We start from the raw sequence: 61213 nt of genomic DNA, 5'->3' as shown, positions 1-61213 counted from the left end.
AAGTTCATATTGGAACTTTATTAAATAAATATTTACAGGCCGCACTTTCATTTTAAAAAATTACATGGTGGTGAACGACAAAAAATATCAGAGTACAATATCATGGGTTTAAAATCAAAACACTCTTCCCAGTCTGAGTTGAGAGCAAATTTTGAAGCACTCTTCAAAATTTGTTCTATTGGCTGGGGTGGGTGGGGAACCTGCAATGGGAAGAGCTGTTTTCTGGAGCAGGTTTAATATGAGTTTGCAGGGCTTATGTGCAATAAGTTATGTGAGTTTGCCTGAACGACTGAACAACAACAAAATGTGCAATAATAAAGCCACTTTTAGGATTATGTGCATTTGCAGATTTTATAAACTGTAATAAAAGCCACCCCCCAAAACATTGCTTCCATGTCTGCCACCTAATTAAAAATAACACTAATATAGGGCTCCGGCCCTTTAAAAACCTGAACTCGACGCCACTGCTGCTTCCTCCCTCCTCCGAGGTGGCTGCTGGCAGTCAGGCTGTGAGAAAGGGAGCTCGACGGGAGAGGAGAGGACAGCGGACAACATGACGATGATTTTGGGCTACTGGGACATCCGAGGGGTGAGTTCCTGGCGCAGAAAGGGAGGGAGAGCCGACGCGGCGCCCCCCGTCCGCCTGATGAGTCTGGGGTTCCTGAATCCTGGGGTTCCTGAATCGCTTTGCAGAGCCTTCCCAGGCGCTCGCTGTTCCCAAGGGGGGAGTCGCGCCTGCGGGTTGTTGTTGTTGTTCAGTCGTTTAGTCGTGTCCGACTCTTCGTGACCCCATGGACCAGAGCACGCCAGGCACGCCTATCCTTCACTGCCTCTCGCAGTTTGGCAAAACTCATGCCAGTCGCTTCGAGAACACTGTCCAACCATCTCATCCTCTGTCGTCCCCTTCTCCTTGTGCCCTCTATCTTTCCCAACATCAGGGTCTTTTCTAGGGAGTCTTCTCTTCTCATGGGGTGGCCAAAGTACTGGAGCTTCAACTTCAGGATCTGTCCTTCTAGTGAGCACTCGGGGCTGATTTCTTTAAGGATGGATAAGTTTGATCTTTTTGCAAATCGGCGCCGTCCAGGGCCAGCGAGCCCAGAGCCAGCCGTTGTTTAAGCCCTGGTTGGAGAAACCTGGTGCCATTGTGTGCCCTCGAGGACTAGTGGTTTCTAAGGCGAGGAGGAAGATGTCCCTCGGGGACCCTGAGGAAGCGCGCTGCCGTCGAGTCGCTTTGCTGGGACGGAGCACGCAGAGCCTTTTGTCAGGCTGCTCCAGGTGTCTGCTTCTAACTATATGGGAGTTGACGGAGGGGCTCTACCCATTTGTAGAGCAGAGAGCTCCCTTCCTTTGTTCTCCTTACACCTCACCCAGTGCTGGATTTACATATAAGCTAAACTAGCTATAGCTTAGGACCCCACTCTCTTGGGGGCCCCACAAAAATTTAAAGGGGAAAAACTGGGTGTACATTTCCAAAATACAAGATAAAAAACAAATAAAATAAAGCCTACATACAGCAACAGTGTTTTATGTTGTGTAGGCTCCTATGATGTAAGTAATGGGCTCCGCCTGCTAGCCTGCTCCCTAAAATATCACTGGTTTGTTCATTTCTATATATAGGATGCCTACATTCTGCATGCTACTAACATGAATTTGACCGAACTGCGGGAGGCAGTGGAAGACAGGAGTGCCTGGCGTGCTCTGGTCCATGGGGTCACGAAGAGTCGGACACGACTAAATGACTAAACAACAACAACACATTCTGCATGGACTGGTTGCATGACAACATGTGCCAATGGCTTTAGATACCTATTAGGTCCATAACTTACCATATAGCATATATTCAACACAAAAACTGCGACAATTTGTTGTTCACAAAGGACAGCTGGACATATAAAGTGCCCCATTACCTTCAGTAGCTTAGGGCCTCATCAAACCTAAATCCGGCCCTGACCTCACCAGGAGACAAATAACCAGCACAAGGCCACAGTTTTTAAACTTTGGGTGACAAGCTGCAGTTAATCAAAATGAGAAAGAAAAGCTTTTGATCTTGTTCCTATGCTTGAAAAAGTACACCCAGCACCCCAACCTTGACGGTAGGCTCATTTCTGTCACCAAAAACCGTGGTTTCCTATCATGTCTGATCACAGCCACTGATATGAAACAGGGGGTTCAGTAATGCCAGGGTGCTATTGGACAGGAACCTTCAGCTGCAAGCGTCTGCTATCTTCACCTGTGAAATTTCAGAAGGATGCCAATATCCTTTGCCTTGGGTCATTGCTAGTCTGGAGCAGATGTCGTTTGCTGGCTTTTCTACCAGTGGTGATTATTCTTCCACTATTGTTCCTGCAGCTTGCTGGTGCGATCCGACTCCTTCTAGAATACACAGGTACCCCATATGAGGACAAGCAGTACGTGTTTGGAGATGGTAAGGAGCTGACTCCAGAGGAGTTTCTAGCTGCATTATCGAAGTCTAGGGACTTCCCAGAGCCATTTGGCTGGTCACTGCTGGAAGCAAAATGGCAGTTGGTTTCCTGACTTGGTAAGGCAGTTTTGCAGTCCCATTGATTAAATGTTAGATGTATCTAAGCTTCGTAGCTGTTAATTGACATAGAGGTTCACTGTTGCTTCTAAGGTATAAGTATTTTAAACATGGGCATTGCTGTCTTAAAGGCATGGGTGAGCTGTTACTTACAATGTTCCTTTTCCCGTTGATTGCTTGATGTCAGAGACATGGCCGGCAGAGAGGAATCTGCAGAGGGGGAGGAAGAGGCAGAGGAAAAGAGAAACTTGATTCTTTCACACAACGAAAGTGAGATAAGCCCTTCTCGCTCTGGAAGGCTGCCTGTAAGTTTTCGCAGCAGCACAGAGATGAAGGAGCAGGATGAAGGTGGTAGGAGGGAATTGGATTCAACTCCAGAGGAGGAGGAATTGGCCGCACCTGAATCTCCAAGAAGTAGGAGGCGGAGCAAGTGATTAGAACAAAGGAAGACCAGCAGGAAGCAGGGGTGGGCCTGGCGTATATCTGACCTTGGGAAGGGCTGGATGCCAGTCAACAGTGAGGAATGAGTTGTGGGAAGCTCGGATTGCTGGAAGCCTGTTATTGCTGATAAACCTCAACTAGTAAAACTGCCAGTGTTTCATGTCTTGTGTGAGAGAAGTGCTAACCTGACACTTAAATACAGTGGACCCTCCGGGTATGAATTAAATTCATTCCGGGGGTCCATCCGCAACCCGAAAAGTCTGTAGGCAGAGGCGCCACTTCTGCACATGTGGCGAAACCCAGAGGTATACACTTCCGGGTTTGCTGCGTTCGTAACCCAAAAGTTACATATCCATAGTGGTACTTAACTGGAGGGTCCACTGTATGTGTTTTGGGGGTGGGGAGCTGAATCTGAGCAGTGGGTCAGGTTCAGACAGTCTCTCAAAGGCCACTTCCACAACCATCTGATGACCCCATGATGCCAGGTGATGAGTTTTCCTTTGCCCACACAGGGTTGTCAATCCCAACAGGGTTGGTGTCAGTGCCAATCAGCTGATTGGGGCTTACAGAAAGCCTTCCTTGCTAAGGAACCACATTTAGGAGCACACTTCAAAGTCCCAATTGTTTCTTTACAGCCACATACTTACCTGCCCAACACCTAGTTTCACATAGGATGCCAAGTGTAGGGCAAGTGTGATTGGAAGAAATGGCTCATGGTCCAATTTGGGACCTTTGCTGGGCCTAATCTGGCTTGTGGGGCAGATGTTAACCACCACAGAGGTATGTAGAAGAACGATGATAATTGGTTTTTTAAAAAGAAGTCGTCAAAACAAGTTACGGCTGAACATTCTGATGTGCTTCTCGTGTGAAATCTGGAGTTCTGAAGCTGGCCTCATAACTTCTTACATCAGATTGCTCAGCTATGATGTTTCTTCTAAAACACACTTTCCGCCTGAAGCAGTGACAAGAGGGGGAATGGTTCTTTAATGCCATTGTGGCTTTCCCCCCTCCAAAACAAAAGATTGTGGGGAAGGGCTGAAAGTGCCCTCATATCCTGTTCCACCTCCTGCCGCCTTGATACAGAGAACCTCTTTGAACCTTTGCTACATATCACTGACCTTGCTCCTAGTACAGAAATCATGTGCATATCTCTTGACCAACAATGAATCCCTTCAGCAGTTAGGATTATTGTCAGTTGCTTTGGTTTTTTGCTTAGTGCCTTTGAATTATCTAGCTGTGGGAATTGTGGAGAGCAGAGAAAACAAAATATCCAAGAACATTTGGAAATAGATGGAGCTTTTTTAAAAGAAGTAACTTGTGCTTTTTATGTGACTTTCAAGAAAGAGTAGTAGGATTAAATCCCAGCACAGCTGCTGCCTCTGATCCTCAGTGGTAGACCAAAGGTTAGACAGCAGCCGCAAGTTCTGGTGGCCGCTTAGTGTAAGCCTCCTGCTCAATCTGGTCAGACCTTCATCTGGCCAAAAAGGTGGTTACATTCTCATGTAGCAATGCACACTGAAGATCACTTAAGAGTGGCTTGGTGTTTCTGAGTAGGCCTTCTGGCTTTCATACACGTCAAATGTCTTGGTGGACCTCAATGATTTTTGGGTTTGTATGTGTGTTTTATGTAGGCCATGTAAAATGTTTAGTGATGGGGTTGAAATGGAACAGATAATCTCTTGCTGTGTCTACCTCTAGATGCAATTGCCTCTTTAAAATTATGGGTTGTCCTTTGGACAGTGGCCAATGTGTTTCTACAGCTAGAATAACCTTCCCCAACCTGGCACTCTGGCTGTTTTGGACTATGGCTCCCAGCATGAGACTGCTAGGATTCATGCCTCATAACCCCCTTAGGAATGGAGCCAAAAACGTAAGAGAAGATGGAAATGAAGGAGAAAATAAACCTGGCTGGTATAGAAGTGAGAGCAGACTTGCCATGGACTTACTATTCATACATGTATTTACAGCTCCTGATTTTGACGCAAGTCAGTGGACAAATGTGAAGGAGACGCTGGGCTTGGACTTCCCAAATGTATGTAGCAACTGTGGAAAAAACCAGCAACATGTTGTTGTGCATTGATGGGGATGGTGGGGTCATTCTCCTGCTGCTCCCTCTTTGAGATGAGTGAGAGCAACCAGGCCAGAGTCCTTGGCTCTTTCTCATCTAGCTCTGCTTCACTGTCTGCTACTTCAAGTACAGGTCACAGCTCAGTGGAAAATGAAGACGGTGTGTGGGCAGAATCTAAAGCAGGGGATTGGCTGGAGGTTGAGATCTGCAGGGCATTCCTGGCTTCTTGCTAGAGCAAAGGCTGCCAGGAAGCCAGAGGCCAGGGCCTTTCAAGTGTGCCTGGGAAGAGAAGCCAGGCCCTGTAAATTCTGCAACTAAACTCTCACGCACAATTCTCAAGTGCAGTGTTTCCCAATTGGTGGTGGGAAATTCTGTGCAATTCTGTGAGTAGCCCTAAATAATTATACTAGAGCTGTGATGCAAAACCTAACACCCAACAGTGTGTTTTCTCCTGAAGCCACTTCAGTTTAGACAGCCTTTCTGCTGGTACTGTTCACCCTATGTAAATGGGAAGTTGTCCAGCAAGGATGATGAAGTGTTCTGGGTCTTCTGCACTGGCAACATTAACCTTTCCTATCTTTTCCTTAGCTCCCTTATCTAATCGATGGTGAGACGAAGATCACACAAAGCAACGCCATCATTAGATACATTGCACGCAAGCACAAGATGTGTGAGTCTTTTTGGCACTAGTGTTTGTTTGGATGCCAGGTTAAAATTAACCGATTAAATGATTGATAATATTCTTGTTAAATAGTTGGTTAGTGGGTACGCTCTTACCTTCTGTGTATGTTGTGTTTCTACAGGTGGTGAGAGTGAAGAAGAAATTATCAGAATGGATATCCTTGAAAACCAGCTCATGGATGTCAGAATGGCCTTTGCAAGAGTTTGCTACAGTCCAGATTTTGTGAGTCTGGTGGTTTGAATCCTCCTTCCAAGTTGGCAATCCAGCAGATGACGAGAATTATTTGGGGATCTATATGGAGTGAGTGGGTCGAAAAATAGCACTTATGTAAGACTTAACAAATACTTTCTTTCTGCTCTTCGAGGGCTAGGAGAGGAACAAAAGATCTTTAGAGTTAGAGAGAGAAAGGAAATCTATAACTGGGGAGTCAGTAGTTCAAGGTTTCACAAGAGTTGAGCTGGAAATGAATCTGTGTATGTAATAATTCAAGAACTTCTGGTTGCAGGAAAAACTGAAGCCTGACTACCTGGAGCAGATACCCGGGGAACTGAAGCTGCTCTCCCAGTTTTTGGGGGACAGGAAGTGGTTTGCAGGAAAGAAGGTACATGGGCTATGCCTACTTCTATAGAAACAAAGATGTCTCTCTAGTTTTACGGATCCATTTAAAATGTCTTCCTCTTTTGATTTCCTAGATCACCTATGTAGATTTCCTTGCATATGATGTCTTGGAACGGCTCTGGATGTTTCAGCCAAAATACTTTGAACAGTTCCCAAATCTGAAGGATTTCCTTGCCCGCTTTGAGGTGAGATTTACTGTGTTGTATGCATTGATCTCCAGTAGGAATTGTTCTTTTATCCATAGCAGAAGAAATGCGACCCACCAACCAATGAATATTGGCAGTTTCCCTCAGTCTGTCCCTTTCTGCATACATCCTTATTCACAGTCAGTCCACAGGGTTGCACTGACTGTCAGCCTCCTCCTCCTCTGACCACACTCATTCTATGTGTTTAAAAGTGCTATGATAGCACTTTAAATGCTATCCTGTGAGCTGTTTTTTTTTGTAAGGGTGCTTCCTGCAAGTTGCTGTCTGGCTCGAAGAGCAACTGTCCACAGATTGGTTTAGCAATCATTTCCCCTTCCCAGGTAACTCTGGATTTTCTGAACCATATCTCTGTGAGCAGAAACTCTCAGCACACTTAATGGACTACTGCTCCCAGAATTCTTTGGGGGGTGCCATGACTCTTTAAAGGGGTATCATAGCACTTTGAATGTGCAGTGTGAATGTGGCCTTAGTCTCAGTGCTGCCTTTGTGGAATTCAGCAGGGAGAATAATGGTTACAAAACCAGAGTCGGTTGACTGGGGTCCCTCAGGATCCATTCCGATTCTATGACTTCTGTGGCTCTGCTTGCCATTGGCTGTGGCTCTACCTCATGTTGGTCTCCTTTCATCCTTTCTGAGCAGTTCCAGTTGTTACCAGCCTCCACAGATTTACACATGTGGACCCCCTACCTTATGGATATTAAATACCCCTTTTAAATTGGGGTGTGTGCAGAGACACTGTGTATATACCATCACACAGGAGTTGTGCATTCTAACACTAGGGGTGTGTGTGTGTGTGTGTGTGTGTTTGCAGGGTTTTCCTGCAGAAAGGTGCTTCCCCTGCCTCACCCCCTTCACACATCTACACACACATGCTGTGTAGATCACATACATGCTATGAGAGACTGGCAAAATTGCACAAGAACAAAAGTCTGCTTTTCCAGATAGTGAGAGAGTATTTGCTGGGCTGTGTGTGTGGCAGAATCCACAGAGAAACTCTGTCATGTTTTTCAAGCTATCTGCTGTTGCTGTATACCAGGCGTAGGGATCCTTTTCCAGCCAAGGCCCACATTCTGTTCTGGGCAAGCTTCTGGAGGCCACTGTCAGTGGTGGGCCGGGCCAGGGGCAAAAGCAGCTGAACAATTGCTGTAAATTTTATTTTCTTACCATAGGCTCATTTCTATATGCGCTCTGACACTCAACTCTATCCTCCATCGAAGGAAGTGAGAGGCATTCTCAGAGTTCAGGGACACATTATAGCCAGGCAAAAACACATAAGAAGAGTGCAAAGCATTTTGGGTCCTAGACAACTGTTTTCAGGTTTCCTCCAGAGTCGGGTTTAGAGTCTTGTTATGTGTGATGCTGTTGCTGTTTAATGATTCTCCCTTGCAGGCTTTGGAGAAGATTTCTGCCTACATGAAATCTGGCCGTTTCCTGAAGACTCCCATCTTCTTGAGAAATGCCAAGTGGGGCAATAAAAAATAAAAGAGGAGAATGTGGACCTTAAAGCTTCTGTAGATGAGTGTTGGCATCAGGGGTGGCCTCTGAATTATTCACTATCCCTTCATGCCTTTAAACACGTATGTTATGTTGTGACTCTTAATCAAGGTTGTCATTGTGATTAAAAAAGGATACTGAAATAATTGTCCTGGATTCTTATTCCAAGAGCTCACAGGGCACAAAACAACCTGACTGTGGGAGAGGGAGGAGGAAGAGGAGGAAGAGGAGGAGGAGTGGTCATCCCTTGCAACATTGCCCAGTGCAACTGATACCCCTGTGCATGACACATGGCATGACACACTGGCAGGACACATGGTGGTATAAAGCCACAGGTTTCAGTTGTATGATTGGGAAGTGCTAGCCTGCCTTTCCTCCCAATTAAGGCCTTTCTACATGATCCATAAAAGCGTGCCTAAGTAGGGGTTGTTTGTTTTCTTTTTCTTTCCGTAGTCTTTCAACAGTTAACTTTTCAATAAAGGTGTGTGGTAGAAGAGATGAAACACTGCAGTGTGTGTGTGTGTGTGTGAATTGTTGGAATAGACAGTAGCTTTTAATTAATAATAATAATAATAATTTATACCCTGCACATCTGACTGGGTTTCCCCAGCCACTCTGGGCGGCTCCCAACAGAATATTAAAAGCACGATAAAAGATCAAACATTAAAAACTTCCCTAAACAGGGCTGCTTTCAGATGTCTTCCAAAAGTCAGATTGTTGCTTATTTCTTTGACATCTGATGAAAGGGCGTTCCACAAGGTGGGCACCACTACTGAGAAGGCCCTCTGTCTAATACTGTATTGCAGAGGGGAAAGCCACTTGAGGGGTTAATTCCCTGAGGCATTTTTTTCAAACTTACTTGTAAGAATGTTCAAAGTCCCGGCTCCAGCCTGCAGCATCTGGCTGCTCTCCAGCTTCTCTCTCCCTAGAGAAGTCTGTATCAACTTGGACTGCAGTCTTATGGCCAATTAAGTAATAAGTAAGTGGGCATTAGGCTGCAGCCGAAGTTGTTACTGGGGATTGAACTCAGTGGGATTTACTTCTCAGCAGACATGGACAGGACTGAGTGGTTAAGAAATTTCCAAAAGCTTCACGAATGCTTCTCACTTGACCGTGTGTTTTTTTTAATGCCCTTTCCTCGCAACAGAAAGATCACATTGCAACTTTATTAAATAAAGTTTCACAAAACTTAACATGAAAAGTATAAGGTGGTGGTGTAGGACGTAAAAAAAACCACACGATGCTACAATAACATCGGGTTAGAAAGCAAAACACTTTCCCCAGTCCTTTTCTAGTGCTAATAAATTGTACTATTGGGACTGACCGCAAGTGCTATTCTCCGGGGCAGGTTTAATGTGCAATAAAGCCAGTTTTAGGATTATGTGTATTTGCAGTTTTCATAAACTCTGTAAAAAAAGCCGTTCCCCAAACGTTGATTCAACGCCCCGCCCACCTAATTAAAAATAAGAATAATCGGCGCTGGCCCTTTAAAGAGCTGAACTCGACGCGCCTCGGCGGCTGCTTCTTGAGTCCCTCCTCCAAGGTGGCTGCTGGCAGTGAGGCTGAGAGAAAGGGAGCTCGACCGGCAACATGACGATGATTTTGGGCTACTGGGACATCCGAGGGGTGAGTTCCTTGTGCAGAAAGCGAGGGAGAGGTGCCCCCCTCCGCCTGCTTTGCAGAGCCTTCCGAGGCTCCCGCTGCTCCCGCGGGTCGTCCCTGCATAAGTCGGCGCCGTCCAGGGGCGCCGGACTAGTCGCTGCTTACGCCCTCTCAACCGCGGAAGGCCTTTGGGTGCGCTCTTGGTCCCGTGGCTTCTAAGGCGAGGAGGGAGAAGTTCCCCAGAGGAGCTCGAGCGACCGTCCCTCCCCCCCGCGCCCTGGTCCGCGTAGGTCGCGCTTGGGAAGCTGCGCTGCCGTCGAGGCGCTGCCCTGGAGGTCCCCAGCTGATCTCCCGGGGCAGCGGCTGGGGAAAGGCGAACGGAGCTCGGCGGAGACGCGGGGCCTTTTGTCTGGCTGCTCCACGTGTCTGCTGCCCCCTGCAAAAGGCCGCCCGTCCTGCGAGACAGTTTGAGGTGTCCCCCCCCCCTCCCCGGGCCTTCGCGTCGCCTCGTTTTTCGCGCGAGTGGAGCTCGATGGGGCGCCCGCGGCGGAGGCTCGTTGGACTAGCGGTTCCCACCTGCTGAGCTGTGCTCCGTCCACGCCCACCTTGCCTGCGTGTTTTGATGTTAGGACTCTACAGCCCTGTGCACGTGGAAGTGGAAGGTGGGGGGCTAGCGATGGCGATTAGCCACCATGGCTGCGCTCTGCCTCCACAGCTGGAGGGAGGAATGCTGCTGAATAACAGTTGCAGAAAATCAGGGGTGGGCGGGGGATGGAGGGGGCTCTGGGGCTCAAATCCCGCTTGGGCACCTAGGGGTCCACTAGTACCAATTATATTCATTTTCCTTCTGACACAGCCTCCCGATTCTCACTTGGGGTCAAACTCTCAGTTCACCCCAAATGTCTCACCAGGAGAAGAATTCCTGGAAGCAGCGTACATCACCCTAGTAGTCTCTCCCTCTAGACTTGCTTTTTATGGTTAGGCCTAAGGTGTCCCCTTCAGCTGCATTCCCCATTCCCATTCCCAGGTATTGCAGGTTTGTTGAGTTTTCCAGGGGCCCAGAGGATGAAGAAAGCACCCCCTTCACACACAGCCCTTTCTTCACTCTCTGCCCTCTCCTCCTCCATCTTAGATGCTGACTGCTGCTGCTACATGCACCCATGCCTTTTTATTGTTCTTTCCTTTTTCCTAGCTTGCCCACAGCATCCGCTTGCTGCTAGCATACACAGACACCCCCTTTGAAGATAAGTTTTACAGCTGTGGAGAAGGTGCGTATTGCTAAACTTACTCAGAGTACAAGCTCCTCTTACTCAGAGTACTAAACATTTTTTTAAAAGTTGCTGCTTTATTCATAATTTCCTGGTGGGGCGTAGGCAGTTTGCCTTTGGGCATTTTGAACAAGAGTTGGTAGGGAAAGTGTTTCGCTTGTGCTTATGTCAGCCAGTTATTTGAAATGCCCAAAGCTGCATTTTTGCAACTACATTAAACTTAAGTACTACAATCTGAAAGCTTGTCAAGTTGCTAGAAGGCTGTGTGTGTGTGTGTGTGTGTGTGTGTTGACACTTGGCTTGCAACACTCATGCAACTGTTGAAGGGAAAGATAATACTTTCTTATTGTTATGTAATTGTTACATAATGTTTATATATGCCACATTACACACCACCATATATTTCTACCTGGCTACCAGATGATGTTTGGAGGAATATTCCTAGAACTGTGTGTGTGGTGACTCTGTTCAAGAGTAAAAAAGGGGCAGAAATAATCTAACTAAATCTTGGCTCTCCCACACCCAAGTGTGGATATCTAGGTTTGGTTTCTGTGGTCTGTACTTGCCTCAACAAGCAATAGGAGACTAAATGATTCAAATTCTACTTATTGCCGCAGCATTTGAATCACCTTGGTGCGTAGAATGGAGGCACATACCATGAATGCAAAGGTGTGTTAGAGGCTGCTCTTACCAAACCATCACAATGAGCTTTTCAGGGTGATTGTGAAAATAGATTTTGTCTTGAGTGCTATATTGCTAGCTCACTCTGGTGTCTTCAGCTTAATCCCTTGCATTTGTGTGTGTTTGCACATGAGAGAGTGATAGAGAGCATAGGGAGAGCATACCTGCAGGGATAGTACCTCTCAAGTGGCTTTTTCTCTGCAAGCTTCCCTTAAGATAAGGATGGATGAATATTCCAACAGCAGCTTTGCAAAGTATGGGAGTATGCAACCACCAAGGACACACTGTACTTAGAAATGATTTCGGTACCCAAAATCCTTGGGGTAATGCCATCTTTGTGTTTGTTTCAGGATTAAGATGAGCTCATGCACTAGAGTGCCGTCTACGCGCCACTCAATTGGTCCACATTTCCTGCTTGTCTTAGTGGATGGTGATGGGGGATATTTTGGTTATGCACAGCTGGTGGGAAGTGGACAATTGGAAAAAAAAGGCAACGGCCCTTTCCAGAGTCGCTTCTTGAATCTGCTTGATTTCCTACAAAGAAGCTGAGGATGTGGCCAGATGCCACTGCCTCCAAGTTTAGAGTTTGCACTCTGTTGTAACACAGTTAACAGTTAACAGCTGGTTCAAAATGTGCCAGCCGGGTAACTGAATTACTGGAGTTCTATTTAGAACTCGTATAACCCCCTCTGTAAGCCACCAGCAGCAGCGGCCAGATTGTTTCCAGGTCCACTTCAAAGTGCTCAAATTAGTGTTTAAAACCTGGAATGACTTAGGCCACATTCCTTGTGTTAATTGGGAATGTTCAAGGAGGAGGAGGAGGGAGAAGTTTTCCTAACTGTAAAATACTAGACATTTGAGTGCTGGGAAATGGAGATCTTATAGCAGAAGCACCATCTTGAGGCAGATGTCTGCATCTGAAAATGTGCAACAGCAAGAATTGGTTGTGCTTATAAATGCTGGTTGTCCAGAAAAGCCTTGAGCACAATGGAGACTTTGTCTTATAATCCACATAGCTCAGAACTTGTTTTCGTCTTAACTGCATCTTCATTTTCCAAAGTGATTTCTTGAAACCTGCAGAATGAAAATATAAAATCAAGCCAGAGAACTGCTCCATGTAACTTTCAGAGATTTGAGAGCCGGTGTGGTGTAGTGGTTAAGAGTGGTGGACTTGTAATCTGGTGAACCGGGTTCGATTCCCCACTCCTCCACATGCAGCTGCTGGGTGACCTTGGGCTAGTCACACTTCTCTGAAGTCTCTCAGCCTCACTCACCTCACAGAATGTTTGTTGTGGGGGAGGAAGGGAAAAGGAGGTTGTTAGCAGCTTTGAGACTCCTTAGGTTAGTTATAAAGCGGGATATCAAATCCAAACTCTTCAGAGATACTCCTCTGAATGGATCCTAGCAAGATGAACAAGTAAAGTGTGGGAAAGCAATTCAGAATGCTTGCCTGAACTTGTGCCCTTGACTTGAACAGGGCTTGCTATAACTCAGGAAGGCCCAGATCTATCAGCCTCTGTAGAAAAATATCCCTCAGGATGCTCTCACCAAGCTAACTAACTCAGAATTAAATCTTGCTGAATTGTCATTGGACTTTGTCCTAACCGCTTTCCTTGGGATTGCAACTTTAGCCTTAAATTTATGGTGTGTGTATGTGTGTGTGGGCGCACACATATGCTTGCTTGGCATTTCTTAAACATTGATTGCATTGCCTGTGTGAAGGAGAGTGACTGAGCAACTTTTATGTGCAGGAAGTGAAAATCCTCTCTCTCTCTCTCTCTCTCTCTCTCTCTCTTCCAGCCCCTGACTATGACAAGAGCCAATGGTTCAATGAGAAGGAGAAGCTGGGCCTGGACTTCCCTAATGTAGGTCACTGTCTTTTTCAATCATATGACAGGAGGCAAGAGGAATGTGCCTGGGTTGCCAGAAGTTCTGGAGATTTGGTGGAGGAATGTGCCTTCCTTCCTTGTGGTACTCCTCTGTAGGGCCTTGGGTTGGGAAGCAATGGTTGAGGAATGAGTGTGAGTAAAGTGAATGGGGGGCATTAATGGTGGAAGCACAAAGCTTAAAGCTGATTTGTCTTTATGCTGATCATTCCTTCCTTACTTTCCAGCTTCCTTACCTAATTGATGGCAAGAACAAGCTTACGCAGAGTAATGCCATTCTCCGGTACATTGCGCGCAAACATAAGCTCTGTGAGTAGAATTGAGTTCTTTGGGGGACCTGGGCTGGCTGATTGGGATCGGCTTCTTTCTGTCTGTCTGGGATTTCCCATTGTCGTGTGTTGTCTCCAGGTGGAGAAACAGAGGAGGAGATTGTCAGAGTGGATATGCTGGAGAATCAGGTGATGGATTTCCGCATGAGCCTCGTGATGGTCGTGTACAATCCTGATTTCGTGAGTTCACCTGCCTCTGTTGTTCACAGCTGCTGTTGCATTGTGGGGCTGGCGGGATTTTTATAGGACAGGGGTTGTCAACTCAGTGCCTACAGATGCCCTAGGCCTAGTGCTTGCAAAAGCTCTCACTGGTGCTGCCCCAGACTCTGAGCTTTCTAGAAAAAGAAAAAAAGTAAGTCTCTAGCCCTCCTACATGGGGCAAAATGTGCAGGTACTTTCTAAGCAATTTCTGTGAAATTAATTATTATTGATTAAATTTATATACCACTCTTCATCTGAAGATCTTAGGGAGATGCACAAGTTAAAAATGAAGGATAAAAGCACAAAACAGTTAAAACAAAAACAAAACAATTAACTCCCCTCCCACAAACACATTTAAAAGGCTGTAGAATATTAGCCAAAGGCCTGGTTGAAGAGGAACATTTTCACCTGGTGCCTAAAAATATGTAATGAAGATGCCAGGCAATCCTCAATGGGAAGAGCTTTCCACAGATGGGAAGCCACTGCAGAAAAGGGCCATTCTTGCTTCGTTACCCTCTGGACCTCTCAAGGGGGCACAAGAAGAAGGTCCTCAGATGATGATCAGGTTCTAGGTCAGTTTATATGGGGAGAGGGCAGTCCTTCAGATATTGCGGTCCTGAGAGTGAGTGTGGTGTGATGACCTTGTGTATTTTTCCTGGTGCTGGGAAGTGCTCCTTGTTGTTATTAGACAGCCTCAGTGTATCTCTCTTGTGTAAAATCCATATTGTGTGATCCCACAATTGGGACTGGCAGGAGATAGTTGATTTCCATTGAAAGCTTAAGCTTGTTGCGGGTGGCTGCCTCTAATTTTGTGTTATGCCATGCCCCCATTGCGGCCATTTTATGACTGGTGTCCCCAGCACTCTCTCAAAATTCAAAATGTGCCCACTTACAAAAAGGTGATTGGCCCCTGTTACAGGCTATTTGCAAAAGGAGAATGAGTCACACTGTATAGAGTGAGAAATGTTTCTTTCACCAAATGCATGAAAGTGACAGAAGTATGTGACTCTTCCAAGATCTTGAGCTGTTTTTTTGGACTACAACTCCCATGTTGCCTAGCTAGCAGGACCCCAGTGGTCCAGGATGATGGCAATTGTAGTCTCCAACAGCTGGAGACCCAAGTTTGGGAAACACTGGTCTAGATCATATTTCTAGAAACCTTGCTAGAGATGGGACGTGTGTGCATGTACGTGCATTTGTGTGGGATTCACACTTCACAAGCATTTTCTGCAGGAAACACCAAGGTACACAAAGCAACAGTGTTTGCTGTGTAAAATGTGGATTTGCTCACAGAACAGCGTGTTTAAATTTCTCCTGTTATGGCGATTGATAGAGTTTGGCTTGAGGAAAGTGAAAAAAATCTCCATAAGGTCATGCCTAATAACTTCTTGTTTTCCTGCCATATTACTCCTTGAAGGCAAGGTGCCATCTTGCCTTGCTGTCTGATAACTCTTGCATTGACAGCATCAAATTCATAGGTTGTTGGATGGAGGGGAGTTATGCTGAACTTTAGCTGAGAACATGGATACAATCTTCCCCCTTCCCCTTGCTTGTTTTGCAGGAGAAACTAAAACCTGGGTACTTGGAGCAACTGCCAGGAAAGCTGAAACTGTTCTCAAAGTTCCTGGGGGACAGAAAGTGGTTTGCTGGGGACAAGGTATGTGCAAGTCCACCTAGAGGCATCTGAAGGCAGGCCTGATCCCTTTGGTGTCTCACTTTTGAGTCTCTTTCCAGATCACCTTTGTTGACTTCCTCATGTATGATGTCCTCGACCAAAACCGCATGTTTGAACCCAAGTGCCTTGATCAGTTCAAGAACCTTCAGGATTTCGTCTCCCGTTTTGAGGTTAGTGTTGTCTTCCCAAAACGTGCTTGCTTGCAGGTCTTTGCCTGCATCTTGTGACTTGGCTCATTAGCTTCTGGCAAGAAGCCACAAACTGATTGACTACAAAGTTCCAAACTGGCTAGAGCAACTGTCCAAGTTGGCACAAACAGGAATTTGCAAGAAACATTTGTCTGTTTCCTTTTTTTTGCACATAAAGGCCCAGGGTTCTGAAACATGCTTTGCTTCAGAGGGATTTGGTGGCAATTTCCAATTCATCCATTATTTCATATATTCCTAGATGTGACTGGTAGCATGGCAGTGGGTGCTAGCAATTAATTGGCTCTGCTGAAAGGTCTTGACTGACATCTTTGTGGGCTATGAGAGAGAGGGAGGTTTTTGTTTGTGTTCTTGCCCATCCCATGTGATGTTGTAGATACAGCGGGAACTCCTTCCTTCATGAAGTGATGGGTTGCTTCAGAAGCCTCCTGGAGTGTCTTATTTTGTACCAGATGGCTTAGCCCAGAGATACAGATGCTTCCTGGTCAAATTGTTTGTGAGTGGAGTTCCTCAGCACTGGCACAGCAACACAGCTGGGTCATGTTGAGCTCAGTAGGTGAACACTTTGGCTGCTGCTGTTTTACACATGTAGTTTTCGAAATGCACAGGGGGTCGTTTCTCAGTGTTTTTGTACATAGTGGTTTGCGGTTGTACACACCTTTGCACCATAGCATTGTGTCAAGGGGTAGCTGCTATCAGTGTTGTCTGTACACACAGTTGGACCTGTCTTCAAACTACTGTGCAGTGTTTTTCTCTATTCTCCCCTCAACTAGAAGAGACAAATATATTCTGCTTCCTATTTTGCCAATCTCCTTCAGAGACACATTGAAGGAGAATGGCATGCACCTACAGTATCAGTAGCCAGCCCCAGCAGGAGATGACCTGAGAAAGTTCTCTCTGTGTACACATGTACACACGTAGAAATGTGCTTGAGAATAATAATAAATTACAATAATGATAAATTACAATAATGAGAATAATAATACTGCCCATCTGGCTGGGTTTCCCCAGCCACTCTGGGTGACTCACAGCACATATCAGAACATACTAAAACATTAAAAACTTTGCTAAACAAGGCTGTCTTCTGATGTCTTCGAAAAGTCATATAGTTTATTTCCTTGACATCTGAAGGGAGGGTGTTCCACTGGGAGAGCGCCACTACCGAAAAGGCCCTCTGCCTGGTTCCCAGTAACTTCGCGGCTCGCAGAGAGGTAACTGCCAGAAGGCCATCGGAGCTGGATCTCAGTGTCCGGGCTGAATGATGATACCTGAATGAGTGGGGCTCCTTCAGTTATACTGAAACAAGGCCATATAGGGCTTTAAAGGTCAGCACCAACACTTTGAATTGTACTCAGAAACATACTGGGAGCCAATGTAGGCCTTTCAGGACCGGTGTTATGTGGTCTTGGCGGCCACTCCCAGTCACCAGTCTAGCTGCCACATTCTGGATTTGTTGTAGTTTTCGGGTCACCTTGAAAGGTAGCCCCATATAGAGTGCGTTGCAGTAGTCCAAGCAGGAGATAACCAAAGCATGCACCACTATGGTGAGACAGTCCATGGGCAGGTAGGGTCTCAGCCAGCATACCAAATGGAGCTGGTAGACAGCTGTCCTGGACACAGAATTGACCTGCACCTCCATAGACAGCTGTGAGTCCAAAATGACAGTACCCCCCCAAAGATGCCTTAAACGCACATTACCACAAAAGGTATACACACTTAAAGGTGTGTATACCTTAAATATGTTGTTAAAGATCATGCTGCCATGAGTCACATAGCTTTTGCATATGGTGGCTAAATGAGTAGAACTAGGAACTAAGGTAAGCCAACCCAACCATGAAGAATTGTGGGGTGGGCAATGGTAGTCCTACCCAGACTAGACCCACTGACGTTGGTGGGCATGACTGACTTGGGCTTATTAAATTCAGCGTATCATCTCTTGAGTAGAACTAGCATGGGATGCAACCTGTGGCCTTCATTTGTCACCTACCATTAAAGAAAAGTTGAACAAAGGAACTTTTTTTTTTAAATGCAGACTTGCCATTTTGGCATGAGCAAAACCAGTGCCAGTTGGGAGCAGTGTCAGTTTTCCCAAGGCTTTAACTTTTGCCTTACTGAGGTGGATTCTTTCACCCACATCCTTTCCTAAAAACATTCTTTTTCTGCACCTCCAGGCCCTGGAGAAGATTGCTGCCTACATGAAATCCAGCCGCTTCATGAAGACTCCCATTAATAACAAGATGGCTAAATGGTGTAACAAGAAAGAGTAGATGAAGAATAAAAATTTCCTTGCTGCTGCTAGATAAGACTTCTTTTTGTCTTGTAGAGCTGATTGGATTGACTAAAGGCTGCCCCCCCAAATGTAGTACTCTTTCTATAGAATGGTTGGAAACTATTCTGTATTTTTAAAGCTGTAGTAGCCAATAAAGCATGATATTGTTGTTCTGTTGAATGTGCCATCATACCTTTGTTGGCCATTAATGTGTTGCTTTTATCTTGCTGTTCTGAGTGGTTGTATGAACATGTCTTGCCCATCTGTGGAAGAAGAGGGTTGACATTTCTGCTGGCCTCCTGCTAATTTGAGGTCTAGTGGCATTCTCTATATTCCTATTCTGAATGCTTTATTTCTTTTCTAGAGAAGGATTCCCTCCCTAGAGTGAGGCTGTTTGGGTTGAGATTTGGCTTCAGGGGCAAATGTAGCTTGTAGAGTTATTTTGTTGCTAAATCTAACTGACAGTGAGATAAGAGCACATGCCTAGTAGGAGATAACACAATTTTCACAAATATTTTTGAAAAGATTCTGGACCAGTAATTACTTTGCTATACAGCAAAGACACAAGCAGTTGTGAAACATTAAAGATTAAAATTTATTGGATAGTTTGACACAAACGGAAACATTTAGGAACTAGTTGGAAAACATTCAATTCTTGCAGGGAGCTCTTCTACTCATCTTGAAAGTTCACGTTTTCCCATCAAAGAATGGTACTGGGACACTCGGACATAGCTCTGATTCTTTTTCTTTCTTCCTAGAGATTCACACAGAAATTGCATTGACAATACCTCTTATTTCATGGCATTACAGCCCCACTATTTACAACTTTTTGTATGCACACAGCTGCAGAGGTGTATGCACACTTCACCTTCTTGAAAAGCAAATGGAAAATCGTTAACACGTTCCTATTATGATAATTATGTAGTGGTGAAAGATGGCTGCTCTGGTGGATCATCCTGTCAAGAGAATCAAGGAGAGAGGAGTTGATGGTGGATAAACTCTAATAATTACATTCACCACATTTACAAACCTCTAAGAAGCTTGAGGTTATATTTCAGAATTTCTTACTTTATCCTTCTAGCAGCTTCATAATTGTTGAGCTTGATAACAGTGACTTTTCCCCAAGCGCTTCTCCATAAACTTTGTACTAAATGATGGGGCTAGATGATGATTTGGTCCCTGGAGCCGAAAGGGTTCCCCACCCCCAGTCTTAAAAGTGAGACAATCCTAAAACGTACACACATTTAGTGTATAAGTGTATAAGGGTCACTGGTCTCTTCGTCAACTTTCTGTGGGGCTTGAAGAGAGAGAAGCTGGTGCAGGAACACAACAAGCTATGCATATGCTATAACCCCTGAATTAAGGAACTTGCTGTATAGGAACATACATGAGTAGAAAACCCGTGTGTTCTGCTTGTCTATATCTCCCTGAATTAAGCACCCATGGTGTTCCTATATTCAGGTGCCAACTTGAATAAAATATTGGGAGGCCCTGCATAATCGATCAAAAGGCACACTACTCACACACCATTTGAATGGCAATGCCCATCAACTTTTTTGGGAGGAGGGCAGCCCCCTCAAATATTTTATGGGGGGAGGGGCAAAGGGACCTCGGGCCCTAGGACTTGGGTCCTGTGCCTACATTTATCTCCACCAGGGAAAAACTTAGGCAATTGGAAACTCTGTAGCCTGTGCAAGAACACAATGTCATTGTGGCATTGTATCCAGTCAAATATTGCCTACAGGAGGGGAAGGGGAACTGGCTTTCAGCCCGAAAGCCAGATTCCATCATGAGAAACTGTCTGGTGACTACATACCAATGGGGAGATCACCAGAGGCAAAAGTGGGTAGAGAAACAGGTATGGCTCTTAACAGTGAAAACAGACTCTGACCATAAAGGCTGAGAGGTTTTCACATGCACCCACACACATCTCTCTGTCCTGGCAAGTGAGAGGCATCACCACAATCCAAGGACTATTCCAGTCAGGCAAAAACACTCAAGGAGGGTGCAAAGCAGCCTGAGGGGTGTGTGGCCTGGGAAGAGGTCACCCTATAGCATATCTCTTGCCACAAGACAGATGAGTGTTCTGTTGGAGGGCGTCTTACCTAGAGTGCTGATTTAACGGTTGAAAGCATGAGAAACACTCTTCCTCCTTCTTCCGGGCAAACTGCTTTCAGCTCCTCTCTGCTCAGTGACAGAATCTGGTTTCCATCAAGGACTCCAAGGGCCTTCACCGTGCTGATGAAGGAAGAAGGGAAAGTGTACGTGAGAGAGAAAGAGAGAGAAAACATCAAAGCAAGGTGGCAAAAGATGGTACAGACTTGAGGCATTCCCAAAGAGAAGAGCACAGTAAAAGGTAAAGGACCCCTGGACAGTTAAGTCCAGTCAAAGGTGACTATGGGGTTGCAGTGCTCATCTCGCTTTCAGTCTGAGGGAGCCAGTGTTTGTCCACAGACAGCTTTCTGGGTCATGTGGCCAGCATGACTAAACTGCTTCTGGTGCAACTGAACACTGTGACAGAAACCTGAGCGCACGGAAACACTGTTTACCTTCCTGCCACAGCCGTACCTATTTATCTACTTGCACTGGCGTGCTTTCAAACTGCTAGGTTGGCAGGAGCTGGGACAGAGCAACAGGGGCTCACTCCGTTGCGGGGATTCGAACGGCAAGCCCAAGAGGCTCAGTGATTTAGACCACAGCACCACCTCTTTCTCAAACCTGTGCCAGGCAAAAGGTAGACTTTGCCACAAATACAGTGCTAGCTGACCAAGCAGTTTTTAGCCCACTTTATCTTCACAGACTTAGCTTATATGAGTTTATCATTCTGTGTGGGGAAAAAACAATTCTGTGAGATAGGTAAGGCTGAGAGACAGCAACTTCCTTAAATGGGTGACTGAGAATTTGAACCTGGCTCTTTTACATCCAAACCCATCGCTTGAGCCTCTAGGTCACTTTTGGTTCTGTATGGCTCAGCAAACCTAGAACTGGATATTTCATACAGAACTCAGCACTGAGATCCTCTTCATTTAAAACCACATTTTTGTCTATAGTAGTCTTTCGGTGAAATCTCTGAAGCTAGAAGGAGGCAGAACAGGGCTTACAGCTGGGAAGAATTTCACTCCACTGCACAAATCTCTTGAGGATGGCTTTTTAGCCCTATGGACCATCTCTTATATTCACAACCTTCCCTTCTCCTGTTCTATCTGAACTTTGCAAAAACCTCCATGTTCTTTGGTTGTAGAACATACTACCCAAGATAAGCAAATCACATTTCATTTTTTCTGAGCTTTCCATTCGAGTCATCTTTATACAGAGTTTGGATTTTTTAAAAATGCTCAGCATACACCATCCTCGTGATAAAGTATACAAGAGTGGCACTCCCTACTATTCCATTGTTTTTCAATGGAGAAATAACCAGACAATTTCTGAAACTGGCCCCAGACCACGATAATAGTGCTGCCATGCTATCGGGCTTTGTTGATCTTCATGCCTTTTAAGTCTAAATTGAAAGTTTATTATCTTTGCAGGCAGTCTGCTAAGCTATGTATCAGAAACACAGCACCTAGGAAAGGGTGTGGGGCCAAGAGTTATTTGTAAGGGATAAGCTTTCTTGGGTCAGTTATTAATGCAGCACCTACATCTTGGAAAAACCTTTCATCCTGAGCCAAACTGTGACTTCTGCTGGTGAAGAACTGGGCCGGAGATCAGGGAAGTCTCTTGAAACCTTAATGCAGACACACCAGGAGAAAGAAATTTAATAGAGAACAATGATTGCCTCCAACTAAAGGCTTACATCCTGAACAGCTGAGTGGCTGCGAATTTGGGTACTTAATTTTTCTTTCTTTTAGCTCTCAGAATCAAACTAGATATGATTTAGCATAGTTGCTTTTTTAAAAAAATAAAAAGATGGTGTTGGGGGAGGGCAGATTAAACACTTTTTCTCTGCCATGGTCCTGACTGAAATCCATCACCACCCACCCAGCACTTTCCCAGCACTGAGCATAGGGCTGCAGGTGGTTCTTCGGTGCTTGGCCCTCTTTGGCCACGCTCTGTTTTTAGCTGATCCACAGATGTCGGCTGTGGAGCAGGTGGATATGGCTTGCCTGAAATGGCATCAGGGGCCCAATTGGGGAGGCCTGGTGGGCTGGAGTTACCCTACCCCTGCTTCCAATGGCTGCTTTTGTTGGAAAACCACTGCAGCTGCCCTTTTGAAATCTGGCAGGATTCAGAAGAGGCAAGCTTGTCTGCAAATTTCATCAAATTTTGCCCAGAACTTAAAAAAAAGATGGTAGATGGTTCCTTAAAAATAATAACAGTAAATCACATTTCAGAGTTTTTCAGTACAAACACTTGTGAATTCATTAGTTTGTAAATTGGCAATCTTTAGCCACCATAAAGGGTTGGTATGCTTGCAAATTTCATCCGCTTCTGTGAAAAGGAAATATTCAACCGGGGATGGGAGTGAGGAGAGAAATGAAGCAGAGGGAGTCCCATCCTATGCACAGCTGGCTCCCAGCAGTATGTGCAGAGCTACCTAAATTTCCTCTGGAGCACTTTCTAGGTTTCTGGTCATGCATTGCGTTGCCTCCTTTGAAGGGCAGACATAGATATGCTCAAAGACTGTGCAGAGCAGATGTATTTTACAAACTCATAGCTCCATATCTCTGTGCCACTGCAATGCCACCCAGTACAATAAAGAACAGTACCTACTTGCACTGTGTTGTTCTCATTAGGTGTCTTCTGTTCCATAGGCTCCAGGATATTGTTAGGGATATAGCCTGTCTCCCCTGCAGCATTTCTAGCAAGCCACCATTTTTTCCGTTGATCCAAAACCTAAACAAAGGAGAATGTGTGGTTACTCCAAAACACTGCAACTGATTAAAATGAAATATCTGTACAGTGGTAACTCGGTTTACGAACTTAATCCGTTCCAGAAGTCCGTTCTTAAACTGAAACCATTCTTAAACCGAGGCGCGCTTTCCCTAATGAGGCCCTTCCACCATTCGGATTCCGTTCTTAGACCGAGGTACAGTTCACAAACTGGGACACTACTTCCGGTTTTGCAGAGTTACTAAACCGAATAGTTCGTAAACAGGGCTGTTCTTTAACCGAGGTACCACTGTACTGCCTTTGAGTTCTAGTGGGGTGTGGAATGTAACCATGAGAAAGGAGGTATGTTAGTACAACTTAACTTTCAAGTTCCATAATGCAGGATAGTAAACCATCCTTTAGCAAGCTGGTGATCTCCAAGGGTGGAATCCAACATAGCACTAAGTCCCATGTCCCATCAGTACAATGATTCCTGCTTGTGCAATGTAATCTTCTCCCTCACTAGAGGAGAGAGAAAGTCTGTTGCACTGATGGAACTTGAAAAGCACTGCAGTTACTTTGGACTACAGCTCCCATCAGCCCTGGCTTTCAAGGTCATGCTGGCTGGAGCTCTTGGGAGTTGGAGTCCAAAATATCTGGAGAGCATGGCATTAGCAAAGGTTGCAGTAAACATTAAGCAAAAGTTATCAGTGAGGCAGAAATGGAATAAGCTAATTGGAACAGTGAATCATCAGAGATATTAAGAAAAGGTAGGAGAGACTTCTCTCTTTGGGTGAGAGAGGTTCTATTGTCTACTGATTAGCTTCCAGCTCCAGAGTCCATCTACAGCAAGAGCGATTTCTTGACAAAGATTAGTGTTCAAAGTCTTTAACCCTTAGTGTGTTTTTTTCTCTCTAATAAACTCATGCAACATTGCTGAAACCATTGCTTGATAATGGGAATTATTACCCTATTCCCATTGATCTGGTTTCCCCCCACCCCATGCTGCTATCCCCTCCCCTTTCTGACCTGCCCGAGTCATGATTGGGCTGCAATCATTTGGAGTGCACATGGGTGCAATTAAGCAACAGGAGGCTTGCTGAGCTTATGCAGAAGGAATAGGAAGTGCTGTTTTTACCAGGAGGTTAGTTTGCTGAAGAGTAAGAAACTTCTGTCTTACCTCTAGGAGATCTCCTTTCATTAATGTGAGCTCCCTGGGGTTTCTTGCATGGAAGTCATATATGGCTTGCATAAGTAGGGGAGCATCAGATGCCCTGAAAAGGAGATGAGAGCAGGAGAATGGAAAATGAGAGGCCTGCTTTAGGACTAGAATAACATGCACATATTCACATACAGGCATATACGTGGCTGGTAAAATTATTTTCTGATCAAGTTCTGTGTAGGGTTAATCAAGTGGACTTAGAATTGTGAGGATATAGAATCCTGAGACAAACACAATTTTTTCCTATGTGCTGTTTTGCAGTTGGGTTCAATGAGATTTGCACATGTCCACAACTCTAAACTTTTATCTCCTAGTACTTTGGCCACCTCATGAAAAGAGAAGACTCCCTGGAAAAAGACCCTGGTGTTGGGAAAGATTGAGGGCACAAGGAGTAGGGGACAACAGAGGACGAGACAGTTCAACAGTGTTCTCGAAGCTACCAACATGAGTTTGACCAAACTGCAGGAGGCAGTGGAAGACAGGAGTGCCTAGTGTGCTCTGGTCCATGGGGTCACGAAGAGTCAGACATGACTAAATGACTAAACAACAACAACAATGTCACATGCTAGAGCCAGTAAGAGAACATACCTGCTTGAGAAGCTATTCCGGCTTCCTGTGCGGACCTGTGTGGAGGAAAACACAAGAAATGTGTTGGATATTTAAAAAGCTTATCCTGAGTCAAAACCACTGCTCTTGCTCATTAAACCCATCTGAGTAAATTCATGTGCAGAGACAGTAGCAGAAAGATGTTATCCTTTGTCATCGCTAGTTACCAGGGAAACACACAGTTCCCCCTTGTGTTTCTGTGCTACAGGTTGCAAGGTCTACTTCTGCTTTGCTTTTCATGTGCTTTTAAAGAAGAGATTCACCTTATCGAAATCAACAGAGCTCTGCCTCCGAGTCGGCATCGGCAGCACCCATCCACTCAAGAACGTGGGCTTGTAGCTGGGGATGGATGGTCCCTCTGGATGTTCTGCCCTATGGGGGAAGAAGAGAACTTGTAGTGAAGGGCCTTCCAAAATGAGAAGGTGCATCCTGTTACAGATGTAGAGCCAATGATGTTTCTCGCAACGCAGGATATTAAGTCCATGACCTTTTCTTCAGGCTTCCTGCTGGAAATTCACTTGTGTGGCAGAGTTACTTGTACTTTTACACACTTTCAAGGTGTGACTCAGAGCTAGGGTCGACAAAAGACAGTGCAGCTGCAAATGAAGAACCTAATCAGAGTCTTGCTAGATCAGGCCAAAAGACCAGTAGTCTGTTTCCAGTGGTGGCCTGGCAGATGCCTCTGGCAAGGTTGCTGCTACAGTGAGGTATGTCACTGGAATGTACTCATTAATGCCTATCATTAAGTTCAAATGGCAAGCTGGTTTGCACATGCTATCTCCTTTGTGGGCTTTATCCGTACCTGCTTAGATTCCAAGCATCTCCCAAATTCTTCCAAATAAGCTGGTCTTTGGAATCCAACGAGCGCCTTAGCAAGTCAATTGCTGCAGGAATCAGCAAAGGTGAGGACACCATAGAGGCCAAGTTGGTCCAAGGACAATTGGACAAAACCTGCAAAGCAACAGCATATGAGATTCATGGAGCCTGACAGTCTCTCTGTCCCTGCCCAGTGTGGTCAGGTCTTCAGGAAGGCTTATTCTGAACATGAGCTCATAAGAACCCTTTGTTGTGCCCAAAGACTGATACACAGAGAGGACCAAAGGTGATACCATTCATCTCCCTATTGCCTCCTTCTAGGGATCTCAAGGTATTAGGAATTTTCTTCACAGGTATCATTTGGCGACTGTCCCCTTTCATGCAGAAAGTGAGATATATATAATAATGCTTGGTCACCAACAAATCAGGAGTAAAATGCATGGAGTCCTTAACCCAAGCACTATGAAATCTAATTATTATGGCACAGGAAAATCCATATCAGAGTTTCAGTGGCACACAGTGATATGGCAAATAATATCTTTAATAATAATGGGGGAGAGTAGATTATCACCAGAGGCCTACAGGAGTCTGTTCCTGGCTAGAATACTCACAATTTTAAAACTGGAAAAGATGAGCTGAACCATCTCAGGAGCACTTGGTTGCTGTATTGTATGTTCAAGTTTTGCCTGGGGGGGGGGGAGAGGCAAGCTAATATTTACACTGTTAATATATTTCTCTGGGTGGCATTTAACTAACTTTTTCTCAGACCTATCGAAATGCACATGACTAAGTTAGGGCCATTAATTTTAATGCATGCAGCCGCAGAAAGCTTGCTTCCGCACCCCTCAGCAAAAACACTGTTTCAACTTTCAGTTGCTCTGTGGTGGCAGAGACTAGGGAGTGGCACTCTTCCCTTCCCCAATCAATGGCCCGAGGACCATGAAACACTGGGTAGTGGCACCATTTCTGTCCAATGCTGCCACCAGCAAGGGGAGATCAGCCTGGCCTCCTTCAGCTGGATGTTGATACCTGCTACCAAGGCTTGTCTACTGTGGGACAGAATGAGGTGGCTGCCTTAGGTGGCAGCTGCAACTGGGGTGGCAGGAGTCAACACAGCTGTGTGCGTCGTCGTCATGTGCTACCTAAGCTAACCTGCTTCCCTCAGGTGCGGTGGAGGATGCTGTCCGATTGTCAGTGTGGAAGTAAGGTTCAACTGCTGCCAATCTGGCTGGCTTCTCTACATGAAATGGGGGAGGTGCCACCTTGTCCTTTGCCTCAGGCAGCAAAATGACTTGGGCCTGCTGCCCGTAAGCAACTCATCCCCTTTTTTTTCTGAAACTACACATGGTTTTCTGTTATCCTCTTCCCTCACATCTCTTCTCCTACCCCTCCTTCATCCAAGGGGTAAGTTGGATGAGAAAAGTCGGTAGAGAAAAAAGAGTTAGTGCCCAACAAGCCTCCTGTTAGGAACTGAAGGTTGGGCAGCTAAGAGAGAAAATGAAGAAAAACATTGTGAGATGAGGATCAGGCTTGCCCTTCCTTTTCAAAAACACTGTTCCTAATTGCACTTGCTAATTGTATAAATGGCATGTCATCTAGTTTGTCCCTTAGACTGTGGGTCAAAGGGAGGACCTGTGTCTTTTATGGAGAATGCCTGCCAGCAGCATTGTGTATTGAATTTTAATTGCTTTGGGAAAAGGGTTTGTTTTTTCATCTGGAAAGCAGGTTCAAAATATAATCAGTGGGTACTATTTGATCCTTCATCCATCTCCATACTGTTTCACATCCCTATTCCCCACCTTCTCCTAACCATGCATTCCTTATCCTGCTCTGGTGGGTCAAGATATCTCCAAAACAAATCCACCGTGAGCCTCTCCATTTGCAATGAATGGCTGCAGCAGGACACAATAGGGCTCTTTGTGCATCTGCCCTAGTTGCTCCGCACTTGGGGGGCCAGGGAGTGCAGGCGGGGGAGATTCCTCTCCCTTCAGAAATGTGGCCAGCCAGCCCTGCTCATGCTGGAGAATTTCCTTGCCAAGTTTGTGCAGGCTGTACACGGACCTACCAGCAAAATGAAGCTGTATTTGATCTTCTGGAAACAGTCCTTGAACTCAGGCTCCGGAGGCATTGCTGCAGATCCAGAGAAAGAATCAGTCAGTCAGCTCAATCAGAAACAAACAGGTGTTACAGACAGGTAGTGTTACTCATGCAAAAGCCTTTGTTTATCTAGGGCTCTTAATTTATGGGTTCGTTCATAGCACGAACACATGCGCACAGCTTTCAACCCGATTTACAATCCAGATACACCAAAACAATTGGAGGGTAACATGAACAGAAGCTGGTCTGATCCAGATAGCCTCAACAGGACAAAGTCAGTTTAAATCTAAGAGACTGGCTTTGCTAGCTGTGGGTGTGGCCAGCATAGCATAAGTAAAGATCACTGCCTTACTGTCCTTCCAATCTATAGATGGGGAACCTGTGGCTGTCCAGATGTGGTTTGGCTCCTATCTCCCCTCAGATAAGGTGGCAAATGGTGTGTGACTATGGGAGCTGTAGTCTCGCAGCATTTGGAGGGCCGCAGGATTCCCAGCCCTGTCCTAGTCATTGAGGTTTTTAAGCACAGTGCGGATAGTTTGCCTAATAAAAAACAAACAAACAAATCCTTTTATTCCTTTCGTCTGACACTCGCCCCACATCTTTGCACAGGCTTGTTTTACATTGAAAATTCAACCGGTGCCACATTTATTGCAAGAGTTTCCATTGCTCCCAGAAGCTCTCAATACTAATTCACTAAGGACAGATATTTCATTGTCAAGTTGGCTTATGTAACTATGTATGTTTGGTAGGTACATCTGGTAGCTGTGAGTTTGGGCCAGTCTTAAAAATAGCTCCTGAAAAAGAGCTAATTTTAGGAGAGGCGTGGGGAAAGTGTGGGAGATTTTACGCAGCTAATCGTAACTGTGCATAATTGTCAGTAAGAAAAGGGTTAAAGAACACAGAGCTATAAATTTCCAGGGAAGGGGAGGGAGGAAGGAAGTATGGTTTGTTTCCGGTTCCCCTCTCTCTGAACCATGCAAGCAAAGCACATTTCTGAGGCTGGGGCTCCAGACTCAGACTGCGTGTTTGAGACTCACTTCCGTATTTTGCAAACAAATATACCTTGCCGGTGTTGTTTCTGCTGTAGCATTGAACAATGCACGAGTGAGACCTGTGATTACTATAAGTAAAACATTTAAACTTACTAAAGCTTGTGGTCTCTTCCCTCTGAGAGGGGTAGAGGCAGGGGAGAATGCTTAATACTTGGACATTTAATGGTCTAACAACCCACAGTATGTTTCCCATGCTTTTAAAATGCTGCACAGATCTGTGTTTTAAACTCTGCTGAGGGCTGTTTTGGCTAAAGAGTGAGTCAACCCCCGTCCCCCTTTTTAATTCAGGAAGTCAGCAAATTTTCTTTTGCAGTTCCCTACATACGTAACTGACGTTCCCCAGTTATTTCCCAACCAAAAGGGGCCAAAATAAAATAAAATAAAATATTAAAGACCGATGTTATATCTGAAGCAGGAAACCAGTGAGTCATGGTTGAACCTTCAGATGTCAAAGGAGCGCTAAGGGAGGATAAGGAGATAGCAAGCAAATAAGCTATCAAACCTGCTTAGAATGTTCATATTTCACCAAGGACATGAATGAATTACTTGGAATCCAATCTCTATCTCACCATCCTCAGTGCGTCTGATACAAAGAAGCCACCCACTCACTAGCTAGTGCAATCACAGGCTGTTCATTAAGTTGAAAGTGTAGATAAGACAGAACATAACCAAGCAACTGGCTTATGGCTCAACACAGCTGCCAAGGCAGATCCTCCGCAGGCCTTGGCCAGCTGCAGCAGCTGCTTAGAAATGTCACCTGTCATAGCAGAGGCCCTGATCCAAAATGCACAACCCATCCTTGGTGGACGTCATCAAGAACGGCTTCTATGCCATGAATCGTGAACCTGTGACCCTCCAGTTCAGCACCTAGAGGTGCCAGTGTACCTGGAAATACCTCCAACGGTGACTGTAAAACCCCACAATAAATATTCTGTCAACAATCCTCAACGCTTAAGATACTGTTTGCTTTCCCTGCTCAGTTCCTGTTTGCGCTGGCTGGCCTCTCCTACAAAAGTCCCTCCTCCCCTAAACATGCTCACGTTTCATTGAATGCCAGGATTCGATGCCCACACCATTCTGAACAGTGGAGAGGGGCTTTGAGCTTATTTTTTGAGTGATGCTGCAGTGGCTTATATAGGTGCCTTTCACCTACTACAGTGGTACCTTGGGTTACAAACACTTTGGGTTACAAACTCTGCTAACCCGGAAGCAGTACCTCAGGTTGAGCACTTTGCCCCGGGATGCGAGCAGAAATTGCGTGCCGGTGGCAGCGGGAGGCCCCATTAGCCAGAGGGTGCCTCAGGTTAAGAACAGTTTCAGGTTAAGAATGGACCCCCAGAACGAATTAAGTTCATAACCCGAGCTACCACGGTATTGACTGTGGTCCTCTCTATTTTTCTATGTAAGTACATTGTTAGTTATTCATTGTCTTGTTATTGTACTGTTCCTGCCAAAGAGGGGGAGAAAAGCTCATGAGATTTTCTGTCTCAAGTACCACAGGATCTTGACATCACTTCAGCAGTATGTACCTTGGCCTGGAGTTAGGGTAGGGTACTGTTCTTCAACCTTGGGCTCCTGGATGTTCTTGGACTACAACTTCTGTCATCCATGACACTTGATGGGAATTGTAGTTCAACAACATATGAGGGACACAAGGTTGATGCACACCAAGGCAGGCATTGTCATTTATTGATCTGCTTAAGGCAGAAAAATGCTTGGGGTCAGCCCACTTTCAGAACCTCATGGGGGCCTCTTTGCCATTCTTATTTACCCTCTTTGCCTTTATTCTTTTTCAACTTCTTCTTCTTCTTCTTGTCATTCTGGGATCTACTGGTCTCCTGTACTTTCCCTACAAACTTTTCAATGTCATCCAAGACATGGTTCAGGATCTCCTGTGGCCAGTAAAGGAACAAAACTAATAATAATAATAATAATAATAATAATAATAATAATAATAATAATAATAATAATAATAGAATCAGACACTGCATCAAAAGCTGTTTTTCAAGGAACGACCAGAAGTTGAAATTCTCACAGCCATCTTTGGAGACTTTGTTTTATACTGGCTTATTGTCATTTTTGGGGACCCAGGTGGCGCTGTGGGTTAAACCACAGAGTCTAGGGCTTGCTGATCAGAAGGTCGGCGGTTCGAATCCCTGCCACGGGGTGAGCTCCCGTTGCTCGGTCCCAGCTCCTGCCCACCTAGCAGTTCGAAAGCACATCAAAGTGCAAGTAGATAAATAGGGACCGCTCCAGCGGGAAGGTAAACGGCGTTTCCGTGCGCTGCTCTGGTTCGCCAGAAGCGGCTTTGTCATGCTGGCCACATGACCCGGAAGCTGTCTGTGGACAAACGCCGGCTCCCTTGGCCTATAAAGCGAGATGAGCGCCGCAACCCCAGAGTCGGACACGACTGGATCTGATGGTCAGGGGTCCCTTTACCTTTATTGTCATTTTTACTTTGGTCTTCAGCTTGAGTTTGGGAGAAAAGTCTAAGACAAAAGTGCAGTTAAATTAGTCATAAGATACATTTGGCTACCACAAATTACTCCTGGACCAAGAGTTATAGGAATCCGTTAATGTTTGTAAGATTGGCTCCTAACTGCCCATCTTCCTGACTCCCTTCTATCCTCCAAACCAGTTTTTGAGCTATCTGTCAATATCTGCTCAGCAGAAGTGCTTCTTGACTGCACACTGTTCTTCAAAGTAGCCCAACTCATGTCTCTATCCAATAGGCATTCATATCACACCATTCATTCATTATTTTATTTGTATGTTGCCTTTCTATAGTTAAAGCCATGCTCAAGGTGGATTAAAATATAAAAAAATACTTAATTACAAATATAACAAAAGTAATCATGAACAATAAATAAAACCTCAAAAAGTACACAGCCATATTGAAAAGGTTCCACATTAAACATATTAATGTCTAAGATAAATATACAAATCTATCTATCTATCTATCTATCTATCTATCTATCTATCTATCTATCTAATCTATCCCAATAATAGCAAAAACAAAACCCCCTAAACAATGCCCCAGCCCAAAAGTCTGTTTAGCAGCCTCAGCTTTTGTAGCTGGAGTCAGCCCAAGCCCTCCCCTCCCAGACCAGGTGGAAAAAGGCCTCCAAGGCAGGCAGCTGGTCTTCCAGGTCTCACAGCCAAGAGATCCCCCTCCCCTTCTGTCCAATCAAGCTCCCAGACAACACAGCTTTCCTGCCCTGCTTAATCAAATAATACCCACTGTTATCAGTGCTCGAGGTTCCTACCCTCTTGAAATACAATAGGGAAAGAGGTTTTGTTGGGGGCTAGCAGGAGTTGGTATTCGGGAAAGTACTTACAGTATCTCTGTCTACGTCCTGCATCATTGAAGGCCCAAGGTCTTCATACATCGGCTCATATTTCTGCTGCTGGTGAAGTGGCTGTTCTGCTTCTGCAACAATCAGAGTCCCAAGATCAACAACAAACAACAACAACAACAATTTATTAATTATACCACGCCCATCTGGCTGGGTTTCCCCAGCCACTCTGGGCGGCTTCCAACAAAATATTAAAAATACATTAAAACATCAGTCATTAAAAACTTCCCTAAACAGGGCTGCCTTCTGATGTCTTCTAAAAGTCAGATAGTAGTTTATTTCCTTGACATCTGATGGGATGGCGTTTCACAGGGCGGGCACCACTACCGAGAAGGCCCTCTGCCTGGTTCCCTGTAACTTCGCTTCTCGCAGTGAAGCTAGACATACCACATCAGGAAGCAGCGCAACCATTTAACACATTGCCAAAAGAGATGAAATGCACCACAGACAAAGAAGACACATAACTCACAGAAAATTTGCATGTGGCAGTTTACATGTAGGAGGTGCAACGTTTGAAATAATTACTGAAATTAACTTAAACAGAAATAAAATGCATCTCACTATAGTGGGGAAGGCTGGGACCAGGTGACCTGCTCACTCTGCTGTTCAGGTACTAACTGTTGATAGGCAACGGCAAGACCTCCTACGCTTCCTTCTTATGCTGCTTTAACTTTAAACTGGGCTTGAAGTGGATAGCCCTTTAAATAGAGGACAGCCTTCTGACAGCTCTTCAAACAGTATCTGAAGAAGTGTGCATGCACACGAAAGCTCATACCAGGAACAAACTCAGTTGGTCTCTAAGGTGCTACTAGAAAGAATTTTCGATTTTGTTCTGCAAAGTAGGACACACACCCTAAGCAATGGCACAGCTGATTGAGACCTTAGGTGGTGGGGCCAACTGACCTATCTGAAAGAGTCAGATAGGATATGCTTTCACCCAAATGTGGAACCAGTCCAGTTGTTTAGCAGCTTTATGTCAACCACCAGCCTATCAATATAAACAGTGCTGCTGGAGGATCCAGCCTTATAGGCCCATGCCATAAAAGTGTGTGCTACCATGGTGTCCTGATAAATATAAGGTAGCACCCAACTAACGTGTCCCACCAGTGCAAGGATGTTTGCTTGTGCTCACCTTCACCCTTCCCAAAATCTGCTTTAGAGGGTTGGGCGAATTCCTAGAACAGATTTAGAGGGTGCAGGGGGAGGAGTGGAAGTCCTTGCACTAAAGAGACACGTTATGCAATGCTACTTTGGATACAACCCATAGACATTTAATCTTGCTTAGGAGATACAATGTCTCCTCTGACCGCTTCCTGATGCATTATGAGAGTGGGAGCTACAAATGTTGCTGCATGTTTCAAGAGAGACTGTGACGTCGTCATTACCATAGTCCACGGGGACTGGGCCAGCTGTCCAAGGATGTTGCTGCTGCCTCTGCCAAGGCTGTTGTGCTGGAGAAGGCATATGGTTCAGCTCCATTGGCCCTGCTGGTCTTCTTTCTTGGGAGATCCATGGGGATTTGTCAGTACGCGATGATCGGCTTTGCTGGTACAACATATTCTCCAGGTTGCTCCTGATAAGATAATTGAGAATAAGTACATTCTTAGGAAAGCAAGAATGAAGGAAAACCTTCAGCACTGAACTTGAACCTAAAGGAACTGGAAGAGCACTGGTGGAATTTGAATAACTAGAAGTCACAAAAAAAGTATAAGAAAAAAGCTTGTGAACATGAGAGAGAGAGAGAGAGAGAGAGAGAGAGAGAGAGAGAGAGAGAGATGCCACATGCTTAACAGACAAGTGAGGCGGAGATTCACAGCCTAACAACTCTGTTTGACTGGGTTACAGGTGGCGGATAGAAAGAATACATTTCTCTATGGCTGGGATATATCTTACATTGGCTTGGGGGAGAAGTCTCGATAATGATTGTGCACAAGTTAAAATCTAGCAGGCTTCTGGAGAAAGAAAGGTTTGGCTGTCTGTATTGAAGACCTCTAAATCTCTCCCTACCTGAGCAAGTTGTGATTCTGCTGTTCGTCTCTCAACTCTTCAACGGCCTTCTCCACTTTGGTTTTCAGCAGCTCAGCCTGGAGGAAAGTAAAAGCACTGCAAATCTATCACTTTTTACAACCATTCACCAGCATCTACCAAAGTTCCCCTGAAAATATCTTCCTCTAATCTCAGCTTCAGGCATGCTCTGAGCTGGAACCGCTGCTACTACTGTGGTGCACAGAGAATAGATATCACTCTCAATTTCTATGGCAATAGCAACAGGAATGAGTTCCCTATACCCTTGGAAGGAAATCTGTCATCAGATTATGGAACTCCTCTTAGCTCATGGTAGTGCAGGATGGAGGACACGTACTTGAGTGATCCAAGTTGTAGTGAGTACAGGGAACTTACACAACACAGTTCTTACTCTCATATTATCCCTCCCTCCCTCCCTCCCTCCCTCCCTCCCTCCCTCTCTCTCCCCCCTCCCCCCCTTTCTTTCTTTCTTTCCTTCTTTCTTTCTTTCCATCTTGCACACAGACACATGGCTAAAGGTCAAACTACACATCATGTTAATGTGTGACTGCAATGATACTGTTTTTAAATCACAAAAATGGGAGTCAATGAGAATCAGGAGCACAATGAGAGATTTTTGCTCTTCCCCCATGGTCCTGGCAGAAATTCCTCCCCGCCCCAGCTGCTATTTGCCACAGGAAAAAAACCTACCAAATAGCAGCTGGGTGGGTGGGTGTGAATCAGGATTATGGTTCAGGGGGGAAGTTCCCCATGTGCCATGGCCCCACCATGACTATCTTAAAAGACACAGTAAATGCAATCGTGCATTTCATGGAACATATACCATATATACTTGAGTATAAGCCTAGTTTTTCAGCACATTTTTTGTGCTGAAAAAGCTGCCCTCGGCTTATACTCGAGTGAGGCGGGTGGTGGGGGTGGCGAGAAAGAAGCCCTTTCTCTCCGCTCGTGCCGCCACCCGCTCTCCCCAGTCAACCATTCCTTAAGAAGTGTACAAGAACGGCGGTTCTCTACTCTCCCCAGGCAGCTTGTTCCATTCCTGAACTGCTCACATAAATGCAAACTTGGCAAAGGAAGAAGAGGAAGGAGCAGCCCAAAGGGTTGCTTTCGGGCTGCTCGTTCCTCCTCCTCCTCCACAGCGGCAAAGGTGAACCGGCTTATACTCGAGTCAATAAGCTTTCCTGGGTTTTTGTAGGAAAATTAGGTGCCTCGGTTTATATTCGGGTCGGCTTATACTCGGGTATATACGGTAGGTTGTTCCTAACCCCCCCTCCCTGCCCAGGTATCTTCCTTCCTCTGGGCCCTGAAGTTGCTCACTCCAATCTGCTCGCACTGAAACAGCATGATGCTAGTCCTGGGTGGTCTCATTTCTTTCACAGTGATGGCCAAGATGGAGTTGTAGATGCAGCTGTCAAGGACACAGGCACATTCCTGGATATATTCAAGGGGGTAACTGTCCAGCTCTTCCTGTAAGCAAAGAAAGAAACCAGTGTACAGTCAGCAGCAGAGCAGGCCATTGTGGATTCCCTAGCAATTAATCCTATCACAATCTTCCAGGTCCGAAGCATGGGGTGGGGAGCTCTACAAGCCAATCTGTGACAGAGAGAGGATGATCCGCTGAGACCAGCTTGACTTTTAATCATTTTTGATGGTAATATCATATGTATATCTTTAGCTGGTGTGAAAGGCAGTATAGAAATGTTTTATGAATAAATGTATAAATAAGTATTTAGAGGTCTGATCCCTTCCAATCAAGACTTATCACAACTTGTCCCCAACTGACATTACATGGTGTGCACAATAAGATAAAGCAGCTCTGCTTACCTCTGCCTCAATGTCAGTCAGCAACAATCTGTTTTCCTTCACCTGCAAAAGCATATCTTGTCCCCACACCTGACCTTGGGCATCCATCATCTTGAGTCGGTTAATACAGTTCTCTGCATTGCTAATTTCCTTGCCATCAACATTGCAGGTAAGAAGGTGCTGGGAATAGAAGCCACAGTTTAATTGTTGCAGCAGGTAATCAGGACACTCCACCCCCACATAAACAGTTTCCATGGAAGGGACCAGGAAGTATTGCATAGAACGGTGTGGTGCATTAAGGCTCTAGTCCTTCTATGAAATTATAAGGGCTATAAGCTGAAAGCTTTAGTTGAACCACTGGTGGAGGAAATGCTTATCTGCAGGGGCAAACTATAATTAACTGAGTAGTCTGTTTATTTCTAATGATAATTTGGTCCTAGCATGTTACTGCAAAAAGGAATGAAAGAAAATATTAAAGATGCTCATTCCTCCTACTATCTCAGAAAATCCTACACTGATGTTTCAGTGGTATACAAACATATATAAATTTAATTAATTGATTAACTGGATGATCAAAAAGCAGATGATTTATCAGCTATGTGTTTTTAAATTGTGTAGCAAGTATAGCCTTCTAGTGCTGGACTTCAGGGTAACTTCAGATCTGAGAGATTAGGGCCTGAGCTCCTTCTGGTATACAAATCCCTGTGCGCAGTAGTCAGGAACTCATGGATCATTTGTGTGATGATTTTATTGGATTGCCCTGTGGTGATTTATGGACCTGCTGGTGGCAATCTTCTTGGTGGAAAACCTTCTGGTCCTGGACTGGCTCCACCCACTCAAGCTTCCCATGGAATCTTCCTGGGCAGGGAGGAGTATAAAAGCTTTCCTTGAACAATAAGGATTTCCTGAGCTCTGATGCGCTCCTGGCCACTTGCTTCCCCCACAGCTCTTGGCTCCTCTGCCCATGGCTCTGCCTTGAGTGAGGGAGCAAGTGGGATCACAGTTGGCATGTTCTGTCCCTGCCTGATTCACATTCATCTGAATGAATGATGAGAGCCTCTGCACATACAGTCTGGAGCGGTTCCCCATTTCTGTGGAGAAAGACTTATTCATGTAGGTGTTCTTTTAACACATTCAAATGAATGTGTGTAGGTTGGGGGTGGTGCCTGATGCTGCGATTCTGCTCCCTTCACCAACCACGTTCCTTTGAACATGTGTAGGAGATGGACGACCCACATGGGATCTCCTGTATGAGGCCACCAGCAGGTTAACAAAATGATGGGAATTGTGTGGCACCACCAAGTGTAGGAACTGGCACCACTGCATGGGACCAGTTCATTCTTCCACCATGACTGGACAGAATAAAATGTCTCTGTTCCCTCAAGCTTCTCCTACCTCCACCCGGTGCTGGAATTCACGTTGCTGCTTTATCATACTTTCAGTGTATTCCTTCCGCTGGTCTATGAGGGAGAGGGAGAGAGAGAGAGAGAGAGAGAATGAAGGAGAGGGAGAGAGAGAGGGAGGGAGGGAGAGAGGGAGAAGACACAGTATGAAGAAATCAACTTCAATATCCCGAGATCTAAGGGAATCCTCACTTAAATATATGAATCCAAACCTCTGTATGAGGTTTGTACAACCTCTTGTACAAATGTCAGGGAATTCAGAATGGTCAAATAGCTTGGGCTCCAACTATTCATAAGGAAGACAGCTTGGCAGGAGTTTCTCATGTGGCCAATGAGTTGCAAGCAAGAGCATAAGTTGGAGCAGGGCCGTCCCTATTATTAGGCAGAGTGTGGCAACTGCCTTAGGCAGCAGATGCTGTGGGGAAGCAGCATCCAGATCCCTGGCTGTACCCATCAGTTGGAGGGCAGAATTGTGTGTACCACACCACCTGCCCCCACAATGGCCTCAGGTGCAGTGGCAGACACAATCCTACTGCAAATACCAAAAGAAAATCCAACTGCCAATCCAGTTGACTTCTGCACATAGAACCATGGAGGCACCATCTTCACCTTTGCCTTGGGCAGGAAGATGTTATGAGACCTTACTTCCTAGGTAATCCTTGGGCTTGCTCTACGTCACCCTCCCCACTACCTCATCCCTCCTGGTAAACAGCAGTGATGTGACTTACCTGCTTAGGAGATCAGGTAATCATCTCTGCTTCACCATGTGGTCTACTACAGCCCTATGGCTTCATTGCTGGGTGATTAGAATGGATGTGTGACTTCTTTTAATATTGCTCCAATGTCAAATGATTAACTGTGCAACTAGGGAGAATTTCTTATTTTTTATTGACAAGCAGAAATATGGGGGGGGGGGAGAGAGAGAGAGCTCTCCACCCTTCTAACTAGCTTGTGTGTGAGGGACAGCTGATCTCACTGCTATCTGAGGAGGGGAAGTGAAATCATAAAGGAAAATGGCAACTATATTACTCTAAGGCCATTCCCTGAGGTAAAAAGGGTTCTGATACCGCTGTGACAGAAATAGGAGAGGACGCAGGTGGCATCTACAATTTGGTTATCTCTCCTCCCCCCTTCCAATATGAAATTTTGCAGCAAAGAATAAAAATGAACAATGAAACCCTGAGAGCTCTGGGATGGGGATTCAGACTTATTAAGACTTGAGATATTGAATGCAGGAGAGAAGAACAGGCTGTTCTTACGGTAAATGGACTTGCCACTTGGCCTGGTCATGCTGTTGGATTTGCTGAAGCTGCTCTCAGTTTCACTGTAGAGGAAGCAAATAGACACAAGGGATTGAAATGTCCCCTAGTTTTTAAAATGTCTAAATATACCCACCTTACGTGCCTTAAATTACCTCACCCTTCATCACTACTACATGGAGTCAAAACTGGGTACTGATGGCATCTCCCCACAAGTAGGGATGCTGCAGCATCCATCTCAATGAGCCTTCAGGGGATCCTGATAGCAGGAACTCAGTTAGCAAAGCTCAAATCCCCACTCAGCCATGAAGCTCACTGGATGGCCTTGGGATAGTCGCCATCTCTCAGCCTAACCCATCTCACAAAGATGTTGTAAGGCTAAACCTCAAGTTGCTTGGAAGAAAGGTGGGATATACGAGTAATAAACAAAAAAGCAAACAAACCTTATCTAGCAACAAGGCTGAAAAGATACATATTTTAAAACTGCCATGGAAACTATGTAGTATTTTGTATTTGCAAACCACAGAATCCTAATTAGAACTTGGCATCTTCCAAAGAAGGAACATAAAAGGTCTAAAGTTTTCAGAATCAAATTCTTCCTGATGAAGAAAGACTATTGTCCATGTGCAAGAATGAAGAACAGTTGTTTGTGGCAAGCAGAGTCCTCCAGTGGTATCAAATGGTATGAAAGATATGCAAAAACTTACTTGTAAGAAATGTCATTCCTATGGTGAAAGAGATCTGCCATCTTCCTGACTTTTGATCCTGTGGATTATAGAGTACATCAATTATATCTCCAAACAGATGCCCAACACTCGTGTCACTAAGGTGTTGGTCTCTAAGGTGCTACGGGAAGGATTTTTTTAATTATTTTTTTATTTTTTACTTGTGCCTATGTAATCAATATTTCAGGTGTGCATGAAAGAAGTAATGGGGTGTGGTAAGTTTCTCTCTGTTAAAGACTTTGGATCAAATTGTGAACTTCTGTACATCTAGCTGCCCGCTCAAATTATTCATAGGCTGAAATACAGCTAAGGAGAAAAACAAATAGAACAAGCAAAAATCTAAAATAGAAGAAAGAAAAGAAGGGAAAGAAAAACGAATGGAAGGAAAACAACACAGAAAAACAACAATCTGAACACCATCAGATGGTCCTCAGTACTGCTTCCTTTTTATACTGCATATTTATAGGCCACATCATCCCTAGGCACTAGGGATGGTGGAGAATTTTTATTCAGTTCACACTTAAATATTCCTTAATTTGCACGCTCTGAAATAATACAAGGACTGAAGCACATTGAATTTTGCAATGAGGCCAAAGAATGTGTATAAAAAGGCATATACCAGAGTAAAATGTGCATACACATGCACTTATTAGTGAACTAATATACATAAATGTATAATCATAGGGAAATTTGCTTTGCAAAAATGGGTACATTAGGAGAAATTCACACTAAGATGCTGGTGAATTTTCATGAAAAACTTTTTTTAAAAAAATTCACATGCTGATGTTAAAATGTGGAGAACTGAACTTAAGACTGGAAAAATAAGAAACTGGGATGAAACTGACAGATGTGCCCATCCTTATTAGTCACCAAGTCCATTAACTATGTTTACCTTGCACAGTTGAGCTTTGCATGGAAATGTCACTCATTGTAAATCCAGCATTTCACTGCCCTTTGGACTTTCTGCTTATGCTCCCACACTCTACCTCTCTCTGGGTGATTACATATATACATACGCACACATACACATAAACCAGCTGGGATAAAACTTCATGTAGCCGACAAAATGGGCTTTAATCCATGAAAATTTAGTGCCACAAATCCTCCTTATTTTCTGTGTGGTGTAACTAAGAGTGGCTTGCTCCACATGCCACACAACGTCAAATGTGGACGTGTTTCAGTTTCCTTGAGAGCAGGTTGCAGCCTATTTTGCTCCTCCCCAGTTGTTTTGCTGCTGCGCTACACTGAGCTGAGCCATTGTTCGGGCTTAGTGTGTTGTCCAAGTCCAGGCTAATAGTTTACAGCTCATGGTTTGCCTGGGAGTGCTAAATGGTGAGCCCAGGTTCAATTGACACCCTCAGCCAAACTATGGCTTAGCTCAACACAGCAGGCCAAAGGCCAATGGAGGGCAAAGCAACCACAATCTCCTCTCCCAGAGCTTGAACACCTACTTACAGATTCATGCTAAGCCATAGTTTAGCTTACAGTGCCATGGGAACTAGACCATAGTTACCTCTCCTGGAATTTGCCTAATGATCAAGAAAATTTTATGGCTGAGTCTTATGTTTCCATGTATACAATAGTGGCCTTTAGTAGCCACAAATGCTCTTAAGAGCCAAGCAGTTTCTTCCTTCTCCATATTCCAAATTGCTGGGATGTCAGGACACCAGGAATCCATTACTATATATTTAGGGTATTTCTAGCCAGAAAGCTTTGTACGAGGACAACAGGAAGCTTCCTCCTACCAGGCCAGTTTGTTTGTTCATTTGTCTCCAGGAACTGGCAGCAGTTCTTTAAGATCTGAGGATTTCCCCTTGCCCCCTTCAAGCTGATTCTTCTAACTAGAGAGAACAGGGATTAAACCTCAGACTTTTTGCATAATGAGCACACACTCTACCACTATGCTACAGTCTCTCCCATATGTGGGGTTGAGCTGGAGAAGGAGACGTGGCAATTCCCTTTGTATGAAAGGCAAGAGCACAAGCAATTCTTTTTGTTACATGTATAGATTATTTCAAACCCCACTTTCTTGCAAATTTCAGCTTCAGAACACCCCTTTCACTGAAAGGAAAGTCACTCTAATCCTCCCTTCCCTTTAGAGACCGTGACAAACACTCCCTGGAACTGGGATTAGCTGTACCTGGAAGAATGAGAAAGTAGAAGGACAGGGAAATCTGAGTACCATCAGCGAGCGGGCTAGGAAATGGTGAAGCAACTCACCTTCTCAGTTGCTGCAGCAATAGCTCCTACTGTAGAACAAGCGCAAGGCCCCCCTCTGCTGCGCACAGCATCTGAAAGCAGAGCAGGGAAGGAGTTGACTGGGTTGGATACATAGCCTCGAGTTTAGACTTTGCCCCCTCTGTGAAAGAAACAAACAGAGTTAAGGTCTGAAAGGCGTGTACAGCAATTCATATCCATCAGGGCTTGACTGCTTGTGACGCAGAGGCTACACCTTGTATACAGAAAGAAGCAATCCACCCCATTCAGTACTGTTGATGCTGCTGCCACTGCCGTGTACATCTCCTACACTGCAGCCATTTCAGTGCCATACCTCCTGCTCATGGACCCCCTCAAACCACAAACTTGGCTTGTGCCAGAACAGGAGAGAGCACACTGGTGCGAGTTTGTAGTAAAAAACGTCTGAAGGATGCCAAGTTGGTTAAGACATCTTATGGGACTAGGGTTCCTTTCCTCCCCCAGGGAGGGCCACACCCATTTCCTATTTGTTTTGAAATAGTGGGCCATTTGCAAAACATTCCCCATGGGAGGATTGAAAGCCTCCAAAAGTTTATGGGGTGCTCAAAAACCAAAATTTTCTCAAAAACTCCTTTTCCGGAAAAAAATTTAACTTGCTTAATGTTCATTGAAACTCTGTTAGTTCCTTTGGGTGGATGAAGGAAGCGATGGGCTAAGAGAGAAGGGCAGGGAGGAGTCAGGGTCAATGGCATTGCTCCCTTCAGCAACACTAAAGTAATGTTAAATCCTGTGAAAAACAAGACCCGTAACTGGTCTCAGGGATGGTGAAATTGAGGAGGCGATTTTGCTGAATATTCTCCATGAGAAGAATAATATTCCTCAGCTGTCCAGGAGATTCTCAAACAAGAAAATTTTAAAGAATTTGTCAGAATATTCCTTTCTGAGGAAAGTTGTATCATCCCTAGGGACAAAACCCATTCATTTTGAAGAGTTTGCTATGAAAAGGAATAAACCCAATGAGCTACCAGGATTATATATTCTTCAGATCCTTTGTAAGTTTTTAAAGTAACATTACTCTGCAACTATGAATTGTACTTATTCACAACTAACCTCCACTCCTAAGAATTAAAGACAATTTAACCTTGCGTCACTTCTGCCTATGGCCCATGTCTTCTGATAAGCCTTACTTCTTTTCTGTTACCTCTTGGTGAATCTCTTCTATACTTTTGCTAGAACTTTTTGTATCTCTGCGTACCCACTTCCAATGTGCAATTTCCCATCAAGTTGAAAAATGTGCATAGCAAACAGCCCTGAGGCTTTCTGCCTTGCTGTCTGGTTTCTGTCAACTTTCCCCCTGGAGATTTGGTGGTCAAGAATGTGACATCTGGTAAATATCAGCCATTCATGGTAACCAAAGGGCCTGGTGAATGAGGTGGTTGCCAATGGAAGACTCTTCTGGTGTTTGGACTACTGACTCAACAAGCCAGAGGGCCACCCCCCACCCCCCAGGGCCAATCCTTGCCACTCCAAATAGCAGGCCAAGGCATTTGCAGGATGAGCAGGGCATGTAGCCCACAGGAGAGAAGAAACAAAGCACCCCTCTTTTGTTCTTACTCCTGATTTCTGTACTTCTGGTTTAGTGCCAAACCTCACTGCATGACATTAGGTCTGCATGACAGCACAGCTCAATTAAATGGCAACGTGTCCTCCTTGCAAAATTTGAATTAAGTTGGATGCAGCTGCAATAGTTGTGATGCTCAGATATAAAGCAGGGAGAAAGCACAGTTCACAAACCAGAGCCAAGTCAGATTTGATAATGTGATCTTCCTATTAATTCATTCACCTGTGACTCTAGCCTTAGCCTATGCAAACCATCCACTCTGGCCCTAAGAGACTTGGATACTTCAGTTATCAAAGGCACCATAATCTGTCATTGTTTTGAGGGTGGATTTAACTGGAATACACAAATCTTGCCCGGCAGACCTGAAAAAGGAAATTCATCATAAAAATGTGTATTCTAATATGTACACAGATGTAGACATAATTCCTTTAACTAGAAATAGAAACACAAGATATCTCACCATAATGGGGAAGAATGACCAGGGAACTTAATGCTCCCTGGGAAGAGGGGTTGATTGATAAGCCACTATCAGAAGTGTAGTTCCGTGAGGGTCTCTTCACATAAATAAGGGTTTGTTAACAACTGTCAGCATCCTTAACAAACTACATTTCACAAGATTCTTTGGGGGCAGGGGAAGCCATGACTGCTTAAAGTGGCATAAAACTGCTGTAAGTGTGTTGTGCAGAGGGGGCATTTGTTAAAACCCATCCCTGATAGTCTGCTGTTCATCTCTGCAGTGACATCTGCTGGTGGATTCTTGCAAAGGGATGTGCTTTGAAATAAAGTAGCAGTGTGACCAAATGCCAAAATCTTCTATATACTGGTAATCTGCCATGGTGAAACAGATCAGATTATTTTTTAATATATATAGAAGCATTTCTATACTGCCATATCATAAAATACCAAGGTAGCTGCTAAAATACAAAAGTTCTTTTAAAAAAATTCATTTTAAAATACAGATAATTATTAAGGTGACCAGCTAATCAAAAAATTAAACAGCTGCAAAGGCCTGCCTGCACACACACAGTTTTCAAGAGACACCTGAAAGTTAGCAGCACAGATGTCTGCCGAATCTCTTCTGGCTGAGTGTTCCACAGCATGAGACACCAGATGTCTGACTTGCAATTGAAGGAAGCCTGGCTTATGAGACATGGGGGGGGGGGATAAAATTTGACAGCACTATGCCTATTGAGGGCAGCTGCCTGAAACCCACTGAGTATTGAGACAGGAAATTGAATCTATTCCTCATATGAGAAGGGGATCGAGATTTCGATCAGAGCTGTAATCTTTTGGAATTGTCTTTGTGGAGCAGTTGTGGGGACAAGGAATGTCACTGCATTTAAGCCAGAGGGTGGACAGAGATGACCATCGACACGAAGGCTCTTAGTAAGCCAGCCTCATCCTCCTAAGTGGAACAGAGCACTTCATTGCACATCAAGGGCAAAGTGTGTGGCAAAGTGTCCATCTGAATAATTTTATAAAGACCTGCCTTGTAATTCTGTATTTTGCCATCTCTGTTTGTGGGCTGTGCTCAGGATAGAATGGGGCCTCATCCTCCCACTTTAGTTCTCTCTACTTCCTCTGATGCAAAGCTCGCCAAACTTTCGGGACCAGTGGGCACTTGCTGATGAAGTGATGTGAGTGCTAGCTCACAAAAAGGCTGCCACGAGGCACGAGAGAAGACAAAATGGCTGTCAAACCTACAAAAAGGACCACAATGTGAGGCAGGTGTGCCCCCCTCCCCCACATCAATGGAGGGGGAAAGAGGACCTGCAAAAGCCGCTGCTGTACTCACTCAGAGATAAAACCTTTGCACCTCTCCTCTGTTCAAAACAGAAGGGAGGATGAATGTCCAATCCTTACAGCCAGTCCAAAGTGGGCATGTTTAAGGGAACGCATTCAATGTAAGGGAAGCTGAGACAGTGCAAACAGGAACTGAGCAGGAAGTGTAAACAGTCTCTTGTGCATTGTGGACTTCTGAGGAGAGTTTTACTGAGAACTTTTGGGTGTGCCATAGGAGGTACTGATGGCCACACAGGTGCCAGGAGGGACAGTGTTGGTGATTCTTACACGAGGCATCAGAGACAGCTCCAGCCAGCGGCAGGACATTGCTGTAGAAAGTTTGGGGGCTGGATTTCCCTGAGACTCAGGATCTGGTTGACCACAATATGCGAGGATGGGGGTGGGCGGGCAAATATTCTTATAGGTCAGACTGACCTGCTGGGTAGTTTTCCCTTCTTCCTTTCTACTGCTTAGCTTACTGGCATGAGTTCTCTCTTGCCATTCACTCCACAGTAGAGATTTCAATCTCAGTTGCTCACATTGCACAAATTATATTGTGGGTCATGACTGCAGAGCTTGACCTGCAGGAGGGTGCAATGAGCCTCACTTTGTATACAGGATTGGACTAGATGGTGCTTTAGCAATAATTCTATGATTGACCCCCAGGCTTGATCTCTATTGTTTGCCTCTTTTGATCTTGCCTGCAAGTAATCATGAGTTAGTCTGCAGGAGAGGGCCCTTGACTCCCCCACCCAGCCAGCCAAATGCCGTGTTGCTATGGCACCCAAAGAAGGGAAGAATGCCTGCTCAGTAACTATGGAGACTCATTTCTACATTCCTTCTTGGTGCTTTAATGAAGCTAGATATGGACACAGAGCTTTTACACACTTGCCTCCATTTTGGAGAAAAGTCCAAAGAAAAAGAAGTAGTAACTATTCTTTGTAACATTTTGCCATACAGATGCACACTGGCCTGCGTTCCCATTTCCCAAAAATGTCAAAATGCTTATCATCTCATTTTGGAGCTAAACTCCTGAATAGTTACATTCAGTCGTTTCCAATTTCTATTTTGACATACCGCTTTCCTGTAATGCATCAATTTAAAATTTACCCCATGCTAAGAATCCCACCAATTTGTACTATGTATCAAATGTCCATGCCAGTGATTTACTATAGGCATCCTCTCCTCCCTGTGGTCCTCTCATTTCACAAATTAAATAAAACAGTTTATTGGGTTGAGAAATACCCACAGAGGTTCATTTGGGATTTCAATGATTCATAAGAGATTGGTTATTTAGTTATGATAATAACATCTCTTCTTTGTTGGTGTGTGTGCCTGGTCTACGTACAGTTCCAGACACCCTTATTGTGGCGAGGTGGGTTTGGGAGTCTTTTGTGCTCTGTAGTTTTACAAATACTAAATTGACTGAGCATCCTAAATGAACATCTTGGAGGCACTTTTACAGGATAACTCTGACAGGAATGAATTTAACATAGCAAATTAATTGTCTGGCAGGTAGAATGATCCTACTGTTACTCTAGCAGCCACCACACCAGGACCAATGTTGCTGTGACAAATCCATGTGCCTAGCAAAACCCATGCGCAAAGCAGAAAACGAGAGATAAGACAGCAACACTGGCAGATGTTTTCCAGCACCCATGACAACTTTGCCGCCATCCACTAACCACAGCATTGTGCTCCAGTAATGTTACCACATTAGCTGTGCATGGAAGCCATCAATCATCACCGCACAAGGCACAAGTGCTGCAGTGGCAGCACCCTCCCTAAAGGTAAAGGGACCCCTGGCCATTAGGTCCAGTGGCGGATGACTCTGGGGTTGCAGTACTCATCTCGCTTTCCTGGCCTAGGGAACTGGTGTACAACTTCCGAGTCATGTGGCCAGCATGACTAAGCCACTTCTGGTGAACCAGAGCAGCACATGGAAACACTGTTTACCTTCCCGCCAGAGTGGTACCTATTTATCTACTTGCACTTTGACGTGCTTTCGAACTGCTAGGTGGGCAGGAGCAGGGACTGAACAACAGGAGCTCACCCCGTCGTGGGGATTCAAACTGTTGACCTTCTGATCGGCAAGCCCTCGGCTCTGGTTTAACCTACAGCACCACCCGCATCCCTTGTCCACACCAACTCCCACACACAATGTGCAATAATCCGAGGAAGCATTCACAGTACTTCCATGAATAGGAAGGCAGCAGCAATAGATGCTTGTGCTCACCTTCATCCTAGACAGGACCATGATTTCAATGGCAGCCCAAGCGCAACCAGCAACAGCCTGGAAATAACCATTTTGCCTAGGAAAAAGCCAGACACAGATAGGGAGGAAAGGACTGCCACACCAGTCAATGGATTCCATAGCCTAGAGAAGGTAGGAGGACATTGACATGTGGAATTTATAAGAGCCATTCAGAGGCATAGCAAATTAATTTTAGCACTATAATACACACACATATATATATATATATATATATATATATATATATATATATATATATATATTGGGTATGTGTGTGTCTGGGTGGTACGGGGGGGGGGGGGTCCTTCCAGCTCTGTGATTCTGTACTGTGAGGTTTAGATTCTAGTAGACAATGACCTATTTAAAAACCCCATCAGCATGTTAAAAAGTGTGCCATGTTGCTATAGCAGCAACCAAGTGATGGTGCTTTCCAGGCAGAGGAGCGGTGGGCCTTTCCTTGCCTGGCTGAGTGCCATGTCATCCTAGGAAGGAGAACAATAGTTCAGGGGAGACTGCCTGGGTGTTCTTTTGACTTGTCTGGAATCTGGAGAAAGAAGCTTGACTCTCTCAGCTGTGCTGAATCCAAAGCTATGGCCTTTGGGGACATTCTAGGAACCTAATGGGGAGGCAAGATCTATTGAAGTGTAACTGCTATGAGTCCTTCCATCCTGTGCTCAGGCTGCATATCTCGGTAAATAAAAGCATGTGTCCTAGAGCAGTGTTTTTCAACCACTGTTCCGTGGCACACTAGTGCAGTGTTTTTCAACCTTTTTTGGGCAAAGGCACACTTGTTTCATGAAAAAAATCACGAGGCACACCACCATTAGAAAATGTTAAAAAATTTAACTCTGTGCCTATATTGACTATATATAAAGTAATTCTCTTGAATTTTTCAATTTTTCCCACGGCACACCAGGCAACATCTCGCGGCACACTAGTGTGCCGCGGAACAGTGGTTGAAAAACACTGCACTAGTGTGCCGCGAGATGTTGCCTGGTGTGCCGTGGGAAAAATTGAAAAATTCAAGAGAATTACTTTATATATAGTCAATATAGGCACAGAGTTAAATTTTTTAACATTTTCTAATGGTGGTGTGCCTCGTGATTTTTTTCATGAAACAAGTGTGCCTTTGCCCAAAAAAGGTTGAAAAACACTGTCCTAGAGACACCACAGTCTCCACTGACCTTCACTCCAAGGAAGCTGGATCCCGGGTAAGTGCTCGAACTCCTGGAATCTCTTGCTGCTCGGAGGCTGGGGTGCAGGCAACATCTAGCATAGTTCCCACCTTCCTCTCTGCTGAGTTCTATAGAGGACAACATCGAGACTAAGGAGGAGGAAGCTCACAGGTAATGCCCCTTCTGGAAGTAAGTATGTAAGAAAGGAGGCAGGTAGGGGCTTGGTGAGGACAGACTGAGGTTGGCGGGACAGTGCCCTATTAGACCACCCTCAGCTCATTTGTTTTGCTCCTACAAAGCCAGTGACCCTGAGATGACTGAGACATAAATTCCTCCCACAAGCTGCTCCCGTTTACATGAAGAACTGACTCACATGTGCATGACAATTGTGTGATAATTGTGTGGTGATTTACCTCCTAGTGATTCACAGCTGAACATGTAAACCGCCTCTTTTGAAAACTATTGCTGAACCAAGGTCAACTGATGATCCATAATGGCTATTTCATGCAGAAAAGCAAATCACTTATTGTAATGAAGTGGTGAGTACCAATTCATCTCAGGTCAGCTTTTCTTTTAGGGAATGGAATAAAATAAACTGAGTAAGATCCTCCCTGATGTTGCCCATAAATGTTCTTCAAAAAGTTGCAATTTCTTATCAAAAATCCAGTTTTTTCTTACATGAAACAGAAATACATTTTGGAACTATTTAAAGCCTTAGTTGGTTCATTTATAATCAAACGAATATGTGAATATAAAGTCATATGTTTTTCTCCTTCTTGTTATTATGACTTGTTATAGGAATAGTAATGGGGAAATGTTATAATAATATTTAATTATAAATATGTATCATTATTACTGTTTCATAAAATTTATATGCCTCTTCATTGTAGAAAAAACTCAAAGCAGTTTACAAAAAACAATAAAATTGTCACTAAAACATTACAGCAATAATTTAAAGCATACAGTTAAAACAACAGTAGACTGATAAAATAAAAAGTCGCGTGTATGCAAGTTTGTGTGTTTCTAATAAAAACATTGAAATGAAAGAAAACCATTATCTCTCTCTCTCTCTCTCTCCCCCCCCCAGTGGCATAGCAACCCCAGACTGCACCTGGTGCAAAAAAAATTAGGCACCCTGTACAGACTGTGCATGTGCGGCATCCTGTGTGTGTGCACTCCGTACAGAATCCCGCACATGCGCAGTCCGTGCTGCTGCTCGAGCGTGGCAACCTTACAAGCCGCTGAGCAAGGCTTTACCGGGTGGCAGGGCTCAGCTTGGGGGTTGCGGGGGGGGGGGGTCGCCCGCCGAGTGTCATCCCCCTCCAGGGTGGCACACGGGATGCGCCGCCCCCAACACACCCACCTTGTTCCGCCTCTCTCTCTCTCTTGCAAATTGAGATACTAAAAGTTGCAAATCCTGATCACCGGATGGCAACCCTGACCAGGCATTTCACTGTCACTGCTGGTGTCTATCCTGCAAGGCCCTGTTTACTCCCTAAACTATCCTGTCACGGCTGGGAGCCAGTGCTCTTTGATTAAACCTGTTATTTTTTTCAGAGTGTTACAGAATGAAACAGAAAGTATGTCGCTTAATTCAACTGAGAACAGGAAAGGAAGCTGGGAGTGGAGCCAAAATAAGCTGTCAAAGTGTATTTCTTTTCACAGCCACCCAGCAGAGGGCTCTCCTCTCCTAACTTGCTTTCCGAATGGGCCGCTGCCATGCTTCGAGAATATTGGTGCCAAACATCAGTGGTGAGAAGTGTTGCAAGGCTTGCATACTTCTAACTGCTTGCCATTCTTGATAAAGAGTGTATGTTTGCTTAGTGATGATTCCTGGATGATAGAGGAAGCTGGTTACTGGAGCAGCAGGGAGAGAGAGAGAGATAGATGACCGACACCTTCACAAGGTCCAGGGTTCAGCAGCAATCATGAAGGCAAATTGCATGTTAGGGATTATTAGGAAAGTGACTAAACTTGATTCTAAAACAGTCAGTGCTATGATGCCTTTATATGGTTGTATGCCCCCCCCTCCAATTCCTCAGACTAGGAGAAGTTTCCCGGACAGCACTACACATGTCTGGCTTTCCCTGGACGAGAGGACACTGGAGACTTTATGGCATTTTTGTAAGGGTGGTGACGTCATCCTCATAATGATAAGCATCTGCATAGTGTTTTCGAGTCTTCAGTGTACTTCTCCTTACAACAGTGGCAGCCTTGTAAAGGAAATATGTACTGTTATTATCCCTTGTTGCAGGTGGTGGTGGTAGTGGTGGTGGTGCTGGGGGAATCAGAGGCTGAGAGGGTGAGATTTAAACCAAGGATCTCCCAATTCATAGGACAGTTTTTTGGCCATCATGCACCACCAACTCTCATATTATTTGCTTTATTTACAAGCACACAAGCAGAGCATAAAGGCAGCAGACCTGCTAGCCCTTCATTATAACCTGGTGACATCCAGAAGTTGTTGGATACCCAACTCCCATCAGCCCCAGCCATTGCAGCCAACGGTCAGAAATAATGTAGTCCAGCAACATCTGGATTGCCTCAGATTGGTGAAGGCTGAATGATACCATATCACATCTACCGGAAGATCTGTACCCTCAAAGGTACATTTACCCAATTCCCTGTGTGTGTTTTTTTACTTTTTAAATCTGGAAACTGCTGCTCCTCTGATTCACTCATCCATACATCTACCTGCCTACAGTTTGCTCTCTCTCTCTCTCTCTCTCTCTCTCTCTCTCTCTCTCTCTCTCTCTCTCTCTCCAAGCTCTGATGGATACATGATTGGAATGCACAAATTGGGACCCATCATGGAAGCATCTCCAGATGATTACTTTCCTCCTACTGAGCAAACATAAACCAATCATTCTGGGCAATTAAACACAAATCAACATAACAAAAGAATAGTCAGTCAGGTGGCATAACAGCACATGACTATGGTGTGGCCACATCTGGAATAGCGTGTACGGTTCTGGCCATTCCAGCTGGGGAAGGTACATAGAAGCAAATTACAAAATCAAGGGGTTTGAGCTGCAATGAAAGACTGCAACCTTTGGAGGCGGAAGTAGAACAGATCACAGGATGACAGCGGAGCATGATGTAGACATCTGAAGTTTTAAATGATGTAGAAAGAAGAACAGAGGCCACTTCTAGACTACCCATTTATTCAGCCTTCATGCAGTTTCTAAAGGGCCCTGCTCAGGCAGAGAGGAAATGGCAATCATTCTTGGCCAACATGGCAAGAAGCATGGCTGCTGTTTCTTCTCTGGCTTGGCTGTGTGACATGAGGTGACTTAGGAATTTCCTTCCCAGGAAGAGCTTTGTGGGAGGTGAGGGGGCTGCTGTGCTGTGACCCTGTTCAGACAGGATGTTTCATCCCTAGTCAAAAAGATTGCAAGGAGGATGGGATGATAACTCTAGCCTGTTGGTGCCCTCCCGCCGAAGCTCTTTGGTTTCTTGGACCATTTGATTGATGAGCATCTCACAATTTCTTTTTCCACAAGTCCCTGCCAGACATAGCCTCTTCCCAGTCTATGTCCCCCTTTGCCTGATGCAAGGACTCCGTGGCTCCCAGACTCCCCCTCGCTGTGGGAAAGGCGGTGCTGAACGGCGCAAAACCACTTCCAGTGCTGTAGACACCAAGGCTGGTTTCAAGGAGCAGGTTTGACAGAGCTGTCTACAGTCACAGAATCTGGGCGCTTGGTTGGATGATGAAAAGCCTTTTCTCTAGACTCTTGCTTGACCTTATCTAGGGACAGGAGGTGTGGCATAGTGGCAGGCCCTAGTCATCCTCCAAATGGAATAGCAGGGCTTTGTGGGGAGAGGGCAGGTAGGCTATTTGTCTTATACAACCAAACAAATCAAGCTAAAAGAAAAAGAAAAAGAGAGGTTGCAAAATAAGGTGAGGTCTTCTAGAGCAGAGGAGGTAGCCTTGCCAGCTCTCTCTGTTTTTTAAAGGTTTTTCTGTGCTTGGCCTGTTATAGTGGATAATTGCTCCAATTCAAAATAATAGTAATAATAATAATTCATTACTTATACCCCACCCATCTGGCCTGTCATAGCATTACAATGACAGACCCTTGGAGTCAATGAATGTTAGTCATGCCTAAGTCTTATTGGTATCAGTGGGCCATAAGCCAGCTGCTGCCCACAACCAAGTTTACATTCTGCTGGTTTTGACCATGACTCAGGTGCAAGTAATTTCCTCTAGGTCAGACTAGAGGATGAAGATGTGAAAAAAGAAAAAAAAAGATTTTAAAGGTGTAGGCACCACACGTGTTTCCCACACTAGTTAATAAAGTGATAAATGTGCTAGCTGGGGGGAGAATTACATTACCCACTGAGATCTGAGTGCTGGAAAAATGTGAGATGCTCACAACTGAGTAGCACCTGAAGGGGAGACACAGCTGGACAGGGGAGTAACAACGGCACATTTCCTGAACCCTAAAAATGCAGTTGTCCAAGCAGGCTTTCAGAATGGGCCATGAAATAAGCCACCTCTCTTCATACCCAATATTAAAGGCAGCCCTGGGGGAAAAAAAACTTGCATCCAAAAGCCTGTGTGGTGTAGTGGTTAAGAGCGGTAGACTTGTAATCTGGTGAACCGGGTTCGCATCTCTGCTCCTCCACATGCAGCTGCAGGGTGACCTTGGGCTAGTCACACTTCTTTGAAGTCTCTCAGCCCCACTCACCCCACAGAGTGTTTGTTGTGGGGGAGGAAGGGAAAGGAGAATGTTAGCCACTTAGAGACTCCTTCGGGTAGTGATAAAGTGGGATATCAAATCCAAACTCTTCTTCTTCAAAATTCAGGTGAGGAAGAAGATTCCTCACCAATGGCTTCCTCCTTCAGTCAGACATGCCTGAATGTTCAGCTTAATGTAATCTGTTGCTCTGGACATTTCAGGTTTTCCTCCGCTCATTTTTAACTTCTGTAACAAGCAATCACCCCTACTATGTTGCACAGCAGCCTTTTAAATATTTGTAATGCTTACATGTTAACTAAATGTATCCAGTTCTTTCACCTTTCCTCAGAAGACTTGTCAATTATGACTGCCTTTTAAAGGCCTAGGACCCTTCCAGAGATTTCGTTTGTGTTGTGCATTCATGATTATTTGTGTCCATGACATTATCAGGGAGGGTATAAGGAATCCCACTTTTAGTACTGCTGTTGTTTGCAAAGATTTCAGGGTGGACATGCTGAATTCAATTGCATGATTTCCTTGATCTAAATGCCCCCCCCCCAGATGCAATCAACAGGGGAGGATTTTAAAAGAGAGTTGCAATGGATAGCTGTCTCCCCCCCCCCAGCCAATATCAGCTTGGGATGTGTGGTATTTAAATCAGAGAGATGGGGAGTGAGGAAAGGGTTAACCCTACATGCTCAATCCAATTCCCCACTCCCCAACATGCCAGTATAAAAACTGGCTGCCTGCCAGTACAAAAACAAATGGGATTTCCCGATAATTGATTTGCTGTGTCATGTCTAGTTTGCCCCTTAGTCATATATTTCTTTCTTTTGATTCATGGAGTTGCTCTGCCATAGTCATGTTTCTGCCCACTTCATGCGCAAGCAGCAAACCTTCCTGCCTTGAATCATTGCAGTCTACAGGCTGTGGGATTAGTAAAGCACTGGAGCCTTGCACTTGCTTAGATGTATGGCGTTGGACATGGTAGGGATCTAGAGCACAAGCAGAACCTTGTGGGAAGCAAAGGGTGGCCACTTATATACATGGCTAAAAAGGGGAAAATTCACCAGGAAAGGAAAAGGGGAATGGAAAAAAGGAAGAAAAGAGTTCCATAACATTTGGAAATAAACAGTGTAATTTTCATATAATACAGTACATCGGACGATGGTGGGGAAGGCCATGGGTTCAGCCAGCTGTTCTGGTGCTAACGGTTCATGGGCAACTTCAGGGTCCTACTCCCTCTTCTTATGGTTCTTTACATTTAAGTCAAACTTTGACTGGGAAATCCTTTACATGGCTGTGTTTCAGGCCAGGTCCCAAGCGAAAGGGCACCCAGATAGGCAAGAGTCTGGTCACACAGAAGCAGCAAAGGACTGGTAGAAAGATGGGCCAGCAGGTCGCCCAAACAGGTAAAGAAGCTTTTGAGCTGAAGCTGCTGGAACCACTTCCAGGGCCCAGATAAATCCCATCAGCTAACATCAAAAAGCTCTTCTCACAAGGAGACATTGACACTCAAGGAGGTTTGCAATCCTCTACCCTTTATTCCATGATTTAAGGGTAAGTAGTCACTGGTGACCGGAGTCAAAATTGCTCCCTCGTCTTCTGTTTGTTTGGGGGGAGTAATTCATTCAGTTGTTGTGGTTGATGGAAGGGCAACTACTCATTACTCTTGTGTGGAAGCTATGGCTCATGAGGAGAGTTGAAGTCCCGCTTCATTCTCATTCCACCTGACTTATCTACTGACCCAAGGTGAGCAGCTGTTTGTGATGTGGCTTTCTGGGGGAACAGAGTCTAATAATTCACTGAGCACAGGAACTAGGAAGTGAACAGGATAGGGTTTAACTGGACACAGGGCTCAATAGGGCCTAGTTTCAGAACTGGTTTTCAGTATTGATAGAAGAATCTGTCAATTTCAGTTCTCTGCATTTCTGCAAGCATAAGAAGAGCCTGCTGGATCAGGCCAATGGTCCATTTGGTTCAACATCCTGTTCACACAGTGGCCAACCAGATGCTTGTGGGAAATCATCAAGAGGTGCCTCCCCCACTGTGGTTTCCAGCAAAAAAAATAAAAAATAAGCGGTTTCTTCTTTTCCAGTCTTAAATTCAGTTCCCCAGATTTCTGCAGCAACTCACAAAAAAAGCCCTCATGAAAAATCTTCAGCATTTTAGTGTGGATTCCTGTTAAAATAACACATTTTTGTATGCATCTTTGACTAATGTACATATTCTTCTCTTAATATAATTTCTCCAAACATGAATTTTAATATGTTAATTTCACTAACATAGTCATTTTTATGCACATTTCCCCATCATATATGCATTTTTGTAAACACTACTTTGCTGAACTGCATTGCAAAACTTGAACAAGTGTGAATTTCTTATAGTTTCAGAAACTACAAATTTGATAGATTCGGCTTTAAATGAGAATGGAATACAATTTCTCCCCCATCCCTAGTCAGTGTAAAGTAATAATAATGGATAGATTGATCTGAACATGTGCAGCATGCTTTCCCCACATCACTGAGTAACCACGAACTCCTCTGAAATTAAAGGTCAACAGGGCAGAGAATGTGATTTTAACACGAACTCAGGAGCCAGCCTTCCAGCAGCTGCATCACTGTAACCTACCTGGATAGCATGATGTACAGCAGTACGGTTAGAGCTGCATGGATGCACTAGTGGTGGCAACCCATGGCTGCCCACCAGGCCAGCTGCTCCCAGTTAAACCCTGGAAGGAACACTCAGTATGACCACTACGAGCTCTATTATTACATGCACAGGTACGAGAAGGCCCCAGCTGACCTCAAAGAGGTGTCATGCTCAGGCTGCATTGACAGTTCCCCCACAACCTCACTTGGCCTTCTGGAAAGTCAGAGATTCCAATAATATTAACCCATTTAAGCAGGTGGGGGTAAATAATCACTTTCGGCAATCAATTTCAAGCAATGCATATGAGTCACGGACAGCATCATTTCTCCAGTGCAGCCTCGCTCCTAAGGCCTGGCCCTTTGCCTGTCTGTCCGCAACTGACACAGAGATGTTTAGTAAACACGCTGAGAAATGATAGCTGTGGAGCGCTTTGCCGTGTCTCATACCGCAATTAAGAGCCCCAACTGCTGCTTTCGACTGACTCAGAGACTGTTGGGCAAACACAATCAAAATCAGGCCTCAAGCTGCAGCAGCCTAAGACACTATCTGACTCCACTGTCCTCCCAACCCATCATCCCTCACCACTGGTCCTGTTAGCTAGGGATGGCGGGAATTGTAGTCCCAAACATCTGGAGGGCCGGAGTTTGCGTATGCTTGTCTGAACCTTTCAACCCCAAACCATTCAACCAAGCATAGCATTGGGATACCCTAGTCCAGGGGTCAGCAAGCTTACTGGACGATGGGCTCGTCCATGCTCTGTCGGAGGATGGGCCGGAGTATGTGCGCACATGCACTCTTCCGGGTCAGAGGAGCGCCTGTGCCTGTGCACACATGCTATTTCCAGCGCACATCCGGGTCATAGGAGTGCCCATGCGCATGCGCACAGGCGGCATCAATCCGGAAGTCGGTCCCTGCGCTACACCGCACCGTGCCGCGCCAGTAAGAGCAGGCGGTGGGGGGGGGTGTGTGCCAGGGGGTGCCATGGGCTGGATAGATGAGCCCCATGGGCTGGTAGCGGCCCATGGGCCTTAGGTTGCCGACCCCTGCCCTAGTCCTTGACTATGTAATGTGAGTTCAGAGCTGCCTACTACTCAAGCTGGTCTGGCCCATTTAAAATGGTTCTGGCAATGAGACTTCCAACAAATTTGGCCTTATCTGTATAGGTGGACATTTAATAAAGAGATTGACAGAGAGTTAGGACTCCATGCAGCTATATCATTTAGGGATATAGTTAGGGATGATGAACCTTTGGTGTTCTAGCTGCCATTGGACTTCAACTCCCAGCAGCCTCAGCCAACACACCATTGGTCAGGGGGCTGGGAATTGGAGACTAACAGCACCTGGAGGCATGCAAGTTCTCCACCCCTGGTTTACATGTTCCACCTACGTTAGCCTGTCAGATTACATGGGATGTAGCCACACTTGTACTATGCTGTTCAAAAAGGTGTGGTGATGGCTACTAAGCTATCACATAATCCTGTGGATCCACAAGGGGGTGGAGAAGGATTTAATAATCCTTGTAGCTGCAGGCAACCCCAGCCACACATGGGGAGCCCAAGTCATTTTGATACTCCAGGTGAAGGGCAAGATGGTGCCTCCTTCCTATTCCATGTACAGAAGTTGGACTGGCAGCTGACTCTTACTACTTCTAGAAAACAACATGTTTAATGTCATGGGAAAGACTATTCCATTGGCTCTGTTGAGAGACAAGTTGTACTTGACTCCTCCTCCTCTCACTGAATTGTTTCCATTCTAGCTGACCATTATTGGAACATTATAGCTTGAGAAATTGTTGCCTGCATTTACTTTGCCCTCCTCCTCCCCTCCTGTACTTTTTGTGTTCTTTCTTTTAGATTGGATGCCTATAGGCATTGGGCAAGGAGTGTCCTGCTTTTATTGATTGATAAGGAAGGCATCTGAGGACATTTTCCAGCTGAAGAACTAGCTAACTAAAGAAATGCTGCAAAAGACAAACTTCTCACTTTTGTTGGAAGGAAGTTAAGGATGCAGAGCTAACCAAAACAGTTGCAAAATTTGTTCTGACCACTTCTAAAATTAGAATTAAAGCCACTAGAGACTGGAGACAACTGGTTTTTCTATTATTTTTAGTTATTGTGGTTAATTCTTTTTAGCTGTTATGGTTTATTAGCCTGCCCTTATTTTTATCCATTCAATTTTTACTTCCAATTCCAATTTTGATATTTGAATTTTTCTAAGGTTGAGTGGTTCTATGGCTAGATGTACTGTAGCTTTGGAATTGTATTTTCACTCTTCAATTATTATGACCAATGCACATAAAAATTACTGACATATCTGGCCTTTCCCAGAACTCTCTCCAGAGATAGTTTTGTTAAAAATAACTCTAATTGAATGAATGTTTAGCGTTCTTCAAGATTTGCTCATTCACAAGTGAAATGAATAAAAAAATTTATTGTCAGGAATAAGCTTTTAGAGGGACCTGATTTAATTATAACTTTATTGTGGTGCTTCATAGCAAACAACTTAAATTGGACTGGTATCATTTCATTGTAATAAATTCAAATCACAGGCAGAATGTATTCCATCCCCCATCTAATCAAGATCAATAATTTCTGTAGGAAATCCAATAAGTAAAAACAAACACAAACAAACCCACTAGCAATGACCTTATTAGGGTTCAGCTGCTTCCCCTCCCCCCTTTTCTCTTTTGCAAAAACTCAAAAAAATTGAAGTTTTTCAGCTATTTTAAAGAAAATTTGGCAAAATCTACACTTCCGACATGGGTTACCAGATTTTCCTGGACATTTCATTGAGTTCCACCCGGACACTGCTTCCAACTGCCAAATCCAGGCTATGTCTGGGAAATTCCAGACATATGGTTACCCTACATTTGTGATATCTCAATGTCCCATTTGCGAACTAAGCCCACATCTGGAAGCACCCTAGGTTTGCACGGTAGGCATATTTTGAAGCACTTTCTAAGGAATCTACTTTATAAAGCATTTGAGAAAACAGCCATAATAATAATAATATTTAAAATTGACACAGGAATTTTTTTTAAGAGGGTGTGTGTGTGTGTGTGTGTGTGTGTATGTGAGTGAGTGAGTGATCTGAAATGATCCACATTGACTCACAGTGATGAAAGGTCTGTTACTCAGCCTCAGAGCCATCTTTTGAATATTCTGGAGTTTGACAGACCACAGTGATACTCTCCAAGCCTCACTGGCGACTAAGGGTGTACAGAAGAAAATCAGAAATGTTCTTGTGCTTGCTTACATTGCCTACTATCAATGAACCAATTCCTTCCTTCCTTCCTTCCTTCCTTCCTTCCTTCCTTCCTTCCACATAATGGACATGATCCAGCCAAAGTAAAGTACTTTGGATCTTACTAATCAGCAAAATTCAAGCATGCATTTAACCTCCACAGCTCAGTCAACAGGAACTGAAAGTCCTGAATGGGGTCATTCACAAAGTTTCAGTTTCCAAACCAAATCATAAACAGAATACTTGCAAATTATTTTAATAAGGAATAGGAAAGGGATTCCCTCTGTGTTATATCTGGAATATTAGAGAATGAATGAGTATTCTGAAACAGAATTGGACTATGGCCTGGAAACATCCAATTTGTTATAGTTTTAGTTAAACACTTCATCAGCACCAATTAGCTAAATATGTGACTGGCAGGCTATTAAATCACGCACTCTAGCTTTAATGAAATAGGGGAAATGAAACTAAGTGTTGATTTCCCACTGGCCTGGAAAGTTCAGTGTTCTGGAGCTTAGCAGCTGCTTTACATAATCTATAGAAAAGTTCATCAAAATGATGTTTCAGCCCATGTTTTCAGCCCTGTACTAAGGCATGGTCAGATCATAGCTGTCAACTTTTCCTTTTTTTGTGTGGGAAATTCCCTTATTCCAGTGCCATTTCCCACTGCAAAAAAAAGGGGGGGGGAGGTTGACACCTATGGCTGTTTCCCAATGCAAAAAAAAGGGAGGTTGACAGCTATGGGTCAGATGCCCGGAATAAATGGGGCTGCCTTTCTCTGCTCTGAGGCAACATGTCCACATGGCTCTTGCTTCAGGGGCATATGGTCCCCCTAAATCCCTGAGCCCATAAATGTCAAAGGGACAATTGTTGGACAAGAATTGGCTGCATATGCCATTTGCATGGCTCTTTCCAGCCTTTGGGCAGCAGGGTTTCCCTCAGCCCACCCCAAAAGAAGTTTCCCACACTCCTGCTGGTGCTCCTCAGTGACAAATTTGAAATATAGAAAGCAGCTGTTTAGGCATGCCTTGGCAAGACTAAGGACTCCGCCAAGTCCAAATTCATGGTGATTAAACTGTCTTCTTTTGTTTATGCTCAGGTAAGCCTCTAACATGAACCTATATTGGTCAGAATGCAGATACATGTTAAACAATTGATCCTGCAATAAGCACTGTGACACATAATACAATAGGGAGAGAGAGGCTGAAAGATGCTTTTCACGTTTTTAAATGGTCTGACAGCATCCAGAGCTAAACTACAAACAGGATATATTGGATGGTCCCAACTCTGAAATCCCTCATTCCTGTCCTCTTGCCATCTCATATACCGGTATTCTTCTCAGACTATTATTTCCAATAGGTCTACTCTGAGTAGGACTAGCATGTGATACAACTCTATATGTCTAATGATTATGAAGTATATAAAAAAGGAAACCAAAGCTCATGCTTGTGGAATACTCTGCATTTTTGCAATTTATTTTTTGAAGATATTAAAGAGCAGGCAATTGAACCTTGCTGTGATTCTTGCCACCTCACCCTGTTTTCTGAAATCTCTTCACCCTCGCTTTGTGGAGCAGGACGGCAGATCATTTGTGGTCTTGTTTGCACAACTGGAGCAGGTCACCAGTCTGTACACTAGACCAGTCTTTATCCGGGAATTTAATGGCAGGATGTGACAGCCTTGTGTCTGGTGCAAAGTGTGTGTGTGTGTGTGTGTGTGTGTGTGTGTTTGCTTCCCATCCTTCCGGGTGGGATTCAGTCACAAACCTAAAAATTCAGGTTGTGTAATTATAGTAGATTGGGAAGCCTTGCTCAATAAACCCACTTCCCCCCATAAAAATGGGCATTTTTTGTTTTGCAATAAGGAAAGTGACAGCTGAAATTCTAATACGACATTTGCTTGCTGCAACATTGTATAACCACCCCACAATAACATCTGAATGCTCAGTAAGTAGCTTATGTTGCGTATCCTCCCTGCAAACAAATCAACTTGAATGCTCAATAAACAGGTTTTCTGGGAGTGACCCCCTTGCTTCCTCACCTACTACACCTGATGACCCTTAACCACAGGCCACTGAGGCACCTTGACTCAAACTTGGCTTTCATCTCATTTTGCAATGCCCTTCTGAGCTGACTTTCACAATAAGACAGCTAATCGTACAAACAGGGTCTCTTCTCTGTGCTGCTGCACCCCTAAAACACTGTTTTGCATGCCACGGGGGGGGGCATATTGCTCCTTGCCCACCTGAGGAGTCCCCATCAGTCCCTGAC

At 44.7% G+C, this 61213-nt stretch overlaps 2 protein-coding genes across 4 annotated transcripts; one reads left to right on the top strand and one right to left on the bottom strand.

Annotated features, from left to right (window-relative positions):
• The first annotated feature begins 479 nt into the window (after positions 1-479).
• On the top strand, positions 480-18345 carry LOC117048525 (glutathione S-transferase Mu 1-like). 3 transcript variants are annotated; one of them, XM_033152468.1, is made up of 8 exons: positions 480-589; positions 2350-2425; positions 4948-5012; positions 5637-5718; positions 5852-5952; positions 6236-6331; positions 6423-6533; positions 7944-8173. In XM_033152468.1, exons 1-8 carry the CDS (start codon positions 554-556, stop codon positions 8034-8036), a joined length of 660 nt encoding a protein of 219 aa, XP_033008359.1. In that variant the 5' UTR covers positions 480-553; the 3' UTR covers positions 8037-8173. The 3 variants fall into 3 exon arrangements, with proteins under 3 accessions (XP_033008359.1, XP_033008358.1, XP_033008357.1); XM_033152467.1 differs by lacking the exons at positions 2350-2425; positions 4948-5012; positions 5637-5718; ... (2 more) ...; positions 6423-6533; positions 7944-8173 and adding exons at positions 10843-10918; positions 13400-13464; positions 13713-13794; ... (2 more) ...; positions 15750-15860; positions 18068-18345 and having other exon boundaries at positions 519-589; XM_033152466.1 differs by lacking the exons at positions 480-589; positions 2350-2425; positions 4948-5012; ... (3 more) ...; positions 6423-6533; positions 7944-8173 and adding exons at positions 9515-9674; positions 10843-10918; positions 13400-13464; ... (3 more) ...; positions 15750-15860; positions 18068-18345.
• Positions 18346-19024: 679 nt separating this feature from the next.
• EPS8L3 (EPS8 like 3) lies at positions 19025-41710 on the bottom strand. The gene is made up of 20 exons (XM_033152464.1): positions 41559-41710; positions 39321-39378; positions 38614-38678; positions 37347-37411; positions 35973-36131; positions 35466-35615; positions 34131-34207; positions 33509-33696; positions 32106-32197; positions 30539-30659; positions 27684-27748; positions 26230-26304; positions 25605-25753; positions 25066-25174; positions 24785-24819; positions 24155-24248; positions 22876-22998; positions 21804-21889; positions 20271-20403; positions 19025-19121 (listed from the first exon to the last, which is right to left on the bottom strand). The coding sequence occupies exons 2-19, from the start codon at positions 39359-39361 to the stop codon at positions 20271-20273; spliced, it is 1827 nt and encodes a 608-aa protein (XP_033008355.1). The 5' UTR covers positions 39362-39378; positions 41559-41710; the 3' UTR covers positions 19025-19121.
• Between the last annotated feature and the right edge of the window lie 19503 nt (positions 41711-61213).

This window comes from Lacerta agilis, chromosome 6 (genome assembly GCF_009819535.1).
Source record: "Lacerta agilis isolate rLacAgi1 chromosome 6, rLacAgi1.pri, whole genome shotgun sequence".
Taxonomy (NCBI): Eukaryota; Metazoa; Chordata; class Lepidosauria; order Squamata; family Lacertidae; genus Lacerta; species Lacerta agilis.
The sequence above is the reverse complement of the archived record's forward strand: the minus strand, read 5'-3'. Positions and strand labels throughout refer to the sequence as shown.

Bases quoted from the DNA above. Each gene is read 5' to 3' on its own strand.
- LOC117048525 (XM_033152467.1), top strand. From the start codon at position 554: ATGACGATGATTTTGGGCTACTGGGACATCCGAGGG. The intron at 13,995-15,576 runs GTGAGTTCACCT...CTTGTTTTGCAG, and splicing joins TCGTGTACAATCCTGATTTC to GAGAAACTAAAACCTGGGTA. The intron at 15,861-18,067 runs GTTAGTGTTGTC...CTGCACCTCCAG, and splicing joins ATTTCGTCTCCCGTTTTGAG to GCCCTGGAGAAGATTGCTGC.
- EPS8L3 (XM_033152464.1), bottom strand. From the start codon at position 39,361: ATGGCAGATCTCTTTCACCATAGGAATGACATTTCTTACAA. The intron at 21,890-22,875 runs GTAGGTACTGTT...GTCTGCATTAAG, and splicing joins ATGAGAACAACACAGTGCAA to GTTTCAAGAGACTTCCCTGA. The intron at 20,404-21,803 runs GTAGGTGCTGCA...TTCCTTCATCAG, and splicing joins ATGAAAGGTTTTTCCAAGAT to CACGGTGAAGGCCCTTGGAG.